The following is a 72,089-nucleotide window of genomic DNA, read 5'->3' as shown; positions in this document are numbered from 1 at the left end:
CGGTTATGCCATAAGGAAATGGTGTAGTATTGGGTGAGCACTGTAGCACTTGTGGTAGTGTCAAGGCACCCAAGTGGTTTTCCTTGGTAAGGAAAGGGAAAATAATGTAGCTCCGAGAGGGAGTGTAACTTCACGGAAGTGAAAGTAGCAGTGCAGAGTTGTGATTGGAGTGTTCCAATTATGGTCATTGGGCAGCGACTTGCGACAATAGTATGGAATCACATCCGGTTTGGATGTCTGCCAAGGTCACGGAAGAAATTTCGAGGGTGTAAAGCCAAGAGGCTCGGAAGGGATGCAGGGATGGAGTCCTGGATTCCCAGCTTGATTTTGATCAAGGATTTGTGTATGTAGTGGTAATTCATCCTGGGGGACGTTTAGAGGTGTCGTCAGTGCATCAGGTTTTCCAAACCCGAGGATGTTAGAACCAGTCCGGCAACGGTATGAGATTGCGAAGGAGAACTCATGGCAGTTGCTCTGAGACTGAAGGATGTGTCCTTCTGTCAACCTGGAGTGGATAAAGTTGGACTCAGATCGGGATTCTTATGGTTTAGGGTATTTCTAGCTCATATGAGCCAAGTGATTGTTGTGTTGAGCGAGTGAAGTATCATGGAGTAGTGCTCGGTGGATAAGTGTGGTTATCAAAGGATGAGGTCGGTGGCCGGCTTGAAGCGGTGGTCATGACACCGCAAGAGGGAAAGTTGGGTTTTGGGGTTTCGATGGCTGTGTTTTGAGGAATCTGGTCTGGTTAATGCCAGGAGGTGCATTACGAGAGTAGTTCTGGAGTTGTGTTGCCGCAGGCCTCAAGGACGAAGCCTAATTTAAGTGGGGGAGAATTGTACCATCCCAAGTTCAGGAGTGCAATTTCAGGGTTCAAAGTGTAAATGTGAAAGGGCAACTCAGCGAGTCCATGGGTGGACTTGTCGAGTAGGGTCGCGACTCTGGTCGCATGTTAAGTGGCCAACTCGGCGAGTCGGAGGCTGGACTCAACAAGTAGGCTCTGAGTGGAGAAAACCCTAATTTCGGAGGATGAGCCCTATATAAAGGACATTATACCCTCTCCCCAGCCTCTTTACCCTCTATTGAAGTCCAGAAAACCCTAAGACGCGATTGTGAGGGATTTGAGTGCATTTGAACCTTGGAGAAGAGATTTTGGAGGAGATCTTGGAGAATTAGGAGGCTTAGAGCAAGGGGCTTTGCTAAGATTCGGATTTCTCTTCTGTTTGGGCTTCCTTTTGAGGTATTACTTTGTTTCTTGGGCTGTTATTCATCTAGGTTCATCATTTTGGAATGTGTGGAAAGTTTAGCTTGTGCTATTTCGGGTTTGAAGGTTAGATCTGAGGTTGCTACCTCAGACCTGGAATGGAGAAGGTCTAGAGTGCATTAAAGTCCCTGTTCTTGAGTGTTTGGTGAAGTCATCTTGTCCCAAACCCTAGACCTAGAGTGTAAAATGCCTAGATCTCTTTGGATTCACGTAAAGTTTGCCACTTTACGTGATGGATGGGTTGTAGAATGGTAGATCTATGTTTTGGATCAACTGCATGGCATGGAAAGCTTCCGCATGGGTTAAGATCTAGAGGCACTCAGCAAGTCACAAAGGTGTACTCGGCGAGTTGCTTGAAGATGGACTGGCACTCGACGAGTTGGATGAACAACTCAGCGAGTAGTTTGAAGATGGTCATGGACTCGGCGAGTCTGTTCTTGGACTCGGAGAGTCTGGTCGTGAGGTCCTAATCTTCTTCTGGTTGAGCCATGAATCGGCGAGTCAAGGGAGGACTCAGTGAGTTGAGTGTGAGGGGACTCAGAGTTGTGAGACTCGGCGAGTCTCGGGGTGACTCGGCGAGTTGAGATGCGGATTGGGGAAGTTTTGAGCATGGGGACTCGACGAGTCATTGGGTGACTTGGCGAGTAGAGTCAGTTAGGAGGTTGACCTTGACTTAGACTTTGACCAAGGGTTGACCAGTCGACTTGCAGGGGCATTTTGGTAATTGTTGGTTTTTGTTTTGAGTTTAGTGTTGGTGTTGGCCAGTGGTGGAGATCATCTCAGTGGTCGGAGCATCTCGGTCTTATCTTTTCAGTCAGCATTTGCAAGGTGAGTTATCCTCACTATATCAACAGGGTCTAAGGCACCAAGGCCGACCCTTTATCGGATTGTAATCCGGGAATTATTGTTATGTTGTTACTTTACTATGTTTGCATCCTGGTAGTTAGGATGGTATATGTTAGAGACCTGGTTAAGGTCGGTATCCTGGTATATAGGATGATGTTATGCTAGTGACCGGTTAGGTCGGTATCCTGCTTAAACTATGTCATGTTATGTGATCTGCTAGATCGGTTTGATTGGATGTGAATTGTTATATTATTGTATGTTTATGTGCACATGGTTGTTTGACTGGGGTTGGGTTGAGGCGGGTCCTGCTTTGTGCTGTAGGCCAACATACCCAGGGCGGACCGGTTGTCTCGAAGGCCCAGCGAGCGGTCCGGATAGGCTGTAGGCCCCAAGAGGGCGGACCAGACGTGTCGAGGCTCAGAGAGTGGATCAGACCGAATGAAGGCCCGATGCGGGCGGACCAGTCATCCTATAGACTCAAAGAGTGGACCAGGTGGATTGAAGGCCCGGTGTAGGCGGACCAATCACATTGTAGACTCGATATGTATGGCTAGACTCGGAGGGTGGACCAGGTGGACTGAAGGCCGGTGCGGCGGACCAGTCACACAGAAGACCCGAAGTGCATGGTTGTTCTGTGTCCTATTCGGTTATGATATGTTATGCGTGGTATATGTGGTTGGTATTTTGGGGGTATCTCACTAAGCTTCCGGGCTTACAGTTGTGGTTTAATGTTTTTCAGGTTCTTCAGGAGATCGTGGCAAGGCAAAGGCATGATCGTACCGCTCCTCATGATTATGTTTTATGATGTGGTTCTGGGAAGACTCTAATAATAATTGTATTGAAAACCTTTTTGTAATAACATTATGAAATTGGGTTGTTTTTGAAAAGTTAAAATTGGTTGAAATTTTTATGGTCGTGACAACATAAATAGCTAGTATACCATATATAACATAAATAGTTAGTATACCATATATCACACAAACAATGCATATAAACATATAATGATGTCGTGGGCACCTCCCAGGGTCTTAGTCCAGGATGCTATGGGCTCCCCCACATGGTCTTACACCTATGTGTCATGGGCTCCCCCATGGTCTTTACCTGGAAAGTCATGGGCTCCCCTACATGATCTGACATCCAAGTTTCATGGGCTCCCCCATGGTCTTTACCTGAAAAGCCATGAGCTCCCCTACATGGTCTTACATCTAAGTGTCATGGGCTCCCCCCATGGTCTTTTATGCAAATATCACATAAGCAAATAGCATAACATATAACATATAACCAATTGGCACACCAAATATCACTAAATCAACTAGTGTACCAAATATCACAAAATGGGTCGGGCTTGGTGCCATCGAACCGTTGGTATGGTGAGGAGACTCACCTCACACTGCTGAAGTCAGGCGGATAAATCTAGCTGTTGGTTGACAGATTCCCAAACTGTGAACATCAAAATGACACCCAATTAATACTTGGGTTCCAACACGTAACCATAAGTCCATGCTTGGGGTAAAAGACTAGTTTACCCCTAACTTAGCTTTATTCAAGTCCAAGGCCCAATCCAAAGGCCCAAAATTCAAACTATAACCAAAGCCCAACATATGGCCTAATTTTCCAAATTGGGCCCAAACCTCTACATGGACTTATATTAAGGCCCAGCCATTTATTCTAGTCCAAAAAATTGGCATTCCGATGGTCCAATATCTAATAATCATCAAGGCCCAATTATGGCCCACTTATGGCCTAATTTTCCAAGTTGGGCCCAACCCTTTCCAATGGATCTTATCCTAAAGACTAATAATTTCCTTAGTCCAGAAACTTGTTCCCATTTGGCCCACGAAGGCCCATAGCAACCCAATCCAAGAAATGGCCCAACAAGAACCCAAACCCAATTAGGGTTTTTCACATTAAATAACGATTAGGGTTAAGTGTTCTTACTTAACCCAATAAGGACTTAATCCATTAATTCCATTACTCCACTAGACCAAACTCAGTGAGGCATAATCCAAAATTCCAAAACCAATGGCCCAACGAGGGTCCTAACAAATCCAAAATACATATTCCCAATATTAGGGTTTTCTAAACCCTAATTAGGGTTTCCAACCAATCACAAAACCAATTAATCCAATAGTGAAGTATTTACATTAATTAAAGTCTAATCAATTCGGGTACCACCTCGACAGTGGTGGTTGGCGATGGTTCACTGCGGCAGCAGGTGGCGGCCACCACCTCACGATGGTGGTGATGAGTTACTTTGTTTTTCTGGCCAAGAGAAAACCATAAAAGATTAGGCACATGAGCTACATCCTTACACACACTAATTCACGCACACAACCATTTCCTCACGGTGGCTGGTGTCAGCATAAGAGGATTTTATAGCGGCGTCCACCATGGTTAGCATCCATGGTTATTTTTCCTCAGGTTTTGTGGCCAATCAAGCACCCACAAAGTCTTCACAATTCAAATCACAAACTCATTTGTTCAAGACGTGAGACCAGAGCTCCCAACCACCGACTAGGTGGTTGAGGATGCTAGAACAAGCAAAACGACAACCATAGGGCTGCCGGCAGCAGCAACTGATGTACACAACATTATCTCACTGAGAATAGCGAAGGAGAGGAATGGGAGAGGTGACAGATGGGCTTACCAACAATTTTTCCAATAACTCATAACCCTTGCAGTAACAACTCAGCTCAGTCGTCGGTCTTTGGCGACCATCCCGGCTGTACACGATGCTCCTGGTAGCGGATCTATGATGGCGGCGATCCTAGGGGTCCTTAGATAGCTGAGCTGCTTGAGTTTCAGTCAAAACCCTAATTTGATAACTTAGGCCCTAAGCAGCTCCAAGAACCTTCTGGAATAAGGCCCTTAGACAAAATCATAGTGGGCTTCCACTATAATTTCGTCACCCTTATTTCCATAGGGATCCACAGCCCAATTCCAACTATCTTATAATTGGCAAATACCAGCCCTTAGACAACTCTCTTTCTCTTTCTCTCCATACATCATCCTGTCAAGTTGCTTTGGTGAAGGCAAACCAAAAGGACCATGCACAACCGGGTCTAGTACATACCAAATATAGTTATGGACTTAGAAACTAATCTGACAGTCTCCCACTTGTATAAGTCTAATAACTATAAATGCAAGTACGAGTTCAAGATCCAATTAGCAATCATAGCTCTCAAAAGCCATTGTTGAACTCTGATCTATTTGGAGTACACTATGTGGTAGTTATCGTCTTAAGGTTTCCAAACATATAAATAACACAAAAATCCGAGTTATAACGAAGAAGTTATGCTCATTCTAAGTTTTCCGACAAAAACCAGCAATACGAAGTTGCGTAAAAACGCAAAGTTTCAATAAAACACTTTCCGACCTTAGGTGTCTAAATGAAAGTCGTAGATATCGTTAAACTACAAACATGCATAAAAAGAACGCTCAAATCGGACATCGTATGAATAAGTTATGAATTTTTAAAGAAATTCCTTAATCACGTCATTTTAATAAATAAATAATAAAAATAATTCCGGAATTTACCAACGGAATCTAAATGAAAGTTGTAGATCGTAGTCTCACCTTCGCGGGGATATAAAGAACGTCAAAAACGAAGTTCGTATGAAGGAGATATGAATTTTCGAAGTTTGATAATTAATTTATATATATTTTTTTAATAAAACTTCGGTATTATCCGAAGGGGAGTCAGCAACCTCATCCGAGGTACGCGCTGCGTACTCCTGTACGCCCCGTGTACCCGAGAAACTTGGCCTCAAACCGGCCACGTCGCCCTATGCGAGGCACCCGACCCGACCCGTCCCATCCGACCCGACTGCCTGAGCCGTCCCATCCGAGGCCGAGGCAGTCGAGGCTTTGGTCACGCATGACGTACGCGTACGCGCTGCGTACGAGCGTACGCCCCGCGTACGTGGCCTCTCAGGCCCCCCTATAAATAGCATGCGAGGGTTCCCGCGAAAATGGCCCATTCTCTCTCCTTTTTCTTGCGTTTTACCTCGTTTTCCGTGCTCGCACTACCCCGAAGCCCTAGTCATTTTGTGCAAGTCCCGAAGGTCGATTTTTCTCCCGAGGAATCCCGAGATTTCCGAGGAAAATCCATTTCCCGAGATGAAACTCTGCCCGGTTTTCCATCTTGCTATCTTCAAACTTTCAAGTGAGTTCATACCCCTTTCAAACACACTTTTAATACATTTTAAATGCTTTTATACTCTTTTAGGGGGGGAATACAAGTAAACATACGGTTATTATCGTGTATTTTATAAAGTTTCACTTCACTTGTTTTATCGAATAAATCACTTGGAACTCATTACTATTATGGAAAACTCTTGTCATACTTTGTGTGCATTAGACATTATACAAAGTATATAATGATTTCAAAGTAACTTTCATTGTTAAGTCGTTTTATACATTCTAAAAACTTATGATTTTGCTTTGTCAAACATTGTGAAAAAGGATAAACTTTGCATAGAAAGCTATCACTTTAATACGGGCTTAGTTGAGAATCCATGAGACGTGTATATCTTCAAACGTTACTTTTCTTTATTAGAAAGTAATGCTGCAAGTCCTGTCTATAACCAGAGTCTCCCGTTCGGAGAACGTGTCAAATGTGTATAGATCTATACGGGAAGTCATGATCCCGCGCCCTGACTGTTAGCTACAGTCCGTCTTTTGGGGTGACAGTTGTCATAACGCTGCGACGCCTGAAGAACGTCGTTACAGGCATATTATGTTTAGTATGGTTATAAAACTCATCGGATATACAATTATTATGGTATTATGCTTTTATGAACGAGTAGCTATTAAAACTATTCTTCATCTAATAAATGCGATCTTCGTATAGTTTTACTATATAAAACTATGACACAACTTTTGAGAACGTCGGTTTCTTGCGATTTTCGGTCTTAGAGACTGCCAATTATATTAGGAAAATAAGGGTTTCTCCTGCATACAAACCAAACAACTAATAGGAAAATAAGGGATTTTCCTGGTGCAATTATTTACAACTTATAACACGAACATTTATATGCATTTCATACTTTTATAAGAAAATAAGGGTTTTCTTGGAAAACACAACAACTCGTATCTCAACCATTAGGGAAAATATGGGATTTTCTGGATCTAATACTTTCACTTTCAACACAACAAATCACAACTCTTTACATTTGAAATGCTGCGTTTTCTGGAAAATATACACCCATTTTGGAATGGCATCCAATTTTTCTAAACTACTTATGAACTCACCAACTTAATTGTTGACACTTTTTCTTTGAAATAACTTGTATTCTCAGGGAACCGCTAAGCAGGTTTGGGAATCAACTTTTGGGATTAATGCGCTGGCGTTAATTACTTCTTTTGGATGATGTTTATGTATTTATCTTTTGAACATGTAATGAATACAATTATGTAAACATCTTGGAAACTTTAATATATATGGTGGTGTGTACTTTCCTTTCTATGAACTGTTATGATATTGAATATGACGTCCTCCGCCCCTGAACGTTTCCGCCGTTCTGGTTTGGGGGTGTGACAGATTGGTATCAGAGCTTTGTTTATAGGGAATTAAGTATATCAAAACCATTCCTTTTTGATATACAACTATAAACTCAACTGGGCAAAAACACTCTGAGAAAAATTCATACTTTTGAAAGTAAACCTAATTAGTGTTAAGGTAAGCATGCACTCATTTTTATACTAATAACAGTTTCATAGTAAATAACTTTAGAAGTATTATAAATAAGTTGTGCAGCATAGGTACGCCTTGGGACATGTAATCGGAACTGGGAAGAATATAGCCTGATCAACTATATTTGTCCAAGAGCCGACTAACGTATGCCAAGGAGTGTCTGTAATGGACAACAAATCTAAAACTTACCAAAAGCAAATCGCTAAAGAATATTGAGGGAGTATTCGAGTGCCGTCAACCATTAAACTTAAGGGTAAGTTTCATGTGCTCTAGCTTATAGTAAACTTTTAACTCTATTCTCGTACAGTCTAAATGGCGGGATTCCATCACCCCAATGACCCCTACTACCCCAACCAAGGTAATGGAGAGTGGATTGAAGAAGATCCTGAAGAAGACGAAGAGCCTATAGAGTTGGAGGGAGGGGATGACTCTGGCACGGATTCGGAGCCAGAAATTATAAATCCACCAATCCCACAATCTCCCGTCCACGTGAGGAATTTCCAAGGACCCACTCCAGTGTGGGAAAGTCACCTCAATCATTGGAGCCAACAACAAAGCTTACGCCCTCCTTACGACATGTGTCGAGACTTCTATGAAGTGAGAGGCGGGGGATCAGCCGACCGTGCACTTCCGGTCATGGTTGGAAAACTCACCAACCAGTGCTATCAATCCGGAGTGCAAGCCAACCGAATCCGAGAGGTCAATGTGGAAGTACAAATCCACACGGCCGATATCAACCGCCTAGAGTTGTTGCAGAACGACATCCACATTCGCGCCGAAGCGTTTCAAGCACAAACAAATGCGGCCTTCGCAGAATTAAGAGAACAACAAGCTGCGTTTGATAGACGCCTCATGGAGTCGAAGCAATCCGACACGGAGTCGAGCTCCAAACGCAAAGCGCACCGCAAGTAGTACTTGCCCAACTCTCAAATTTTGTTATAAATTAGGACTTCGGATAAAAGTATTATTTTCTTTAAATTGTTCTGTAATCAGAGGCCTTTAGAAAGGCCAAGAAATTTTGTCTAGACCCCGCTGTAACACAACTATATGTTTAATATATATATATATATATATATATATATATATATATATATATATATATATATAAGGGTATACCCCTTTTCTTGTTGTTGTTAATCATGCGCAATTCGTTCGATTCATTGGTACAACTATTCAAACTTTACTTTCAAGCTCAAAACATTGTGTCAGTCAAACCGAACTTCTTAGAACTATTAGAAGTTAACTCAATATCATTCAACTCTGAACTGCCAAAACTTATAAATTTTTCCATATTTTTTCTTTTGGCAGCACGATGCCTCCCCGTCCAAACCTAAGGCCCAGGCCGGGCACGGTACCACCACCACCTCCACCACCAGCTTATGATCCAGCCATGGTCCAGGCTGCTATCACAGCAGCAGTAACTGCAGCCCTCTCGCAAATAAACTCTCACGGAAATGGAGGGGCGGGAAGCAGCACGAGTCATCTAAATCATGGCATTGGTCATGGTCAAGGAAGAGAATGTACTTACAAGGAGTTCTCTAACGCTAAGCCAAAAACTTTTAATGGAACTGGGGGAGTCATTGCACTAATGCAATGGTTCGAGAAGACCGAAACGGTCTTCGAGATCTGCTCATGCCTAGAAGCAAGCAAAGTCAAGTTCGCTGCTTGCACTTTCGTGGATCGAGCCCTCACTTGGTGGAAAAGCCATGTGAATTCAGTGATGCTCACTGTCGCCAACGCCATGAGTTGGGACGATCTAAAGGTTCTTCTACTGGAAGAATACTACCCAAGGGGCGAAGTGCAAAAGCTGGAGCAGGAGCTCTGGAATCTGAAAATGATTGGGTCTGACCTAGTCACCTACACAGCTAGGTTCAACGACCTCGCTGCACTGTGACCTACCATGGTCAACCGAGAATCAAAGAAGATTGAAAGGTACATTTGGGGGTTGTCACCCCAGATTCAAGGGCATGTCCTAGCTTCCGGCCCTGTTACCTACAACAGCGCTAAACGCCTGGCTTAGCGACTCATCGACCACGGAGTAAAACCCAGTATCATTTCAACAACCGCAAATCCACCTAGGGAGGCTCAGGGCCAGAGTAGGCATTGGAACAAAAGGAGGGGACAAACTCTCCAGGAAAACCCCAAGAAACAACAAGTAATAGCGACCTACGCTATGACTGTACCTGTGAACCCTGCCCCCACAAGCTCATATAATGGGAAACTTCCTAAATGCAACCGATGCAGCTTCCACCACCACGGTCCTTGCCCTGATCTTCAATGCACCAAGTGTAATAAGAAGGGACATACAGCCCGCTATTGCAAAGGGCCAACCCAACCATCCGTCCCCACTACTAATACCGGGGTAAGCCGCGCCTGCTTTGAGTGCGGAGACACGGGGCACTACCGCAGGGACTGCCCAAAGGCAAACAACCGGAATACCGGCGGAAGGGGACGAGTTTTCGCAATGGGACAAGATGAAGCCATTGCGGACCCTACTGTTGTTACGGGTACGTTTCTTCTCGATAACTCGTATGCATGCATTTTGTTTGATAGTGGAGCAGAAAGGAGTTTTGTGAGTCACGACTTTAAAGGCCTGCTAAAATCAATATCACAATCATTAAGTGAACCATTCATAGTAGAAATGGCCAACGGGAAAACCGAAGGCACTAAGGAGATATACTTAAACTACACCCTAACTTTAAACGATAATCCCTTTTCAATCAACCTCATGCCAGTCTCGATTAAGATTTTCGATGTCATCATTGGCATGGATTGGCTGAGTTCTCATCATGCGGACATTCTATGTTACGATAAGGCCGTTCGCCTTAATCTGCCAACCGGCGAAACTTTCATTGTCTTGGGCGACAAACCAAGTACCACTCTTCGTATCATCTCAAGTATCCAAGCTCGGAAATGCCTACGCAAGGAGTGTCACGCATTCTTGGCACATGTTGTAGATGTGAAACGCGAAGTCCAAGACATCAAGAGTGTGCCCGACGTACGCGATTTTCCCGACGTTTTTCCCGAGGACCTTCCGGGAATACCACCCGCGAGACAAGTTGAGTTCCGAATCGATCTAGTTCCCGAAGCTACCCCAGTAGCCAAAGCACCCTATCGATTAGCCCCGACAGAGATGCAAGAGCTATCCAGCCAACTGAATGAACTACATGGAAAAGGATTCATCAGGCCGAGCTTCTCGCCATGGGGAGCACCCGTACTGTTTGTGAAAAAGAAGGATGGATCATTCAGAATGTGCATCGACTACCGAGAACTCAACAAACTTACCATCAAGAACCAATACCCCCTACCCCGAATCGATGACTTATTCGACCAACTCCAAGGAGCCAACTACTTCTCCAAGATCGATCTGAGGTCGGGATATCACCAGCTGCGAGTCCTGGAGAGTGATATTCCCAAGACGGCCTTCCAAACACGATACGGACATTACGAGTTCGTAGTGATGCCGTTCGGACTAACCAATGCTCCGGCCGTGTTCATGGATCTAATGAATCGGGTATGTCGTCCATTCTTGGATAAATTCGTGATAGTATTCATAGACGACATACTCATTTATTCAAAGAATAAAGAAGAGCATGGTCAACATCTGAGGCAAGTTTTAGAGACGTTACGGACTGAGAAACTATATGCAAAATTCTCAAAATGTGAATTTTGGATTAGAAAGGTGGACTTCCTTGGTCACGTGGTCAGCAAGGAAGGAATCCACGTGGATCCATAAAAAATCAAGGCTATCAAGAACTGGTCTGCGCCAACTACACCAATAGAAATTCGTCAATTTCTAGGTCTTGCTGGTTATTACCGAAGGTTCATCCAGAATTTCTCCAGCATCGCAAAGCCTCTTACCGCCTTAACCCGGAAAGGTGTGACCTACGATTGGGGAGAAAAGCAAGATGCTGCATTTCAGACTTTGAAACAGGCCCTTTGCAGCGCGCCCATCCTTTCTCTCCCAGAAGGGACCGAAGATTTTGTGGTGTATTGCGATGCTTCGAAGAAAGGGCTGGGCTGTGTACTAATGCAGAGGGGAAAGGTTATTGCATATGCCTCACGACAACTGAAAACGCATGAGGTCAATTACACCACTCATGGTTTAGAACTTGGGGCGGTGGTCTTCGCTCTTAAAATCTGGAGACACTACCTATATGGTACCAAATGCACTATCTTTACAGACCACAAGAGCCTACAACACATCTTCGACCAGAAGGAGTTGAACATGAGACAGCGACGTTGGGTCGAATTGCTCAACGACTACAAAGTGAGATTCGCTATCATCCAGGAAAGGCTAACGTCGTGGCAGATGCCCTTGGTCGTAAGGAGTACTCTGGCCGAAGAGTGAAGTCATTAGCCATGTCAATCCATTCGCACCTGTCGACACAAGTCAAGGAAGCTCAAATAGAGGCCCTGAAACCCAAAAACGTGACAGGTGAGACCCTTAGGGGAATGGACAAGAATTTAGAAATCAAGAGTGACGGAGCACGCTACCTCATGAACCGAATATGGACACCCAAGTTTGGTGGACTTAGAGAGGTAGTTATGAGCGAGGCACACAAGACTCCATACTCCGTACACCCCGGGTCAGACAAGATGTATCAAGATCTCAAACAACTCTACTGGTGGCCAAACATGAAAGCAGAGATCGCTACATATGTGAGCAGGTGTTTGACTTGCGCCAAGATCAAAATAGAACACCAGAAACCCTCAGGACTACTCCAACAACCTGAAATTCCTGAGTGGAAATGGGAGCAGATTTCCATGGACTTTATAACGAAACTGCCCAAAACTCAGGGTGGCCAAGATACTATTTGGGTAATCGTCGATAGATTAACCAAGTCCACTCATTTCCTACCGATCAAGGAAACTGATAAAATGGAAAAGCTATCAAGAATCTACATCCGAGAGATCGTACGACTTCATGGAGTGCCAATGTCTATCATCTCGGATAGAGACAGCAGATTCACGTCTAGATTCTGGCAATCATTGCAAAAATCCATGGGAACAAGATTGGACATGAGTACTGCCTATCACCCCCAAACTGACGGACAGAGCGAAAGAACGATCCAAACCTTGGAAGACATGTTGCGAGCATGTGTAATCGACTTTGGTAAAGCATGGGATGTTCACTTACCTTTGGTTGAGTTCTCTTATAACAATAGTTAACATACTAGTATCAATACTGCTCCATTTGAAGCCCTTTACGGCCGTAAGTGCAGATCACCTCTGTGCTGGACGGAAGTGGGCGACACACAACTAGCAAAAGGTCTAGTCCCTGATAGCACCCTCACTGGTCCAGAGATCATCAGGGAAACTACTGAAAAGATGCAAATACGAGAACGACTGAAATCCTCGAGGGATAGGCAAAAGAGCTATGCCGACAAAAGACGTAAACCCTTGGAATTTCAGATTGGCGATCGGGTACTACTGAAGGTCTTACCCTGGAAGGGAATGATACGCTTTGGAAAGCGTGGGAAGCTAAATCCTAGGTACATTGGACCCTTCGAAATCATTTCAAGGATTGGTCCAGTAGCCTACAAACTCCGACTTCCAATAGAGCTTAACAAAGTACATCCAGTATTCCACGTATCAAACCTGAAGAAGTGTCTGTCCGACGAAACACTTGTAATTCCACTCGATGAGATCGAACTAAATGAAAATCTTAACTTTGTGGAAGAACCCGTCGAGATCATGGATAGGGAAGTTAAACGAACTAAACAGAGTCGCATTCCAATAGTAAAGGTCCGATGGAATGCTAAGAGGGGACCTGAGTTCACGTGGGAACGAGAAGATCAAATGCAACAGAAGTATCCACATCTCTTCCCCAGCCCCTAAGACTCTTCTTTTGTATTAAAATTTCGGGACGAAATTCCCTCTAACGGGGGGATGATGTAACAACCCGTTATTTCATGTCAGTAAAAATCGAGTCCTGTAACCTCTTTGAGAAAGGAAATAGAATATCATCGAAAAATGAAGTATTCAAAAAACTCTATTTGGAGTACACTATGTGGTAGTTATCGTCTTAAGGTTTCCAAACATATAAATAACACAAAAATCCGAGTTATAACGAAGAAGTTATGCTCATTCTAAGTTTTCCGACAAAAACCAGCAATACGAAGTTGCGTAAAAACGCAAAGTTTCAATAAAACACTTTCCGACCTTAGGTGTCTAAATGAAAGTCGTAGATATCGTTAAACTACAAACATGCATAAAAAGAACGCTCAAATCGGACATCGTATGAATAAGTTATGAATTTTTAAAGAAATTCCTTAATCACGTCATTTTAATAAATAAATAATAAAAATAATTCCGGAATTTACCAACGGAATCTAAATGAAAGTTGTAGATCGTAGTCTCACCTTTGCGGGGATATAAAGAACGTAAAAAACGGAGTTCGTATGAAGGAGATATGAATTTTCGAAGTTTGATAATTAATTTATATATATTTTTTTAATAAAACTTCGGTATTATCCGAAGGGGAGTCAGCGACCTCATCCGAGGTACGCGCTGCGTACTCCTGTACGCCCCGTGTACCCGAGAAACTTGGCCTCAAACCGGCCACGTCGCCCTATGCGAGGCACCCGACCCGACCCGTCCCATCCGACCCGACTGCCTGAGCCGTCCCATCCGAGGCCGAGGCAGTCGAGGCTTTGGTCACGCATGACGTACGCGTACGCGCTGCGTACGAGCGTACGCCCCGCGTACGTGGCCTCTCAGGCCCCCCTATAAATAGCATGCGAGGGTTCCCGTGAAAATGGCCCATTCTCTCTCCTTTTTCTTGCGTTTTACCTCGTTTTCCGTGCTCGCACTACCCCGAAGCCCTAGTCATTTTGTGCAAGTCCCGAAGGTCGATTTTTCTCCCGAGGAATCCCGAGATTTCCGAGGAAAATCCATTTCCCGAGATGAAACTCTGCCCGGTTTTCCATCTTGCTATCTTCAAACTTTCAAGTGAGTTCATACCCCTTTCAAACACACTTTTAATACATTTTAAATGCTTTTATACTCTTTTAGGGGGGGAATACAAGTAAACATACGGTTATTATCGTGTATTTTATAAAGTTTCACTTCACTTGTTTTATCGAATAAATCACTTGGAACTCATTACTATTATGGAAAACTCTTGTCATACTTTGTGTGCATTAGACATTATACAAAGTATATAATGATTTCAAAGTAACTTTCATTGTTAAGTCGTTTTATACATTCTAAAAACTTATGATTTTGCTTTGTCAAACATTGTGAAAAAGGATAAACTTTGCATAGAAAGCTATCACTTTAATACGGGCTTAGTTGAGAATCCATGAGACGTGTATATCTTCAAACGTTACTTTTCTTTATTAGAAAGTAATGCTGCAAGTCCTGTCTATAACCAGAGTCTCCCGTTCGGAGAACGTGTCAAATGTGTATAGATCTATACGGGAAGTCATGATCCCGCGCCCTGACTGTTAGCTACAGTCCGTCTTTTGGGGTGACAGTTGTCATAACGCTGCGACGCCTGAAGAACGTCGTTACAGGCATATTATGTTTAGTATGGTTATAAAACTCATCGGATATACAATTATTATGGTATTATGCTTTTATGAACGAGTAGCTATTAAAACTATTCTTCATCTAATAAATGCGATCTTCGTATAGTTTTACTATATAAAACTATGACACAACTTTTGAGAACGTCGGTTTCTTGCGATTTTCGGTCTTAGAGACTGCCAATTATATTAGGAAAATAAGGGTTTCTCCTGCATACAAACCAAACAACTAATAGGAAAATAAGGGATTTTCCTGGTGCAATTATTTACAACTTATAACACGAACATTTATATGCATTTCATACTTTTATAAGAAAATAAGGGTTTTCTTGGAAAACACAACAACTCGTATCTCAACCATTAGGGAAAATATGGGATTTTCTGGATCTAATACATTCACTTTCAACACAACAAATCACAACTCTTTACATTTGAAATGCTGCGTTTTCTGGAAAATATACACCCATTTTGGAATGGCATCCAATTTTTCTAAACTACTTATGAACTCACCAAATTAATTGTTGACACTTTTTCTTTGAAATAACTTGTATTCTCAGGGAACCGCTAAGCAGGTTTGGGAATCAACTTTTGGGATTAATGCGCTGGCGTTAATTACTTCTTTTGGATGATGTTTATGTATTTATCTTTTGAACATGTAATGAATACAATTATGTAAACATCTTGGAAACTTTAATATATATGGTGGTGTGTACTTTCCTTTCTATGAACTATTATGATACTGAATATGACGTCCTCCGACCCCGAATGTTTCTGCCGTTCTGGTTTGGGGGTGTGACACCGGATATTGATCACGATTAGTGGAGGTAGTGCATGGACTCGAGAGTCCCTGCGAGCAGATTCAGAGTATGTGTGGTGCATGGGATAGCGGTTATGCCATAAGGAAATGGTGTAGTATTGGGTGAGCACTGTAGCACTTGTGGTAGTGTCAAGGCACCCAAGTGGTTTTCCTTGGTAAGGAAAGGGAAAATAATGTAGCTCCGAGAGGGAGTGTAACTTCACGGAAGTGAAAGTAGCAGTGCAGAGTTGTGATTGGAGTGTTCCAATTATGGTCATTGGGCAGCGACTTGCGACAATAGTATGGAATCACATCCGGTTTGGATGTCTGCCAAGGTCACGGAAGAAATTTCGAGGGTGTAAAGCCAAGAGGCTCGGAAGGGATGCAGGGATGGAGTCCTGGATTCCCAGCTTGATTTTGATCAAGGATTTGTGTATGTAGTGGTAATTCATCCTGGGGGACGTTTAGAGGTGTCGTCAGTGCATCAGGTTTTCCAAACCCGAGGATGTTAGAACCAGTCCGGCAACGGTATGAGATTGCGAAGGAGAACTCATGGCAGTTGCTCTGAGACTGAAGGATGTGTCCTTCTGTCAACCTGGAGTGGATAAAGTTGGACTCAGATCGGGATTCTTATGGTTTAGGGTATTTCTAGCTCATATGAGCCAAGTGATTGTTGTGTTGAGCGAGTGAAGTATCATGGAGTAGTGCTCGGTGGATAAGTGTGGTTATCAAAGGATGAGGTCGGTGGCCGGCTTGAAGCGGTGGTCATGACACCGCAAGAGGGAAAGTTGGGTTTTGGGGTTTCGATGGCTGTGTTTTGAGGAATCTGGTCTGGTTAATGCCAGGAGGTGCATTACGAGAGTAGTTCTGGAGTTGTGTTGCCGCAGGCCTCAAGGACGAAGCCTAATTTAAGTGGGGGAGAATTGTACCATCCCAAGTTCAGGAGTGCAATTTCAGGGTTCAAAGTGTAAATGTGAAAGGGCAACTCAGCGAGTCCATGGGTGGACTTGTCGAGTAGGGTCGCGACTCTGGTCGCATGTTAAGTGGCCAACTCGGCGAGTCGGAGGCTGGACTCAACGAGTAGGCTCTGAGTGGAGAAAACCCTAATTTCGGAGGATGAGCCCTATATAAAGGACATTATACCCTCTCCCCAGCCTCTTTACCCTCTATTGAAGTCCAGAAAACCCTAAGACGCGATTGTGAGGGATTTGAGTGCATTTGAACCTTGGAGAAGAGATTTTGGAGGAGATCTTGGAGAATTAGGAGGCTTAGAGCAAGGGGCTTTGCTAAGATTCGGATTTCTCTTCTGTTTGGGCTTCCTTTTGAGGTATTACTTTGTTTCTTGGGCTGTTATTCATCTAGGTTCATCATTTTGGAATGTGTGGAAAGTTTAGCTTGTGCTATTTCGGGTTTGAAGGTTAGATCTGAGGTTGCTACCTCAGACCTGGAATGGAGAAGGTCTAGAGTGCATTAAAGTCCCTGTTCTTGAGTGTTTGGTGAAGTCATCTTGTCCCAAACCCTAGACCTAGAGTGTAAAATGCCTAGATCTCTTTGGATTCACGTAAAGTTTGCCACTTTACGTGATGGATGGGTTGTAGAATGGTAGATCTATGTTTTGGATCAACTGCATGGCATGGAAAGCTTCCGCATGGGTTAAGATCTAGAGGCACTCAGCAAGTCACAAAGGTGTACTCGGCGAGTTGCTTGAAGATGGACTGGCACTCGACGAGTTGGATGAACAACTCAGCGAGTAGTTTGAAGATGGTCATGGACTCGGCGAGTCTGTTCTTGGACTCGGAGAGTCTGGTCGTGAGGTCCTAATCTTCTTCTGGTTGAGCCATGAATCGGCGAGTCAAGGGAAGACTCAGTGAGTTGAGTGTGAGGGGACTCAGAGTTGTGAGACTCGGCGAGTCTCGGGGTGACTCGGCGAGTTGAGATGCGGATTGGGGAAGTTTTGAGCATGGGGACTCGACGAGTCATTGGGTGACTTGGCGAGTAGAGTCAGTTAGGAGGTTGACCTTGACTTAGACTTTGACCAAGGGTTGACCAGTCGACTTGCAGGGGCATTTTGGTAATTGTTGGTTTTTGTTTTGAGTTTAGTGTTGGTGTTGGCCAGTGGCGGAGATCATCTCAGTGGTCGGAGCATCTCGGTCTTATCTTTTCAGTCAGCATTTGCAAGGTGAGTTATCCTCACTATATCAACAGGGTCTAAGGCACCAAGGCCGACCCTTTATCGGATTGTAATCCGGGAATTATTGTTATGTTGTTACTTTACTATGTTTGCATCCTGGTAGTTAGGATGGTATATGTTAGAGACCTGGTTAAGGTCGGTATCCTGGTATATAGGATGATGTTATGCTAGTGACCGGTTAGGTCGGTATCCTGCTTAAACTATGTCATGTTATGTGATCTGCTAGATCGGTTTGATTGGATGTGAATTGTTATATTATTGTATGTTTATGTGCACATGGTTGTTTGACTGGGGTTGGGTTGAGGCGGGTCCTGCTTTGTGCTGTAGGCCAACATACCCAGGGCGGACCGGTTGTCTCGAAGGCCCAGCGAGCGGTCCGGATAGGCTGTAGGCCCCAAGAGGGCGGACCAGGCGTGTCGAGGCTCAGAGAGTGGATCAGACCGAATGAAGGCCCGATGCGGGCGGACCAGTCATCCTATAGACTCAAAGAGTGGACCAGGTGGATTGAAGGCCCGGTGTAGGCGGACCAATCACATTGTAGACTCGATATGTATGGCTAGACTCGGAGGGTGGACCAGGTGGACTGAAGGCCGGTGCGGCGGACCAGTCACACAGAAGACCCGAAGTGCATGGTTGTTCTGTGTCCTATTCGGTTATGATATGTTATGCGTGGTATATGTGGTTGGTATTTTGGGGGTATCTCACTAAGCTTCCGGGCTTACAGTTGTGGTTTAATGTTTTTCAGGTTCTTCAGGAGATCGTGGCAAGGCAAAGGCATGATCGTACCGCTCCTCATGATTATGTTTTATGATGTGGTTCTGGGAAGACTCTAATAATAATTGTATTGAAAACCTTTTTGTAATAACATTATGAAATTGGGTTGTTTTTGAAAAGTTAAAATTGGTTGAAATTTTTATGGTCGTGACAACATAAATAGCTAGTATACCATATATAACATAAATAGTTAGTATACCATATATCACACAAACAATGCATATAAACATATAATGATGTCGTGGGCACCTCCCAGGGTCTTAGTCCAGGATGCTATGGGCTCCCCCACATGGTCTTACACCTATGTGTCATGGGCTCCCCCATGGTCTTTACCTGGAAAGTCATGGGCTCCCCTACATGATCTGACATCCAAGTTTCATGGGCTCCCCCATGGTCTTTACCTGAAAAGCCATGAGCTCCCCTACATGGTCTTACATCTAAGTGTCATGGGCTCCCCCCATGGTCTTTTATGCAAATATCACATAAGCAAATAGCATAACATATAACATATAACCAATTGGCACACCAAATATCACTAAATCAACTAGTGTACCAAATATCACAAAATGGGTCGGGCTTGGTGCCATCGAACCGTTGGTATGGTGAGGAGACTCACCTCACACTGCTGAAGTCAGGCGGATAAATCTAGCTGTTGGTTGACAGATTCCCAAACTGTGAACATCAAAATGACACCCAATTAATACTTGGGTTCCAACACGTAACCATAAGTCCATGCTTGGGGTAAAAGACTAGTTTACCCCTAACTTAGCTTTATTCAAGTCCAAGGCCCAATCCAAAGGCCCAAAATTCAAACTATAACCAAAGCCCAACATATGGCCCAATTTTCCAAATTGGGCCCAAACCTCTACATGGACTTATATTAAGGCCCAACCATTTATTCTAGTCCAAAAAATTGGCATTCCGATGGTCCAATATCTAATAATCATCAAGGCCCAATTATGGCCCACTTATGGCCTAATTTTCCAAGTTGGGCCCAACCCTTTCCAATGGATCTTATCCTAAAGACTAATAATTTCCTTAGTCCAGAAACTTGTTCCCATTTGGCCCACGAAGGCCCATAGCAACCCAGTCCAAGAAATGGCCCAACAAGAACCCAAACCCAATTAGGGTTTTTCACATTAAATAACGATTAGGGTTAAGTGTTCTTACTTAACCCAATAAGGACTTAATCCATTAATTCCATTACTCCACTAGACCAAACTCAGTGAGGCATAATCCAAAATTCCAAAACCAATGGCCCAACGAGGGTCCTAACAAATCCAAAATACATATTCCCAATATTAGGGTTTTCTAAACCCTAATTAGGGTTTCCAACCAATCACAAAACCAATTAATCCAATAGTGAAGTATTTACATTAATTAAAGTCTAATCAATTCGGGTACCACCTCGACAGTGGTGGTTGGCGATGGTTCACTGCGGCAGCAGGTGGCGGCCACCACCTCACGATGGTGGTGATGAGTTACTTTGTTTTTCTGGCCAAGAGAAAACCATAAAAGATTAGGCACATGAGCTACATCCTTACACACACTAATTCACGCACACAACCATTTCCTCACGGTGGCTGGTGTCAGCATAAGAGGATTTTATAGCGGCGTCCACCATGGTTAGCATCCATGGTTATTTTTCCTCAGGTTTTGTGGCCAATCAAGCACCCACAAAGTCTTCACAATTCAAATCACAAACTCATTTGTTCAAGACGTGAGACCAGAGCTCCCAACCACCGACTAGGTGGTTGAGGATGCTAGAACAAGCAAAACGACAACCATAGGGCTGCCGGCAGCAGCAACTGACGTACACAACATTATCTCACTGAGAATAGCGAAGGAGAGGAATGGGAGAGGTGACAGATGGGCTTACCAACAATTTTTCCAATAACTCATAACCCTTGCAGTAACAACTCAGCTCAGTCGTCGGTCTTTGGCGACCATCCCGGCTGTACACGATGCTCCTGGTAGCGGATCTATGATGGCGGCGATCCTAGGGGTCCTTAGATAGCTGAGCTGCTTGAGTTTCAGTCAAAACCCTAATTTGATAACTTAGGCCCTAAGCAGCTCCAAGAACCTTCTGGAATAAGGCCCTTAGACAAAATCATAGTGGGCTTCCACTATAATTTCGTCACCCTTATTTCCATAGGGATCCACAGCCCAATTCCAACTATCTTATAATTGGCAAATACCAGCCCTTAGACAACTCTCTTTCTCTTTCTCTCCATACATCATCCTGTCAAGTTGCTTTGGTGAAGGCAAACCAAAAGGACCATGCACAACCGGGTCTAGTACATACCAAATATAGTTATGGACTTAGAAACTAATCTGACAGTCTCCCACTTGTATAAGTCTAATAACTATAAATGCAAGTACGAGTTCAAGATCCAATTAGCAATCATAGCTCTCAAAAGCCATTGTTGAACTCTGATCTTATCAGTAACATGTCCTTTAGATAAGGGATCGTATAGTCCTCCATTCTAGATATTATGCTGACAATTACATGGAACATAGTCATACTTATTGTCCATCAGTTTGTTTCTTGATCTTAAATTTGTCTGACATAGAACTTAATTGAACACATCAACTCAGTTCTGACTGGGCCCGACATATAAGTCAAACCAAATCATCGAGGGGCCCAAATATCGCTTTTACCCTCTTAGGATAAAAGGAATAGATAAACTTCGACTTATATGAATTTACCATTCACTCATCAAATCATGCATAACAATGCATTTTATAACCAGAAGTTACTGATGTGTTTACGCATTATCAATGCACAACCAACTTGCAAACAATAAACCATATATCTAGGTTTCAAGACCATATGATATTACCGTCTTGCGATCACTCGTGATGAATTCCATGAAGTGATACCAGCAAGCGTGGATCTAATCCAATGCTCAAATCTTATTTCATAAGCACTCATGAATGTTGCAGCAAACTTTTGCTATATCTAATACACTTTAGACAGTCTACAAACCAGTTCATGACAATCTTCTTTCATACCTACTTCCAAAGTATGAGCGCATGTGGACTGTTCGAATAATCTTATTTTTCAGGAAGTCAAAACATGCAAAGTGAAACAAAAGGTAGATAATTAACACAAGACAGTAACTTTACTTATAGATAATACTCCTTTATTTAATCTTCAATTGTTAATTACAATATATATATATATATATATATATATATATATATATATTATGTATCAAAACGATCTAATCTAAACTAATATCGTCCTTCAGCCCAATATTCCTAGCGTGCTACAAGTGCTTAACCCTACTCAATCCCTTCGTAAGGGGATCTATTGGGTTATCCTCTGACGATACCTTCTTCAATACGAGGAGTCCCTCTTCTACCTGATGTCTAATAAAGTGATCTTTCCTGTCGATATGTCAGGATCTGCAATGATCCCTCGGTTCCTTTGTCAAGGCAACTGCTCCTTCATTATCACAGAAAATTTCCATAGGTTCCTTTATGGTTGGCACAACTCCAAGGTCTCCAATGAAGTTCTTCAACCATATCGCCTCCTTTGACGCTTCGCTCGCCGCTATGTACTCTGATTCTCACATTGAATTAGCTACGGTCTCTTGCTTGGAACTCTTCCAAGTCACTGCTCCTCCATTCAGGGTAAAGACCCAACTCGACTAAGACCGGGAGTTCTCTCGTTCGGTCTGAAAACTGGCGTCACTATACCCTCGCACCCTTAAGTCATCACTCCCACCAAGGACTAGAAACCATTCATTGGTCCTCCAAAGGTACTTAAGAATATTTTTGACTACGTTCCAATGTGCTCTGCCATGGTTCCCTTTATATCTGATGACCATGCTCAAAGCGAAGGACACATTAGGACGAGTACAAGTCATATCATACATGATCGAGCTAACTGCGGAAGCGTTAGGCTCATGAGCTTTCTTCATTTTCTTGGCCAAGAGAAAACAATACAACATTAGTCTCATGAGCTACATCCCTACACACACTAATTCACGCACACAACCACCTCCTCACGGTGGCTGGTGGCGGCAGCCACCATGGTTGGCAGCCATGGTGGTTTTTCCTTGGGTTTTCTGGCCAATCAAGCACCCACAAAGTCTTCACGATTCCAATCACAACCTCATATTTTCAAGACACGAGACCACAACTCCCAACCATCGACTAAGTGGTTGAGGACGCTGGAACAAGCAAAACGACAACCATAAGGATGTCGGCGGCAGCAACCGACATACACGATGTCGTCTCACCGAGAATAAAGAAAGAGAGGAGAAGGAGAGGTGGCAGATGGGTTGACCGATAGTTTTTCCAGTCACTCATAACCCTTGCAGTAACAACTTAGCTCAGTCGTCGGTCTTTAGTGGCCATCCCGATTGTACACAACGCTCGCGGTAGCGGAGTTGAGATGGCGGCGATCCTCAGTGAAACAACGATGGATGAAGGTGTTCCAAGGGTAGTGACGGCTGGGGAAATGACGCTCTAGGGTTAGGGCTTAAGCAATGTAACAGAAAGGAAGGAAGACGCCAAGTTAAAGTCCGGCTCCAATCAAACCTTTGCACATTTCACACATTTGGTCCCTCCCTACCAAATCTTCTTCAACTTAAATCTAATATTTACCCTTTATCCCTCAGCATTACAATTTCATTTCATATTAGGTCCAAAACTTACCAAACATCCCCTTAGCCTCCAAAATCTCTTCAAATGAACTCCCAAGAGTTACCATTTAACCCCTATCACCCCAAAGTCCTTTCAATTTAAGTCCTAATAATTACCAAGTACTCCCTAACTCTAAAAATCTTTACAAAACCAACTTGGAACTTACATTTCAACACCCGAAAATCTAAATCATATCATTTGGCTCCTCGAATTCAACACCCCGCTAAATATTATTTACTAGGAAATAAAATTACATCTCGGGGCTTTAGAGTTTATTATTTATTTAATTGATTTTATTTTATTTCAAATGGAGTGTTACACAAAGTATCTGAATAGAGTGTGTAATCTTGAGAAATCAATCTATGGATTGAAACAAGCAACTCGCGGATGGGATCCTTGTTTTGATGAGAAGGTCAAAGAGTTTAGCTTCTCAAGAAGTGAAGATGAGTCTTGTGTATACGTCAAAGCCAGTGGGAGTATGGTCACCTTCCTAGTATTGTATGTTGATGACATATTTCTTATAAGAAATGACATTCCAACTTTTCAAGAGGTTAAGTCTTGGCTTGGAAAGTGTTTCTCTATAAAGGATTTGGGAGAAAGTACCTATATTCTAGGGATAAGGATTTTGAGAGACATGAGTAAAAGACTAATTGGATTTAGTCAAAGTAGTTACTTGGGAAAGGTGCTAAAGCATTTTAGTAAGGAGATTTCCAAGAAATGAGACTTGCATATCCAGAGTAATACCAAACTGAGTAAGATTCATAGTTCAGTACTGATGCAGAGATAGTAGAAATGAGTCGAGTTTCATACGCTTTCACCGTTGGATCGATCATGTATGATATGACATGTACTCCCCTAACGTGGCTTTTGCTTTGAGAATGGTTAGTCGATATCAGGGAAATCCAGGTGGAGCTCATTGGATAAAAGTTAAGAATATTCTCAAGTATCTGTGAAGAACTAAGGACTAGGTCCTAGTGCTAGGTGGCAGTGATAACTTGAAAATAACTGGGTATAGTGACGCAAACTTTCAAACAAACATAAACAACTTCCATTCTCAAAATCTAGTTGGGTGTTTACCTTAAATGGAGGAGAGGTAACTTGGAAAATTTCCAAAAAAGAGACGATGGTTGATTCTACCTGTGAATCAGAGTACATAGCAGCAAGTGAAGCATCGAAGGAGGCTATATGGTTGAAGAACTGCATTGGAGACCTTGGAGTTGTGCCAACCGTAAAAGAACCAAGGGAGATTTTCTATGATAATGAAGGGGTGACTGCCTTAACAAAGGAACCATGAGATAATGGCAAATCAAGACATATCAATAGAAAATACCATTTTATCATACATAGAGTAAAAGAATGATACCTCATCGTGAAGAGGGTATCATCATAAAAGAATCCTGTAGATCCCCCAACAAAGGGTCTGAGTAGGATTAAGAATGTTCAGCATGCTAGGAGCATTAGTCAGAAGGACTATATAAGTTTTAGTAATTAGATAGTTATTTAGAAACTTATAACAAAGTAAATGTAATTAACTATTGACAATTAAATAATAGAGAATTATTTATGAGTATTGTTTACTATCTTTCATCAAATGTTTATTGTTTGGTTTCATTTTGGATGTTTTACTTCTCGAATGATTCAATTATTCAAACATCCACAGTCAATCATACTTTTGAAAGTAATTAGTGAATTAAGACTATCATGCATTGGATTGTAGATTGTCTAAAGAGTTTAGACATGGCAATAGTGTTGCTACAATATTTATGAGTACATTGAAATGGAGAATTCAAGTATTGAATTAACCCATGCTTAAAGAATTACTTCATGGAATTTGTTAAGAGTAATTAAGAGACGATAACATCTTATAATCTTTAAACAAAGATATATGAGTTGTAATTTACAAATCAATTGTACATTGATATTATGTAAACAAATCAGTAACTTGATGTTATAAAACATATTGTTGTACATGATTTGGTGAGTAAATAGAACAATCATATAAGTAAAAGTTTATATGTTCCTTTTTCCCTAAAGGGAAAAGCGATATCTTCGGCCCCTCGATGATTAGGTGTTGACTTATAGTGTGGGCCCGACCAGGACTTGATTGATGTGTTCGATTTAAAGTTCTATGTCATTACAAATCAGAAATCGGGAAACAAAGTTTTAGAAAATGAGATTAATTATGTTCCATATCATTTGTCCTCATGATATCTTGCAGAACGGAGAATTATATGATCACTTATCTTAGGAAACGTAACTAACTAGGTTAGAGTTCGACAACAGCTTTTGAGAGATACAATTTGTTGAGTTGTTTAGAAGTTATACTAGGATTAGACTTATCCAAGTGGGAGACTATTGGATTAGGTGTCTAAGCTCCATAACTATAATTGATATAAACTTAAATTGATGGTAGCACAGTCCTTTTGGGTTGCCCTCAAACCTAGCAATTGGACAAGATGTCTTTTAGAGAGAGAAGTTTAATTTATTATTTGATTAATATATTATGAAATTTGATTTATTAATGTATTATGAAAATAATATATTAATTAGAAATCATATTAATTAATTAATAGTTAATCATAAATTAATTGGAATTAATTGAATTAATTAAAAGTGTAGGGGTTGTGTGGTAATTTATTAATAGTTGTGGAAAGAGGCAATAGAACCTCCTTGGAAGAGGTTAGACGAAAACTAGCTTTGGCTCTAAGCTGCTCATGGGTTGCTTGGTCCTTAAGCTAAGGGATTAGGGTTTCCTCATTAAACCTTAGATTTGGCTGCTCATGGGCTGCTTGGTCCTTAAGCTAAGGAATTAGGGTTTCCTCATTAAACCTTAGCTTTGGCTCTAAGCTGCCTTACCTCTATAAAGGGTCTTAGCCCCTTATAATATCGTCCATCCCTTTCCTAAGATAATTTTGACCTTCTCCTCTCTCCTTTCTCACCCTCTTTCTCAAGTTGGGTGTGAACCACGAGAGGCACAACATTTGTGGTGCTTGCTCTCAAGGCTTCAACAATAGAAGGATTCTTGTTATTTTTCAATAACAATCAAGGTATGTTTTCCTAACCCTAATTAGTATTTTCGAAAATATACTAGGTATCCTAGGGTTTCTTATTTAATGTTCAAAGTTGTATGTTCAATTAGAGAAAACACAGATCAAGAATTAGGGTTTCATGCACACATAGGAAATTTGTTTGTTATGCTCAAAACCCATCAACTATATCCTAACATACAAAGGATGTATATTGGAGCACATAATATAGTGACTAAACTCACGTGGACAGTTTCTTAGAAGATTAACAACTTTCAAGATAATCCTACTAGCGGGCAACGCGCCTAACGAGTATTAACCTACAATACTACAACTTATTAATCCCTGTGACAATCTGATAATGAAAGCTAGATCTTTTACTAATCCCAATGAATACCAAGATTTCTATAAAATAAGGATCAGCCAAGCATGATAATTGGGAGGCAATACCATTTTCAACATATAGCCTTTCTAAAATCCAACAACCAAGCCAACGTGACCATTCTAGACACCTCTCTCGTAAGTAGATTAATTAGCATTATGACTAGAATTACTAATAAATCTTATTTACACATTCATAACAACGACTATATATATATATATATATATATATATATATATATATATATATATATATATATATATATATATATATATAAACTACACTTAAAGAACATTGAGTATAGCTTAACTTACAGAGAGTTTATAGCGAAATTAGAAGATTGCACTGACAGACCTCCGATATCGAGCACTTCTATTTTTCAGGCTCTCATATGCCATAGTACCTTGCTAATTATATTTTTTAGAACCTCAAAAATACATTAGAAGTTTGGTTCTATAGAGAGAGTTGATAGGATTTGGTGTGGAAAATGAATGAACCATTGAACACTATTTATAGGGCTGGAAAGGCAGATACGCATCGTGCACCCTATCTGTGCACACTGTGCACTTTGACATGGCTCTATGCAGAATGAGACACGTGGTATAAATCTAGTAGAGTGTTAGTGCGCACCGCAAACCTTGTCTGTGTGCAGATTTTCTGATTCTTCAAAAAAATCATATCTTCTCCATATAAGCTTCATTTTCGATATTCTTTATATCCAAACATAGGTATTGATGAGATTTATAAATTTCATTTAGGCTCACTACTACAAAAATGCTAAAAGGGCCCGGTTAAAAGCTTAAAAGAACCCGGTTTGCGACCGGGTTGGATGTGGGGCGAGTCTTATATCAATATTCTAATAGATCCTGGTTTTCCAACCGGGTCATATTATTGTAATAAGGCCCGGTTCTATTGAATAAAACCGACTTCTTTTTTGCAAGCAACCATCGCTTTTTATGGCTATATATCCCGACTCTCATTCATGCAACCAGGTTCTATTATGCTTGAATCTTGTTTGATCATATAGCCAGGTTTTATGATACATAACCTAGTATTTTTACCTTTTTTAATATATTTTTTTATTAAAACTATAAACACAGTACCAACATGCTCACAATTACAAATAAAGAAATCCTTATATTAATTTCTAATGAATTTTTACATATTTACATCTATTAACACTAGGATTCGACCTTAACAAGATGCTCATATATCTACCCAAGTTAAAGGATTTTGACACCATCCTCTTTGCCACACCACACTTCCATCAAGCATTAATATGTTCATGTTGATCACTTGAAATACCCCTATATATACATCCCAATCAAAGTAGATGTACATCTGAAGACCCATCTGCTTCTTGTTGATAAAATGTCAATCAAGATTCTTGGCACCTGGATGAGAGAAATCTTAGCACATTTAAGCATAATGTGTATGTAAAAGGGCTTTTACACATAAAGAGTAAAATACAAAATACATACATTGCAACCCTTAGTCTTCAAATGTGATCATCTTCAGTTTAGATACACTCACCAACTGTTTATCACATTTAACAACTACTATTCCAAAAATAATATAATTTATCAGCACTCATAATCAATGTTTATCAACACTCTTAATCAATTCCATCAACCTCAATCTTCTTATGCCTTTTTGGTTCCTTTTCAAAATTTTGTGTGATGTTTCCTGCAATGAAAATGGTCACCATGAGGTGTAAAATACTCCATGTCAGCAACCACTTATGGGGCAGAAAAGAAAAGTATAATGCTATATTGAACAACTAAACCAACAATTAAAACATAAAAATAAACCAATATTGAAGATAATATATATATATATATATATATATATATATATATATATATATATATATATATATATATATATAGCATGTTATAGTAAAAAAACAAAACCAGTAAACAAACTGAAAAAAATATATATATTTAAAAAAATAAAGCACAGTAAATGAAATGAAAGTAGGATGCTATACTAGATACTAATGAAAATTGAAGCCTAGTAAAAAAACATATCAATATACCAATCAGATTCATTCCTGGAATGATGAGGGGACAACCTTGTCAAAAGGACTGTTGGTAAAAAAAAAGCAGATAAAACCTATTTATTAAGTATATTGCCCAACATAAACCATTGAAAATTATAAAGCCTAATAAAAATTACCACAAAAAATAGAAGTGTGATGTTATACTAGTCTGGCCTTCTCTCTCCATATGCTGCAAAAAAAAATCACGAGTTTGTTAAGGTTGAAAGTAAAAATATGCAAACATAAACAAATATTCAATTATTTGTAAAACAAAACAATTAATCCATCACCTTACAGTATTGATACTTATTTCCTCCACGAAAGTAAATGATGCTTTTGACAACCTTGTTTCCATAAGACTTGTTGTGTCTTGGGACCATTGTAAAAAACAAAAAATAATTATAAGACAACACATGATTTTCTTATACGTTTCACTTGTTGAGATGTACAATTCATTCCAAACACAGAAGTAAGGCTTGAACAATCTCACACTTCGACCAAAATGAAAAATAAAACACACCAGATGGTTTTTTACTTGCTAAGATAAATTCTCGCAGGGTAGTAAATGCAAATTTGAAACAGCCAATAACCTATACGATAGAAAACTTAGAACAACTAACAAAATAAGATAAAAGAACCACGGAGATGATCAACACAAAAAACATGAAGTTAAACCATGACGATTAAAAGTAAAAAGGATAAACTTACGTCAGATGGAATGCAACGAAGACGAGAGGAGGGGCGGGAATTTTTTTGCTCTGGCGGTGGTCGTTAAACGAGAGTAGATGGTGACTAGGGTTTTCTCATTTTTTTTGGTCCAGAGAAATTAAGGTGTGGAATGGCGGTATTTTTCAATAAATTCATGAAAATTAGGCGGGCTAACATAAAGCAATTAATTTACAATTTTGTGAAAATAACGTTACTTAAGACCATTTTTTCTTTTATAATTTTTTATTTTTCAAAAAATATAAATGAAAACATATACTCTAAAGTTGAGTGTTTTTAATATGATAGTGACTACATGGTGTATAAATGGCAATCATAAATACATGGCTATGCTAGTTCTATATTTTGACTTAAGGGTTGTTTGATTTACCTTTTGTCGGGTCCAATAACAGCTCAAACTCTTACTTGGTCCAGAATGTTTGATATCACTAAATTTACCTTCTCATCGGGTCTTCCAAAAAATAGTCGACTAGAAAAGTAATACATGTTTCCTTTTGTGACCCTAATAATTCCGATCGACCTTACTTCTCTATGTTGCCTCCAAACTTCCACGTCTTCGCCTTCCTCCGCCCAACATCGCCTTCGCCCCTGCCATGGTTAATTTTTCTTTTTCGATTTTGATGCTAGAAGGAGGCTCAGTGGGGCCTGATGATTAACAGATATGTTCCGAGCGGGGCTCGATGTCGGGCGGGGCCCGATGACAGGTGGGGCCCATTATATGTTTGATATGTATGGTGTGGGGTGTTTTGCAAGAACTCACCAAGCTTCGTGCTTACTGTAACATTCATAATCCAAAATCATAAATCGAAACGTGAGGATGTGTACGATCACGCCTTCGCCTTCTCGCGATCATCTGAGGTACCTGAAACATAACCCAAACCAGTAAGTCACTACTTAGTGAGTTCCCCCAAAGTACCAACACAAAATAGATAAACGATTACAATAACAGCATGTAATTAGTCCACAGTAAAAGATTGGATTACCCCTGATGCAACATAAGTATGGGTTGCCCTCGGGCCCACATCTTATGTATGGCTTGCCATCGGGCCCACATCTTATGTATGGCTTGCTCCCCAATGAGATCAGTCCTCGGACTGAATACCACATCTTATGTATGGCTTGCCCAGGCCCTCAATTCATATAACAAATACTAACATACACAGATAATCATACAGATACATCGACATATAACAGATACTAACATATACGGATAATCATACAGACAGTTTCACATATAGTCCTACCGATCTATCAGACTAGCATATCAAAACTAGCATGCATATCTATTCCATACTCAACATATCAACGAATATCAGGTTATAAAACCAATGGGTCGGCCTTGGAGCCTTCGACCCGTGAGTACAGTAAGGAAAACTCACCTCGCAAACTGACAAAATTGATAAGGTCTGACTCTAAATCTCAGCTCTCTAACCGATACCATTAAGACCTTCTAACTTTATGACTTTACATGTCCAAAAAGTACTTAACACAAGGTCTTAATCCATTAAGACCTTCTACAAGATGCATGAAGCAATCCTAACAATTGGGACCTCGTTTTATGGCTTAGGACCATTCCTAGGGTCTGAGAGGACAACTCAAAATGATAGGAACAAACCAGGCACTAGATGGGACCTTTGGGACAAGAAAAGCAACATAAAACACCCAAAAATGGGATCTAACAACCAAGACATCAAGGTATGAACTTTATACCTTCTGGAGCTTCTCAAGAAGGCAAAGATCCTAGATCCACAAGTTTGCTTCCACTCCAAGGCTCCTAAATGCAACTTCTTCCTCCTTCAACATACCAAGAGCATACTCTTGAGCTCAAAATACACATTAAGGGGGCTAGGGTTTGCAAAAACGTCTCAAAGGATGTGGAGGCTGAAAAGATGAGGGAATGTGAGACATAATGTTGCTTAAATACCACCCAAACCCTAAAAATTTGGGTTTTCCACCTCGTATAACCTCTGTCGAAGAGTCTCAAATGTCGACAGCTGCTCAGGGCCCCATCGGAAATCCACCACGTCCTCATCAGACGAGTAAGGGGTACTACAATCTTGGAGAAATCCTGAATAAATCTCCTATAGTACCCTTCTGAACCCAAGAAACTCCTGATATATGAGGGAGGTCTCGGAACCTCCTACTGCATCCCAACCTCGATTTTGGCCAAATCGACCAAAATCTCATTCTGGTTAACGAGGTGTCCTAGGAACTGGACCTCTCATAACCATAGTTACTCAAATTTTATTAACTCCAATTTTATTACCCTTACATGTGTACCACGTCTTTTATTTTTGTGTAGACTTTTTTTTATGTTGTACTTACTGCATCTTTATTACCTCTATACATAAATTTTCTAATTTCAATGTGATCCAAAGCAGAGGTGATAGTATTTCTAGGGTTTACTGATTTGAAGATGTAAGTAAATAACTGATTTCATGGTATTTTTATATGGTTATTTTGTAAGTTTGCAACTTTTTATACGATAATTTTGTAAATTTTCTACTTTATAGTCAAATTAGTTTTCTTTGGTAAGTTTCCTAATAATATATGGTTACTTTTGATTTTCCAAAAATCTTAAGTTTAATTACTGATATTCAATTGAAAAAAGGTGAGGGGCAATGTTTTGATTTCTTAGAATACTGACTTAAATAATCATGATTATATAGTTGTTGCTATTTTGTAGATAAAAAATCAGGGGGGCATGGCCCCCCTAGCCTCTTCTATGCTCCGCCTCTGACTTTGACGCCATTACACGAGTTTGCCTTTTGCATTACACGGTTGTGTTTTGGTCCATTTCAGACAATGTACTTTCCAAGCTTAAGTCTAGTTCAACCCTCAAACTTAATGCACCTAAGTTTCTCATACTAACTTCATTTTAGTTGATTTTTTTGTTTACATGTTTTGTCTTTGACAATATTTCAATATCAAATTTTAATCATCTTGACTCCATTAAGTTCTACTTTAAGAGTCTCAAACATTGGCGCTATTGGCTAACCGTTTATTAGTCACCAAATTCCCTAAAAAAACACGACTTTTCATTATATTATTTTATCAATATAAACTAAGATTATTATTATATATACAAACAACATTTTTAAAGAGTTATACCCCACTTTATCACTACAAAATTTGAAAATTGGGTGTTACATAATGCCACTAACTAACAAATTACTAATTTACAATTTCAAATATTAACAACCTAAAACAAAATAAAATTTTAATTATTACCTATCACATATTTAGTTAGATATTTTAAATTAAAATGTCAAGTTTATTTTATTGGATACATAATCACATATTACTTTTCATTCGGAATCATTATTTCCCTCCAAAACAAACTTCTCATTTCCCGCCACATTTTTGTTTACCCAAATGAAATTGCATTCCTTTTCCTAGTCGTTTCTTTAAACCTACCTAGTCACAACCACAAAAAATTAAGGGTCTTGTGATCCATAAAAAATGAAAAATTATTAATCCAAGAACTTCTAATCTGTTCCTCGATTGTTTTATCCCAATGCTTTCAAGACGACATGAACAATGCCAATTTGCTACTGCATCTCTTTTAACCCTCAACTCTGTATTGCAATTTCCGCTACAAGTCTACAACACAAACCATTTGTACTGTTTTTATTAAGTTGTTTCTCAAGCTCTTTTGTATACAGGTGTATCCTTCAGTTCTGTAAGTTTTGTATGTTATACGTTCTTCACATGATCGATGTTGTGTTCTTAGATTTTGTTCAGACAATTGTCCACTGGAATGATGATATGTGTGTTAGAAGTACGATGGTGTTTATGCTAAATATGGACGTGTTTAATTGGAATATGTTTCACAATTTCAGCCAAATTGGTGATCTTTGAGTCCAATTGTTTTGTTTATTGTAGTATAGATTTGATGGTAATGAAATTGTCTGGAACAAATGCGTCTTCTTTATAAAAAAACGTGTCTCCATTTTTTAAAATTTCTATATGAAACTGGAACTCTGTTTTAGTGAACTTTTTTACACAGGGAACGCTCTATAATTCTCCCTATTTCTTATACTTTTTTTCTAATTTTTTTAATACATAAACAACCAACTTCTGGTAGTAATTACATCTATCATGTAGTAGTTACCTTTTTCTTTTAGTTGCATCAATCGACATATCCTATATACATATTGACCACCAAGGTAAAACAAGGACGTGATGTATAGCTTCCATGATATATGTATAAAATTGGGAGGTTTTTGAATTTAAGCTCACTCATGTTTATAACTGCATGTGTCATGTGTGTAATTAGTTTGTTATCATGGAAAAAATAAGGCGCCCATTTTGCAAGAAATATTAAAGTCATACCCTTTATGAATTTAAGTTCTTATATATTTGTCAAGATATTTCGTAACTCAAGTAAAAAAAACGGTTTGTTGAAAATGGGTCCTATTAGCACCTCATAACCCGTATCATATGGTTATAGAACACGGTTTAATACAAAAAGTTGGGTCACAAACTTTGTGCTCATAACACCCGGTTGGTACGAAAGAAAATGGGTTATTTACGTCGACCACAAAGCCCGGTTTCTTACTTTAAATCGGGTCATATAACATTCATTGTTATAAAATCTGGTTTCTATATAATATAATCTGCTTTTTTTTTTTTTTTTTTTCAAAAAACGGGTCCTATATGGCGTGTCCTATGTGCCATTTTGTAGTAGTGACTTCATCGACTAATTCTCAATTTATTTTAAACTTATATTTTTAACGGGTTTAGACTGTTAAAACCCGTATAAAAATCATAACTCTTTAATGATATATTCGTTCTCGATTGTCTTTATATGGACGGATAGGTATTGATTAGATCTTCAACTCTTGTTTAGATTTTTTTCCTAATAATTGACCGATTTATATTTCGGTTTCTATGTCACACACTATTGCGCTGAAACTTCTAAAAATCATAACTTCCTCATATGAAGTTAGATTTAGACGTCTCTACAAACACACTATCGTTTTTATGAATACTATAAATTTATTTAGATCGTTAAGGCTAATAAGTAATATATTTCTAATTTGTATTTCACCACGCGCATAGCCGTGTTAGTTTAGTCGTGAAAGTTCGAAGAAGTATAACTTCTTCATAGCAAATCGGATTCTGGCGTTCTAAATATCTACATGAATTTTATTAACATTTCTTACATGTTTATGATGATTACTATGGCTAAAATCTAATATATCTCTAGTTTGAATTTTGTTAAGGGCCGTTTATATTGAATTCTATTAGAATGCAAAAATGAGGTGTTATAATTATGCTTCTTCAAGTTGTGAAAATAAATCAAGAGGTTTGGAAAAACATTCTTCAAGGGACCCCAACATTAATTTCATATTAGCAAATTGTTTTGCACAACACGCTTGTTTATAGATTACATTATTTTATAACAAAGAATTCACATCCCTTAATATTTCATTTGGCGTCCATACTTTTGTATTGAGTTTTACCCATAACTTTACTACTTGTGTGCTTATGATTTGGGTGTCCATACTTTTGAATGAGTTTTACCCATAACTTTACTACTTATGTGCTTATAATTTGACATGTAGGCACATCATTGAGCATCCTAATTTCAAAATTTTCATTCGGTTTAAAGCGTTTTGCATATAATGCCAACTACAGTTTTCTATTTCTCAATAAACCTCGTAATGACTTTTGATTAAATGTTTGGTCTTAAATTGAAAACTTTTCTCTAGTTGCTTTTAGACTTATAGTAAATATCAGTTTTTCTTTGTTTTTATACAGTTGACGAACAACCATATCATTATTTGGTCGTAAACTATGAAATGGTCCAGGTTCAAGAATCGGACCAAGACAATCATGTACAAAAAAGATACCGTAAAATATGTCTGAAGTTTTTTTTTTCCGTATGTGAACTCATCTTCGAACCATCTTTCATTTGATTTTTCATCATTTACCCAGTCTTCCAAACTCATATAAGTTTTGTTATTCCACTATGATTATTGTCATAATTTCTTCTTATGAACACTCTTCATTTTTATTTGATATAATGTTGTCGACATTATCTGATATAATGTTGTCTTCCAGTGGTGCCTCTTCAACCCATCCATCATCCACCTCCAAATACTAAGGCATTATCTTCTTAGACATTATATTTCCGCAATGAAAAACATCTATATTTTTTGTAATGTAATTGAGATACCCATGATTCGGTTGTTGAAAGGACAACGATATATTACTATTAAACATACGTGTCTTATTCTTAACCAAATCAGATAATATGTGATGGTCAAAATTAGGCTGAAATAATAAACCTAAGTGGTTATATTTTGCTCTAACATATGTGTTAATTACATTACTTAACTACCAAAACCTCTGATAAATAAAATAACGGAACTCATTTTTTCTGGAAAAAAAAATCCTGAAGTCAGATTTTTTTTTTTTTAAATAAGAAAATTTATTTATGACACAAAAAAAAAAAAAAAAATCATAAATGTCTCGCCGACTCCGCCTAACAATTTTGTGAAGCATTCATGCAATTCTGCAGAGCCCACAGACCTACAACTGCCATTCCACAAAGTATTAAATTAGGAACTTAATTGGTCTGTGTGTCGTTCCACAGTAGTGATGCAAACGGGGCGGATATTGTCGGATACTGTGATACCCATCCCCGCACCCGAATTCCAATCCTAACACCCGTCGCCGACCCCGACCCATAAAATCCCCGACGGATACGGGTAAAAAAAAGCCGTCGGATAAGGGGAACCCGATGGATATCCGTTTAGGCCAATCTTTGATATAAAAAAGACAAAATAATAATTGAATACTAAAACATTCAACAATTCATACTTCATTCTCAAACACAAAATAGTAATAAAAATAAGATAAGGGACATCCTCATGTTTGTTAAATAACTAAAATAAAAAACAACAATTTTTCATGAACTAAATATCAAAATCCACAAAGCTTGGACCGGCTTCATCATCTTTTATAACTTCAAACTTTGCAAGATGTTTTTCTTTATTAGAATGTGCACCTAGCAATACAAATAAACAAATATAAGTATTATTACAAAATATTTTATCTTAAATAAATTTAAAGTAAAATATAAAAGGATTAGAATATAGAAAATCATACCTAATTTTTCATCCTATAACCAATCTTGTACACAAATCAACGCTTCCAATGTATCCGGATGAAGTCTATTACGATGTGGAGTGACATGTCTTCCACCGGTACTAAAGGCTGATTCGGAAGCAACTGTAGACACCGGTATAGCCAAAACATCTCTAACAACTCGTTGCAAGGTTGGATATTTTAGACCATTAGCCTTCCACCATGCTAAAATATCGAAATCCCCGGTCCTTGGCAAAACATTCTCCTCTAAATAATAATCTAACTCAGATTTGTAAGTATCAATTGTTGATGTGGTACTCACGAATAAATCAAAACCAGCCAAAGGATCTCCACAATCATCAATATCCAAGCCAAATTCAGAATTATTCAAAGAAGATTGGGTTTCTTTGGCATCATATGGCTTGTATTCTCTTACCAATTCATAAGTTAACTTCCTAATTCTCTCAACTTCTTGTGGGTACACATCACCATAAATTTTGGGAAAATAATACTCAATCAACTTCATCTTGAATCGTGGGTCCAAAATAGTGGCTATTGCTAATACTCCATGAATGAGAGACCAATATTGGTCAAACTTCTCAATCATATTAGCAGCCATCAACTTGATCTCCACATATGGTGATATAAGACACTCTTGAAGCAACATTCGGATCTCACAAATCTTTGGAAAAAAAAGATTAGCGGTGGGATATTTGACCCCTGAAAACATTTCAGTCACACTATAAAAGAGTTTGAGCTTCTCACACATCACTTGTGCTAAATGCCAATCTTGATCACTAGGTGCTTGCTTGTAGCTTTTATCTTTGTGTACATGGCGATTGAAAACTTCTTTATATGGAATCGCACTCGCAAGCATTAGATAAGTGGAATTCCATCTAGTTTTACAATCTAAAACTAACTTTCTCTTACTTGAAAGAGACAATCCATCCTTTGCATCCTCAAAATTTTCCACTCTTTTTGGAGTTGCGGTCCAATAAACAACACTCTCACGAATAGACTCTACTTCACTTTGAATTGCACCTAATCCTTGTTGAACAATTAAGTTCAATATGTGCGCACAACATTTCATGTGAAGTAATTCCCCTTTCAAAAGAAGTTTGTCATGTCTTAACTTTTCTTTCGTTTTGTCCATCATAGAAAAATTAACACTGCAGTTATCTAAAGTCAAGGTAGATAACTTGCAGTCAATGGACCATGAAACCAAACACCCCATTAGTTCTTTAGCTAGTGTTTTAGCATTATGAGGGGCTGGAACATACATAAACCTACAATTTATAAATTAAAAACTAATTAGTACACAGTTAATCAAGATAAAAATAAATATAAAAGAAAAAAAAAAGTAATTGAATACCTTAAAATTTTATTGCACAAATTCCATGATTCATCAATATAATGTGCAGTGACAACCATATAACCTCTTTTTTGGTTAGAGGCTGTCCACATATCAGTTGTCACTGCAACTCTACCTTGGTTAGAGTTTAAAAGCTTTTTCAGTTTCATCTTTTCTCTTTCAAAAATGCCTTTTATATCACTTGTAATGGTAGTTCGACAAACAGGTTTAAATAATGGGTTAACAGAGTTAACAAAACTTCTAAACCCAACATGTTGCACCATGTTAAGTGGATACTCATGAAGAATTATCATTTTTGCAAGTTCTTCCCTTGAAACAATCTGATCAAAAGTGTGTGCAGCAAGCGAAACAGGTCCATCTTTTTTTTCTTGGCGTGGATTCAAGATTGATTGTCTTATGTCTTGATTGTTTTTTGACATGCATTTTTTATAATGTTCATGCAAGTGTGTTGTTCCATTCTTGCTTACTCCACTTAATTTTTTCTTACAGTAGTTGCATACAGCCTTATCAACACCATCGATCCTTTGCTTTTTGAAATGTCTCCAAACTTCATATGTCAATCTTTTGTTTGTATTTTCAGCACCACTTTCATCTCTTGTTCTAGCAGCCTCAGCATCTGTTGCTGCAGCACCCTGTCCATTTGTTGCTCCAACAACCTGCCCATCTGTTGTTCCTGCAGCCTCAACATTTGGTTGTGCGCATTGTTGATCTTGAGTGTCACTAGAACAAAGCAAAAACTGAGGTTGAAATTAGATTGCTAGAAATCAAATGCAACAAAAAAAGATGCAGTTATCACTTAGAAAAAAAAACAATTACACATATGTAGTAAAATATAAGCAAAAAAGATTACATATATGCAGCAAAAAGGATGTAGTTTGCTAGAAATCAGATTCAATGAGAATATAGAAAATGACTACATATATTCAGTAAAAAATGCAAAAATGTTTACATATATGCATCAAAAAAGATGAAAAAAAGATTATATATACAGCAAAAACAATGTATATGCAATCAGTTACTTTATGCAGTTCACTGAGATTACAATTTACAACCAAAACAGATAGAGATAATATCAAAATCAAGTTACAGAAATCAGTTCTACACTTCTACTTTCTACTTTCTAGATAAGCACATGGTTGCAATCAAGTTCAAGAGATGAAATCGATTATATCAAAATAGACTGCAAGAAATTGAGTGACTAAGAATTAAGAAATCGATTATATCAATCAAATGCATCAGTTTAATTGATTATACATGTTCGATTATACAAAATCATCGTTAAGTGAAGCACCGGTAATAGTGAAATAATGATACGAGTTTTAGAAATTAATCAGTTTAATCAATCACTCAATAAAGAAATCGATAATATGAAAATTGATTATACAGATTAATCAGTTTAATCGATTATACAATTTCCTCAGTTTAATCGGTTATACCAAATTCAAATGTCGATTATATCAAAATCAGTTTCATCTAATCTATTGTAGAATTCGATTATTACAAATTAGCAGGAATATGAATCAAATGCAAAAATAAAATCGAAAACTTACTTGGGCTTAGGATTTTGGGATGTAGCTGGAACTTCTTGTACATTGTTCTCCTCCAATTCCATGTCGTGACTCGTGACTCGTGATATTGTGAAGGACTGAGAATCAAAGACAAAGGGGTGAGGGCTTATCTGAAGAAGAATTGCAGTCGTTTGTGGGGTGTGGCTCTGCATCTTTTATAATGAAATATTAATATCTTGATTCTAGGATATTGGAGAAGTAATTAGAGAGAGAATTAGATTAGTTAATGGCTTGAAGCAACGAGGAGTCAAATTGTATTCCGAAGCGTCGTCTCGTCAAAGGCAAGGACTCTTGACTCTTGGTTGTGTAACACTAATTAATATATATATATATATATATATATATATATATATATATATATATATATATATATATATATATATAATCGGGTCTTAAACGGATCGGATAGTGCCATATCCGTCTCCGACCCGTCCCTGGCTCGGGTATAAAAATCTGCATCCATCCCTGCCCCGTTACCTGCTAAATCGGATAAAACCCAACCCTAACGGGTCGGATACTCGCGGGTACCCGAATCGACGGGTAAAATTTGCATCTCTATTCCGCAGAGACTACAGAAGAAGCTCTACAGAACTAAACAGTTCTTCAGCCCTTTTTGTGACATCCCCATTTTCACGGGCAGAAAAGATCGATTTTGTTTATGCTTTTTAAAAATCAGAGTTCTTCTTTTAATAAAAATGTTGCGGAATTCGTTCTCAGAAAAACACAATAAATACGTTATTAAAACATTTTCGAAGAAACGTATTTTATTCATGACAAAACTTCAAAAATAGTCCCTGTGGTTTTCGAAAAATATCAAGTTTAGTCCTTAAGTTCAAAAAACCTCACAGATGGTCCCTGTGGTTTCAAAACTTTTAACAAATAGTCATTTTCATTAACTCCGTTAGCTTTTGGCTGTTAAGTGAAGGGTATTTCTGTCATTTCACTGCCACAGGGACCATTTATGAGGATTTGTCTTATTTAAAAAAAAGAAACTAATTATTTGATATTAAAGGGTCCTACCCTCTCTCTCTATCTCCTCTCTCTCTCTCTCTCTCTCTCTCTCTCTATATATATATATATATATATATATATATATATATATATATATATATATAGAGAGAGAGAGAGAGAGAGATAAAACTTCAAAAATGATCCTTGTGGTTTTCGAAAATATCAACTTTAGTCTCTAAGTTCAAAAAACCTCACAGATGGTCCCTGTGCTTTCAAAACTTTTAACAAATAGTCCTTTCGTTAACTCCGTTAGCTTTTGGCCGTTAAGTGAAGGGTATTTCTGTTATTTCACTGTCACAGGGACCATTTATGAAGATTTGTCTTATTTAACAAAAAAATATTAAAGGGTCCCACCATCCCTCTCTCCCTCCCTCTCTCTCTCTCTCTCTCTCTCTCTCTCTCTCTCTCTCCAAGTGGGTTTAGATCTTGGGTTCATCTTCTCTCTCTTGATCAAACACACATACAAATTGTTGTTAAAAACCGTGATCAAAGAACAAAACACAAGTGGGTTTGGAACAAATTCACGGTAATTGTCTTGTAGTAGCTGTAAAGCTTGCTTTGTGGCTAGTCGGAGCTCCCTCTTCCCCGGCGTCGACGAGTTCTTCAGGTCATTGACCTGAAAAATAGTATTTAAGCCTTCGGGACTAAAATCCAACTTTCTTATGCTCCTCTCAAGAAACTAAATCTTCCATTCCAGAAACCTTGTTCTCTTTTCTTCATCGGAGAAGGTTTTATGATAAAGTTATTTGTTCTAAAACCCGACATAGGCATCAGTTCTTAAGCATCGTGAAAGAATCTTTCACTTTGAAGTCTCTAGATCACAAGAACTTGAGCAAAATTACATCAATTCGATCGCCTTTAAGAAGAGGTATGCCCCAAGTTGAGATCTCATCAGGATTTGATTTGATTTTTGAAGTGGTGTTTTCTGATGAAGACGAAAATGCAAAATATTTGTTGGTAATGGCTTCTTGAACTAGTTGTTTGAACTCATTGAATGATACCTTCTCCAAAAATGATAGATCTCTGATTTTGTTGCTCTCTTCTTTGAAAGAAATCATGGATTCGGGGATATTCTTGGGGTCACGTGATAAAGTTTTTTCTGGTGGTTCTATTAGTTGCAAAAACATAAATTTACCTGCACATGATTGGAATTGAGAAATCGAGATTGGTTGAACAATTCCAATGGTTTCTTCCGACCTAGACTAGTGAATAAGGGTCTTCTGATTTTGTTGCTCTCTTCTTTGAAAGAAACCATGGACTATGATTGATAGTGGTGACAGGGTACAAGTAAGGTGAAGGGAACGAAAATAGAGGTAGGAGATACTTATTTTACTGTTGAACAATCGAAATAAAAGGGTTGCTGAAGGGAAGGGATGACGGTGGATCTGTGTGTTTTGATCGAAGTAAAGGCATGAAATCACTTACCTTGGTCGGTGTCACCTGGTGGTGATGATGGTAGAAGGAGTAGATAACAACTTCGATTCTAATGGAGAAGACGGTTCGATGTTTTTGATATATATATATATATATATATATATATATATATATATATATATATATATATATATATATATATATATATATAGAGAGAGAGAGAGAGAGGGGGGAGGAGATAGAGAAAGAGGGTGGGACCCTTTAATATCAAATAATTAGTTTCTTTTTTTTTAAATAAGACAAATCTTCATAAATGGTCCCTGTGGCAGTGAAATGACAGAAATACCCTTCACTTAACGGCCAAAAGCTAACGTAGTTAACGAAAATGACTATTTGTTAAAAGTTTTGAAACCACAGGGACCATCTGTGAGGTTTTTTGAACATAGGGACTAAACTTGATGTTTTCGAAAACCACAGGGATCATTTTTGAAGTTTTGTCTTTATTCATGTTAAAACGTTTGGGATGTCATCGTCAATACTGGAACATAAGCATAAACAGAACTTACATTTATTTACACTAGTGATCTACATCTCTTTAATCTCTCAGTGTAATGTGACTTCATATCAACACCTGTGATATAAATAAATTGAGTGTGTCAGGTTGGGAAACCTGGTGAGTACATAGGGTTTTCAACCCACAATAATATAATTACTATGTTTAAACAATCAAACAATCAACCCAATTACCCATCCCCATTATCTTCTTTACTCTTAAGGATTTATCCTAAGAGTCATTTATTCTGCATTCGTTTATTCCGAAGTCCCTTACTTCCAGGGTTATAGGACTGGCACTAAATCCATAGCTGTCAATGTTCGTTCATAAAGCACTAATTCCATATCTGCTATAGTCTATTCAGCGGGTACTAAAGCCATAGCTACCAGTGTTTATCTAATAGGTACTAATTCCATAGCTACCAATTCCTTAACAGGTACTAAATCCATAGCTACCGGTGTTTGTCCAATAGGCACTAAGTCCATAGCTGCCGATGTTTATTAGTTAGGCACTAAGTCTATAGCTGCCAATGTTTTCTCACATCATCTTTTATCTCTCATCATTCATCTACCCGTATCATACCCAACATATTCGTGTATATAAAATACGTATACAGTTTAAATCATCTAAAACATGTATAAAAACGTTCATCCAACATAGACAGCAAGTATACATATAATATGCACACATAGCATGTAGTTTATATAAAATACTTCATATCTATGTGTAAGATGAAAGTAACTATGCACTCACTTGAAAAGGTGGTGATTCCAAACTCAGACAACGCTTCACTTCTTGAAAAAAATATTTCCTTCGACGAAACCTAGTATTATTACCACTAGAGTTTAGTCTATTATTCACCGAGACTAATTAATAGTCTAGCTATTATTACTATTATATAACCGTTAAATAATACTTATATAACCCATACTAATAGCCCAATTACTTATTATATGTTCTTAATAACGTTAATATAATTAAATAAAAGCTATATTAAAATAGCGTAGGCGTAGCTCACTTACAGCGGGTTTTATAGAAAACCAGGCTTTGCTTAGAGCAGCATTCCCGTGCGGAAAATCTCTTCTTCTCGGAGCCGTCGAGCACTCAGGGGCTTCCGCCTCGTGCTAGGGAGGTTCCTTAGGCTTTTCGGGGGGTTTCGGGGCTAGAGAGAGGTTATAGAGAGAGAGTAAAGAGAAGAAAGAATAAGAAAGGTGTGAAGAAAATGAGGGTGGGAGAGGTTCTATTTATAGGGTGAAAATGGCTGAACTTGGTGCCACATGTCACCATCTAGTGGCAAGACTTGGGGAGAAAGCAATGGCCAAGATTGTGCCACATCACCCATTTTCGCACAGCACACTTCCGACTTCTAAAATCCGTAACTTTCACATACGACCTCCTTTTTTGACGTTCTTTATATCCACGCGTAGGTAAAAATAATATCTACAACTTTCATTTTGACTCCGTCGGCTAATTCTTGACTGATCTTAAATTTAATAGTACGAGGCGTTTAGACTGTTAAATGACCGCGAAGAATTCGTAACTCCTTCATACGGACTCTGTTTTCGTCTGTCTTTTTACTGTTAAGTTCCTATTAATGAGATCTTCAACTCTCATTTAAGTCACATAAGCCAAAAACCGCTCGAACTAAAATTCGAGTTTCGGGTCGTGCACTGCTAAGCCGAAACTTAGAAAAATCATAACTTCTTCATACGAAGTCAGATTTGGGCGTTCTTTTTATGGATTTTCTCGGTTTAACATATTATACGACTTTCTTTTAGATCACTAAGTCTAAAAATTGCTCCATCGTAAAATCACTATTTACGCTTCCCGGTGCCGTGTCGGTTCCGTCGCGAAACTTCGACGGGTCATAACTTCTTCGTTATAACTTGGATTTCAACGTTCTTTATATGTACGGAAACCTTGTGACATATTCTACAACTTGGTTAAGATTATTTATTCTAAATAATTTTTTGTCGAAAAGTCATTTTCGACCCCTATTACCTCTAAATTGACTAGCCTGGATCTACAGGCGTTACACTTTTTTGTTTTTTTTTCCATATCAATTTCGCGGAGCATTAGTTCATCTCTATGAAATTCATGTCTATATGTGGAAAAAGCCTTTTATGTCTATATTTTGAAAAACACCCTTAAAAAATGTGTATTGTAGGCATAATCCAATGAAAAAAAAGTTGGCATAAACATCAAAACCATTTTGAGTTAAACTAAGTAAATTTTAAGAGTAACACACAGAAAAATTTTCAAAGGCAGTGGTAGAGCCAGAACGAAATTTCATGGGTAGCACACGTAAATTTTAAGAGTAACACACAGAAAAATTTTCACTATACCGAAATTTTTTCGAAAGAATTTCACTACACCTAGTGGAGTAGCCATAATTTGATTTTAGGATGGGCCAAATAATATACAAAATATGAAAGACTGGAAAAATTCTTTAAACGATAACAAAATATAACTATATATATATGCATTTTTAACTAAATTGTTTATTTTAAGTTGCACACGATGTTGTTTTACACCATTAAAGTAATATAGAATAAAGTCTAATAAACACAAACAACAATGTATTCTCTTCTACTAATTTCAAGTTTTGGATGTAATATGCCATATCACAATCCTAATTCTTTCTATTTAATAAAAATATATATTATACATACCATATATATGTAACCTTAATTTTGTATGGATAGGACAATGTCCACTCTTACTCTATATTGGCTACGTCCCTGACTACACCAGAAAATTTGAGATGTAACACAGGATATTCGGACTCATATCCTCCCATGTCCCAAGGGAAATTAAGACCCAACAAGTGACATACTTGCTTGATATATCTTCTTTAATAACTAAATGTTTTTTTTTGTCTATCACAGAATGAATTGTCAAATGTCATTTTATGGTTATTTTGAATTAATTTTTTTTCCACATATCATTTTATGAGCTTTTCAATTTTATTAAATTCTATATAATATTTTAATATAATAATTGCAACAAATGTAGTAATAAATAGATATTAATTTTACTAATAACCTTATCTTTTAATTTTAAAATTCTCAAAATTAAAACTCATTAGTTTTTTTTCTTTATTTAAATTTAAAAGATAAAAAATATTTTCATCATAATAAATCATTATTTTTTTTTCTTATAAATTCAAAGTATTCAAATATTTTGATATTTATATTTAACATTTTTAAATAATCAATGTAATACATGGATAACATTATTTATTATACAATTAACCACAATGATGTGATGGTGGACTAAAATAGTGTGAACCCACGGGCTGTACAATTTACCATAAATTATAATAGTTTTGAAATTGTTTAATATCGGTTACCATTAGCAACATGTTTTAATTTTACTACTTAGTTATATAAATTAAAAATCAATTTGAACTTGTCTAAGTTAAAGTGGATGGGAAATTGATGTCCCATGAAGCATATGTCACATACACCCTATCCAAATACATGCCATATCAATCAATTAATGCATAAAATAGATCAAAAGAATATTGTCATGTCTGTAATCATTGTTATTTTTATTCAATTCTTACCATCATCATATAACATCCACATAGTTTGGTATATACATGGAAATTCAGTACAATTTACAAGGTCATGATTGAAAGTTGAAACCCAACAAATATAAAAAAATTATAAAAAATAAATAAAAATAAAAAAATAAATATAGAGATGACAAGGCCATGAATGATTTGATCCAAATTCTAAACACATTATTGTTCATGTTGGCCCACCATGGAAGGTGAGCGGAGGTATGGAGTATGGAAGGTACGGTCAGTGAGTGATATCGCGTACGATACGTGTGGCCCCACAGATCATATCCCATGGCTATGGCTGATCAGTGATCATGGCTCTCTCTTCAATTCTATATCCAAACGGTTTGCGTCCTCTTCTTTTTGTATCTTCGCTTTCCATCTGCAAACCTTAGCAAACTACTACTGATCATCAATCGCCTGAAAAATCATCGTTGTTGATCGACGAGAATGAGTAGCGGTGGCGGGAAGAGAAGGACACGAGTAGGCAAGTACGAGATTGGCAAGACGTTGGGCGAAGGCAGCTTCGCTAAAGTCAAGTTCGCTAGAAACCTCGTCACCGGTGATGCCGTCGCCATTAAAATACTCGATCGTGAGCGTATTCTCAAACACAAGATGGTCGAACAAGTAAGTAATTCCATCTCTTGTATTACCAATTCATGTTTACTTTTAGTAATTGCTTTTGCTTACGTTCGTCCTGTTTGTAATTGTCAGATGAAAAGAGAAATCTCAACCATGAAGTTGATCAAACATCCCAACGTTTTAAATCTCTATGAGGTGAGTATAGTATACCACTTCAATTTCCTACTTCAATCTGAAGATTACCTTCTTCGTAATCAAGTTCTGATCCAATGTTATCGTTTGATTTGATCGATAAATAATGCTTTGTTCTGTTTTTGGAATATCATGGAATCATCAAAAACATCTGGATTTCTGATTATTCTATTTTCGTATAAGTGTGATATTGACACATCATTGAGTTGTTCCTCATTGATTGGATTAGGTCGTATTAGGTAATCACACATCTACCTTTTGGAGGCCAATATATCCAATCCATCTAAAAGAAAGCTAATATTACTGAGAATCTGAAGTGTTTGATCTGTTTTGAGAATCTGAATATAGAAACTATTAATTTCCTTTACATCCAAACAGGTTATGGCAAGCAAAACAAAGATCTATATTGTTCTTGAGTATGTTGATGGAGGCGAGCTCTTTGACAAAATAGTAAGTAACTCTTACCTCTTCCATGATTCTCTTTTATCATTTTAATAATCCAAAACATTATAACTTTTCAATGATATTACAGGCCAAACATGGGAGACTTCAAGAAGATGAAGCTCGAAGATACTTTCAGCAACTAATTAACGCTGTAGATTACTGTCATAGTAGAGGCGTGTATCACAGAGATCTCAAGGTTCTTATTTGTTCATCTTCATCATCATAAGTTCATAAGTTCATAACTCATAAGTAATGAATGAACTGGTTTGTGGTTTATTAATTAATTACTTATCTACCCCTTCTTCTTATTACAGCCTGAAAACCTTCTCTTGGACTCATATGGTGTTCTAAAAGTTTCAGACTTCGGATTGTCTCAACAAGTGGTATGTATAAATTCACAAAAAGTTCTTTGTTTTTTATTTTTTATTGGTTAATTAATTACTAACATTTGAACTCTTTGTAAATTTAGGAAAATGGTATGCTGCACACAGCTTGTGGGACTCCAAATTATGTTGCTCCTGAGGTAACACTAATAGCAATGAACTTCATAGATGTAAAATGGTAAATATTTACTTGAATTCTTATTTTATTTTTTTATTTTTTTACTTTTCAGGTGCTCACTGTAAAAGGTTACAATGGTGCAGCCTCTGATATATGGTCTTGTGGAGTTATCCTTTTTGTCCTCATGGCAGGATACTTACCTTTTGATGAAGCAAATCTCATTGAATTATATAGAAGAGTAAGTTTCTTAATATTTGTATCCTAATCTTCATTTTATACACTTTTTTTTTTTTTTCTAAATTCAACTTTTATTCAGATTGAGAAGGCTGATTATAGATGCCCACCATGGTTTTCATCTGGTGGAAAGAAACTGTTGACACGAATTCTTGATCCAAACCCCAAAACTGTGAGTTTTTTTTTTAATCTTTTAATGTTTACAGATTATGGAATTATATTGTATATAGTTAGTTGTGAACTCCATGATGATTTGCAGAGAATAACAATTTCTGAAATCTTGGAAAATGATTGGTTCAAGAAAGGTTATAAACCTCCAAATTTTGAGCAGGAAGAAGATGTTAGCCTTGATGATGTAGATGCTGTTTTCAATGAATCCAAGGTATGTTAAAGAATGGGGTCACAAATTTTATAAAATTTCAGATACATTTTTTTTTTATTTGTTAATACGATTCTTTTTTATTTCAGGAACATCTTGTTACAGAAAAGAAAGAGAAACCAGAATCCATGAATGCCTTTGAGTTGATATCAAGATCACAAGGTTTCAGTTTAGAAAATATGTTTGAGAAACAAAAGGTGTGTTGTAATTGTATTCATTTATAAGTTATATATTTCATCAAATCGCTTTTTCTATATAATTTTTTTATATTCGAAATTTAAATAAACAGGGCCATGTAAAGAGAGAAACAAGTTTTGCTTCCAAGTGTCCTGCTAATGAAATCATGTCTAAAATCGAGGAAACTGCAAAACCCATGGGTTTTAATGTTCACAAAAGAAATTACAAGGTAATTTTTCTTTTTCTTTTTTATAATTGTGCTTCAATTCTTCATTTTATTGTTTGACATCATATTAATAAGTTTAAAATTTATTCTTTTTAAACATTTATAGATGAAATTACAAGGTGACAAAACTGGAAGGAAAGGCCACCTTGCTGTGGCTACAGAGGTATAAAATCATTTTTGAAATAAACAAAAGTAGGATGCTATAATAAAGAAAATAAAAATATATTGTTATTCGGGTGTTTCAAGATTTTTTTAAAAGTACAATATTGTAATATTTGTCTACTTTGATTTTGTTTAGGTTTTTGAAGTGGCTCCCTCACTACACATGGTGGAGCTCAGGAAAACCGGCGGTGACACATTGGAATTTCATAGCGTACGTGTTAAAGCAAAAGTTCTTAAATCTTTATATGACAGATCAGGTTGTACTGTGTTTGACCTGATATGACAGATCAAGTTGTACTGTGTTTGACGTCCATTGGAACTCATGTCGATGTCCATAGGAAGAAATGAAAGTTTTTTTTCCCATCCAGAGACAGACACTCGCTCTTGATCTCTCTTATGTACAAAAGACGAAAATGCCCTCGTCCTCATTGTTTGAAAATAATCTACAGGCTTACTCTATTATGTCATGTCATATCAGTTGATTGTTTTTGTGTTTTGTTGAATGATAGTTTTACAAGAACTTTTCTTCGGGATTAAAAGACATAGTTTGGAGCAGTGAATCAAATAAAGATGACAACCGGTGAGAGTGAGACTAACGAACTAAATTTTTTGTAATGTTTTTTTTTTTTTTTTTTTTTTTTTTTTTTTTTTTTTTTGAATCTAACTTTTTTTTTTTTTTAAAATATGTTTGGAAGAAAATCATGAAATGTGAGAAGTCCAATACAAGGCATCATTGTGGGTGAATAATATTGGCAATCTTGACATTATTGGTAACAGAAGTTGCAATACCATTTTGTGTTGTGACTTTTTGATATGCAACATGCATATGCTCAAATGTAAGTGTAAGAACCTTAAATAAATATATATTATCATGTTTGGCTTTATTATATGGTTGAGTGTAGGATTTCTTTAATAATTTTATTTATTTGATTTGATCTTCATAATTATATTATCTTTGTCATAAATTGCTTTTCAAATTGTTTTTATTTGATCTTTGTTGTTTTCGTCTTGGTTTGTTATACTTGGCGTTGAAAAGATTGATCAGAGTTAAGACCAATCGTCATCATTCAATTCTTTATAATCTTGTTTATCATTATCTTCGCTTGCTTTAAAAAAGGTTGAACATTACTTAATTTGTCGCCTTTCTAGTAGACCCATGAATGTCCGAATAATTTTCCACATCTTAATTGAACACCATATCCGTTAATGTCATAAGATAATACATTATTTTCATTTATATGACAAAGAAAAATGAAAGTCAACGGATGTGACTGTAATGCAATACATTTTTTAAAATCTATTTCAGTTGTTAAATCTTATATGTGATCATGTATATAAGATTATATTGTGATTGAAATATCTTATCAAAATGAATTAGTCTTTAAATTTCGTCTTAAGGTCTTGCTTGTGCAGTATCTATGCATTTAATGTTGATTAAGACATCGATACTAAAACTAATTTTAGCAACTTAAATAGTTTCATACGCTTTATAGATGGAAACAACATCAATTAAGATATCAACGGTGGATCCAGCTTTAATTTCTTAAGCAACCATAAGTCTTGTAAACGCAAACTACAATAATTATCGTAGATCCAAACCAAACAGCACCTATTAAAACATAAATTGTGGAATCAACTTTAATTTCTTAATCTGTAACCATATTTTTTGTAGATGCAAGCCATAATAATTTGTGTACATGGAAACGACGCTAATTAAAACATCGATATTGGAGTCAACTTTAACTTCTTAAGTGTTAACCAAAATCCATACGATGGTTAATGCTCAATTTGAAGTTGAATTCAAAATTTTAAGACTCAATCTCAAGATAGACAATTTTTTAGGCTTTGTGTGAGATCTTTTACAAAAATATCTAATTTTCTAGGGTTTAAAAGATTGCAGATTTTACTATAGAAAACACACTAAAAATGTGTGATCAGATTAGAATAAGATTTTACTATCTTATTCGTGGATCTTACTATCGCAATTTATGGGAAAAAAGAAAGTCACAAATGTAAAGGGCAAGGGAAGTAATCTTTGTTGGACTAAAATTTCCCAACTTAAATGAACCTATGAGGATGCAAATAATTACGGCATTCAATAATGAATATTGATCAACAAGCAACTAATATAGACATTGGGGTGGGAATTATTTGGTCCGGAACTAAAAAATCTAAAAATCAAATTGAATCGAAATCGAATTCAGACCAAAACATATTCAAAATCGATTTATGGTTTGGTTTAAGACCAAAACGAATTGTAAATTTGGTTTTTGTTCGAGTTTTGGTCTCATGAAATTTAGACCAAACCAAACCGGGGAGCTGAATTTGATTAATAAATTAATTAAAAACTATATTTAATATTTTATATATTAAACAAAAATATTCAATAATTAATATAAATTAAAAGACATATTATGACATCTCCATTTTTACGCTCCAAACAGACCTTTTTTATGTTTATTTTAAAACAGGGTGTTCTTTGTAATTGCGAAATTTATCCCATAAAAAGTCTTTTTGAAGAAATGTTTTTCATTGATTATTAAAAATTTGAGATATCATAACTGATACAATAAACATAAACATAAACGTAATCATTATAAGTCTTACAATATCTTTTATACTATGACATATTTTTCCTCGAATCTCTCATCGAATCCAAACGTGGTTATCTTTATACAACTTCCTGTGATACAAAGAAACTGAGTGAGTCAGGTTGGAAAAACTTGTGAGTATATATGGTTTTCAACCCACGGTAATATAATTAATTTTTGTTTAATTATCTATCAAACAATTGACTCAATTACTCATCCCCGTTTTCTTCAATATTCCTCCCTAAGGATCATCACGAACACCATTGCTGACAGTATTATTTCACGGATTTCTTTGCAATACATATCAATAGGAGTAGAATACATCATATGAACACGTAGTTCATCGCTTACAGGTTATGAACCAGCTTGTGTTTCCACTGGACTATCTAGAATGGTCTGTGGTCGTCATCTATACTCTGCTAGATGATTACATCGTTAGTAGTACTATTAAATTCGTGGTCTATTCCATCTCTCATCGTCCATCACCCCCGTCATCTCTCATTTATCATCACCCATCACCGTCATTATCTATCATATTTCATCACCCATCACTACCCAATATATTATAAATATATAAAATACATATACGGTAGAAATCATATAAAGATTATCTTATATTATTTCATCTAACACAGAACATCTTAATCGTAACTAATAAGCACATATAGCATTTAATTATCTAAATACACACACACACACACACACACATATATATATATATATATATATGTTGGATTAAGTGTCTAAGCTCATAACTACAATTGCTAGTACTTGATTTGATAGTAGCATGATCATTTTGGGTTTGTCTTCACTCATGCAACTTGACATGATGACAAGTGGAGAGAGAGTAGGATTTATTATATGAATAATAAATTGATACTTAAAATGATTTTATTAAGATATTATGAGATTAATATATTATTTGGAAATCATATTATTAATTAGTAATTAATCAGATATTAATTTTGGGATTAAAGGAACGGATTAATAATTGAGGGGTTGTTTTGCAAATCATTGATAATTGTCAAACTGGGCTATTGGACTCCTTAATTAGCAGTGGACGAAATCATGTAAGGAGGCCATGTAGATTTCGTCCAGGGCCTCATAAGGAGGAGTACATGGGCTGCTTAAGCCATAAGCAAGAAATTAGGGTTTCCACCTAAAAACCCTAGCAGCCTCAGCTATATAAACCCCCTTAATATGAGATTTTTGGATCCAAGCTTCTAAGAGTTGCCCTAGCCGATTTCCTTGTCTCTCCATCATCATCCTTTGCGTTGGGTGTTTGTGATTTCATTAGAGGTGCAACACTTGGGGCACTAAGCTTTCAAGAGTCAAGGTGTTCTTGTTATTGCTACATAACAAGTGAGGTAATCTACTAACCCTAGTTTGTATATGTATTTTCGAGAAATTGTATGCTAGTCTATAGATTTATTGCTTTGGTGTTCATATTTTTATGTTCAATAGTGGAAAACTTATATCCAAAGCAATTAGGGTTGCATGATCACATAGGATTGTAGATATGTTCAAAATCCATCAATCTATGTGTAAGATGAAAGTAACAATGTACTCGAAAGTTAAAAATGGATGACTTGTGATTTAGGGCAGAGCTTCGCCTAACACCTCATTTTTTTTCTTTGATATGACCTAAGTATGAAAATTACTAAGTTTTAGTCTTATATTCTTTGTGACTAATGATAGTCTAGATTCTTTACTAATCCCAATGTCTACATTAAGATCTATCAAGTAAGGAGCAACAAGGTAAGATCATGTTAGAGGTAGGATCCATTTGTTATAAAGAGTATACTGTTTGGAAATCTCACTTTAAACACCTCACGAAATCTAGTCTCGACATCACTCCCGTAAGTAGATCAATTAGTATTATGACATGGAATTACTGATAAATCTTATTTATAAATTCATAACAACAACTATGAATATAAATATAAGTTACACGAAAAGCAATATGAGTCTAGCGAAAAGTCGTAAATTTCATTGGCAGAGCTCCAACCCGAGAACTTCTAATTGTTGGACTCTCATACATTAGAGCCTAGCTAAATGCCCTAAATCTAAAGAAAAATTTAATTTTAACTTTAGAAAGTCAAAGAGAAAACAAGTGAAGTTGTGAGGAAACAATGTGCCATTGGCAACTATTTATAGTGGGTTTTCATCTAAGGCGCATCGTGTTTTTAGAGGAGTGTGGCGCACCCTCCAGACACATCGTTCCTCTGGCATTGTGATATGTGGCAGCTGCCAAGTGGATCTATGTTCCCCCTTCTAGAAGTGCGCGCTACACCTATGCGTGTGTGGCGTCGACACGAAATTTTCAAAAATTCACATATTTTTCATAGGAACTCTATTTTTGACATTTTTATATACACGCATAGCTATCAATGATATCTACAACATTCATTTAGACTTTGTTGGCTAATTCTCACTTTATTTTTAAAGTTATATTTTTAACAAGCTTAAACTGTTAAAGTCCATATAAAAATCATAACTCTTCCAACAACATTCGTTTTCGACTATATTTATATCCATAGACTCCTATTCACAAGATCTTTGATTCTCGTTTAGATTGTTTTTCCTAATAATCAATTGATTCTAGTTTTGGTTTCTATGTCGCACATTGTTGTGCTGAATCTTTGACAAATCATAAATTTCTCATATGAAATTAGATTTGGACATTCTCTATATACACGAGTCCTCTTTTACAATTACTACAACTTTTGTGGCTAATAAGCAAACTATCTAAAATTCACTTTTTGCGACATACTTTACCATATTAGGTTGAACGCAAAACTTCAAAGGATTATAAGATCTTCATACGAAGTCAGATTCGAGCGTTTCCTTATGTCTAGGGAAATACCATCACGACTACTACAATTTTTTTAACGCTCAATATGCCAGGTAAATGTTGAATTATTTAATTTCCTTTCGTTTGAACATTTGGCTTGAGTATGATGGATGTACATATGGTACGTCGGGCGTACTTCAAAGGAAGCTTGAGGGGGGATGTCACCCACATATGTTGCGCTACCCATGCGTACGATGGGCATACGTTAGTCAGGGGAAAACTATAATTTTTAGGGTTTTCACCCTATTTAAGCACATTAATTCCTCTAAATCATTCATCTTATCAGTCTTCTTTGTCTCTTGAGCCATATCTCGAAGCCCTAGGAATATTAAGAGTATTCTTGAGCTTATTGAGAGTTTTTGGGTGTTCTTTTGTGATTTTGAAGAGTAAGGAACTTGGTGGTGGTGCATTGTTGGATTTGGAGCTTCAAGATCCAGGGCTATCTTCTTCACTACGAGCTTCTAGATGTAAAAAGCTCTTACCTTGTTGGTTCCTTGCTTAGATATCTTTTGGTGGTAGATTTAGGAGTTTTGTTCCCATGACTTGGGTCTTATGGAGTATGGACTACTCCAGACCATTTGAGTTGTCCTTTTGAACACTTAGGAGTGCATGGAGTCATAAAAATCGGATCTTAGAAGTTAAAAGTCAACCATGCAGGAGTTGGTGACCACTTAAGGGAAGTAGATTGCTAAAACCATGGTTTGAGTCCCATTAAGACATACAAAATCATAAAGTTTGTAACTTTATGTCTTAATACACTTTAATGAGCTTAGATATGATTTTAAACGTTAGATCTTAACGAATTAAGACCTTAAAAGTAAGTTATGGCTAATTGGGGGCATACGTTGAGCATACTCACTTGGATTCCCGATCCTGAGAAGCACTCAATTATATCGGGCATACTGATGATACGCTTAGCGTACTCACCAGAGAGGTTTTTACGCTTATAGTTTCAGACCACCTTGGGCTTAAGGATTTGGGCCGCAATCTTTTTGTGATGGGCCTTTTGGACTTGGGCCCATTTTGGTCATGGAATATCTTTTGGGATTTGGGCTAGTTAGATTTGGGTCTTGGTGTGTTAGGCCCAATAAGGAAAGGATTAAGCATCCTGTTTACCCTTGAAGTCGGGGTTTAGGATTTAGACTCTCAAGTAAGGTTAATGGGATAATTGCTAATTACCGTTTTATTATTTCTGATCTAGTGGGAGGATTTTGCGATTCTTCAGCCCGAGTGTGATTTTTTATCTTCAGACTGATGTGAGTTTCCTTCACTATACACGTGGGTCGAAGGCACCAATGTCGGCCGACTAGATTATGTTGGTAGGATAATAGTTGCCTTCGTGACAATTTCATGTATTGCTTATATATGTTTGTGGTCTCCGTGACTCTTACTGTTATGATTATATGCTAGCTGTAGAGGGGTAAAATAGACACAATATCGATTAAAAAAGACCGAAGGGGTTGAAATATAGCAAGTACCGTTTGAAATAAACCGAAGGGGGTGAAATATACCCAGTACCGGTTGAAAGAGACCGAAAGGGTTGAAATATACCTAGTACCGATTGAAAGAGACCGAAAGGGGTGAAATAGACCTAGAAATGTTTTGACTATATGTATATATGGTAAGAGGTATTTTGGGGGAGCTCACTAAGCTTTATGCTTATGGTTTTCAGTTTATGTTTCAGGTACTTCCAGCTCGAAAGGGAAGGGCCCGGCTTGATCGCACCATATCCGCCCATGTTTTTCGCATTAAGCAATTTTGGGATTTTTACTCCGGTGTTATTTGACTATGATACACTTTGAATTGTTTTAAAATGATTACTGAATGTTTTGAAATGAACTAAAAATGAATTTTTTTTCTGAAAATTTTAAGATGTTATAAGTTGGTATGAGAGCCTTGGTATGAATGATTCGGGCATACTCTCTGGTGTGCCTGAACTCAAATCGAGGATTGGTAGATTTTCCATAAAAAGAAACATTTTAATTAAGTGATTTTAATAATAAAAAAAAGGCGTGTGATGCATGTAATCAGCCGAGCTCAAGTTAGTCTTCCCAAAATACATATACATGTTATACGTTTTATGCTATGATATGAGAATCACATGCTAGTTTAGGGCTAAGGATCTGCTCAGGATTCCATGATATAATGCTAGGAGAGATGCTTTTATGTGTCTTTTGTATGAGCTTATGGATTTGCATGCTAGTATAGATCAGTTATCTGATAGGATGGTGTGTTTAGGTTATGTTTTGATTCGAATTGTTTGATGCTGGAATGTTGTGTGCTTTGTGATTTTAGTAATTTTCATTAATATCAACTAACTATTAGACAAAGTCACTTGATTACATAATGTTGAGATCAGATAATTCTAGAGGGTTAGGTTTAACTCTATCGTACAGCTCTTGTATGAGTCCAACCGTTGTAGTGTGAGGCCTTTTACTCGAAAAATTATCTAGTACCAATAGTATGTAGTTGTATTTGTGTAGTAGTTAGAAGGTATTAATGAGAGTCCCTTTTGTAGCTAATAGCAGTGAGTGGTAAGGAGAAGAACCCTAGGAAGTTCCTGAAATATGTATTGGCGCGTAGGGCACCTTATAGTATGAGGAGAGTATTATATAGGAAGGAGTGACTTGGAGAATTCGAGGTACTCCTTAGGGAGGGTATAGATAGGTGTGAAAGGTAGTATTGGGTCCATACTACTGAAATCATAGGATTTATACCCAAAACAAGGAATACCATGATGAATCCAGGAAACTCGAGAGTGTGAACCTCTTTGTGTGTATATTGATTGTTTATGTGTTATGTTTCAACATGGTGATGACATGCGGTGAGGCAGGAGGTTCAGGATCTAGATCTGGTTTAGGCTTGGGAACCAAACCAAATGATGAGGAATTATGTGAGTTTATTGTGTCTGATATTACCAGAGGCATCCTTGATTGGCCCCGGTGATGTTTGGGTTGATCAAGTAGGGTATCGTCGAGTTGATGGAGGATCGCCTTCAGATCTTTAGGGCTGATCTGGCCACTAGTCAGTCGAGCCCACAATCTCTCCTTCAAGGATTTCAGGGGATGTATGGTGCTGGAATTCTTTGGGGTGAAGGACCCCATTGCAGCCAAACGATGGATAGAAGATATTGAGTGTGCTCGGATGACCAGCTTCTGCCCCAAGGGGTCGAAGGTGAGGTTCGATGCAGGATGTCTGAGGGAGCGAGATCAGTATTGGTCAGAGGAGGTTAGCTATACTCTGGGAGCACCAACCATTGATGTCATGTCATGGTCGGATTTTGTGGCCGGTTTCGAGCAGAGTTTGCACCAGCTATTGAGGTGCAACAGTTAGCGAGGGAGTTTCTGGATATGCGGTAAATGACTAATACAGCAGCAGAGATCACCGCTAAGTTTTAAGAGATAACCATATTAGTACCACAGTATACTGCAGATGAGGAGATGAGGAAGACCCGGTACCATGACATGATGAGATCTGACATCAGGGTGTTTGTTAGTTTTTCTCCCTGTCCGCCTCTGGATGACATAATATCCAGGGCTCGACAATGGGAAATTCATATATTCTTCATAAGAACTCTATTTTTGAAGTTCTTTGTATCCACGCATAGCTATCATAGATATCCACAACTTTCATTTAGACTGTATGGGCTAATTCTCACTTAATTTTTAAAGTTATAATTTTAACACGCTTAGACTGTTAAAGTCCATATAAAAACCATAACTCTTCCAACAACATCTGTTTTTGGCTGTCTTTATATCAAAAGACTCCTATTCGTGAGATCTTCGATTCTCATTTAGATTATGTTTCCTAATAATCGACTGATTCTAGTTTCAGTTTTTGTGTCGCATACTGTTGCGCTGAATCTTTGAAAAATCATAACTTTCTCATATGAAGTCAGATTTGGACATTCTTTATATGCACGAGTTCGCTTTTACGATTACTACAACTTTCATTTAGATAACTTAGGATACTAAGCAACCTATCTAAAATTCACTTTTTGCAACATACTTTACCATATTGGGTTGAACGTGAAACTTCAAAGGATCATAACCTCTTCATACGAAGTCACATTCGAGTGTTCCTTATGTCTACGGCATTACCATCACGACTACTACCATTTTTGTAATGTCTGATATCCAGGTAAATGTTGAATTTTTTTAATTCCTTTCGTTTGAACATTTGGGCCTGAGTATGATGGTCGTACATATGGCACGTGAGGCATACTCCAAAGGATGCTTAAGGTGGGATGTAACACACGTATGTTGGGTTACCCATGCGTATGCTCGGCATATGTCAGTCAGGGGCTAACCCTAATTTTTAGGATTTACACCCTATTTAAGCACATTAAGTCTTCCAAATCCTTCACCTTATCAGCCTTATTTGTCTCTTGAGCCATATCTCGAAACCCTAGCAATCTTGAGAGTGTTCTTGAGCTTATTGAGAAATTTTTGGTGTTCTTTTGTGATTTTGAAGAATAAGGAACTTGGTGGTGGTGCATTGTTGGAGTTAGAACTTCAACATCCAGGGTTATCTTCTTCATTGCAAGCTTATGAATGTAAAAAGTTCTTACCTTGTTTGTTCCTTGGTTAGATCTCTTGTGGATTTCAGAGTTTTGGTCCCATGACTTGGGTCTTATGGAGTATGGACTACTCCAGACCATTTGAGGTGTCCTTTTGAACACTAAGGAGTGCATGGAGTCATAAAAATCGGATCTTGGAAGCTAAAACACAACCATGCATGAGTTGGTGACCACTTAAAGGAAGAAGAATGCTAAAACCATTTTTTGAGTCCCATTATGACATGCAAACACATAAGTTTGCAACTTTATGTCCTAATACGCTTTAATGAGCTTAGATCTAAAGTTGGATGTTAGATCATAACGAATTAAGACCTTAAAAGTAAGTTATGGCCAACTTGGGTGTACGTGGGTGTACGCTGAGCATACATAGTTGGAGTCTCGATCCTGAGAAGCACTCAATTATGCAAAGAGTACTGATGGTACGCTTAGCGTACTCACCAGAGAGGTTTTTGGGCTTTTAGTTTCGGGCAACCTTGGGCTTAAGGAATTAGGCCCTTATTCGGTCGAGCCTTTTGGACTTGGGCCCATTTTGGTCGTGGAATATCTCTTGGGATTTCGGCTAGTTAGATTTGGGTCTTGGTGTGTTAGTCCCAATAAGGAAAGGATTAAGCATCCTATTTACCCTTGAAGCCGAGGTTTAGGATTTAGACTCTCGGGTAGGGTTGATGGTCTAATTGCTAATTAGGGTTTTATTATTTGTGATCTAGTGGGAGGATTTTATGATTCCGCAGCCTAAGTGTGATTTTTTATCTTCAGACTGAGGTGTGTTTCCTTCACTATACACGTGGGTTGAAGACATCAATGTCAGCCCACTAGATTATGTTGATAGGATAATAGTTGTTTTTGTGACAATTTCTTGTATTGCTTGTATATGTTTGTTGTCTCCGTGACTCTTATTGTTATGATTATATACTGGCTGTAAGGGGTAAAATAGACCTAATATCGGTTGAAAGAGACCAAAGGGTTGAAATATACCTAGTATCTGTTGAAAGAGACCGAAAGGGGTTAAAATATACCCAATATCGGTTGAAAGCGAACGAAGGGGCTAAAATAGACCCATACATGTTGTGACTGTATGTGTGTATGGTATGAGGTATTTTGAGGGAGCTCAGTAAGCTTTATGCTTACGGTTTTTCGGTTTATGTTTCATGTACTTCCAACTCGAAAGGGAATGGTCCAGCTTGATTGCACCACATCCGCCCATGTTTTCCGCATTATGCAATTTTGGGATTTGTACTATGGTTTTATTTCACTATGATACACTTTTAGTTTTTTTGACAAGATTACTGGAAGTTTTGAAATGAATTTAAAACAAATTTTTTGTCTTAAAAATTTGGGATGTTACAATTTTATTAAGATAATTTATCCTAAATAATTTTGTACCGAAAATGTAATTTTATCGCTTATAAACATATTTACAAAAGGCTTATAATACGTAGTCTGCAACGCACACGACTAATGATTTCCCTATTTGAGGGTTTAAATTATAATATTCATTGCTAACTTATTATAAGATTATATCTCAAATGTCTAGCATGAAGTTGTCGGTGTTATACATATTAGCCATTTATGTTTTTGGCTAGTACTAGTACAATTTTATCATTTTATGTATGAAACTTTATATCTTTTTGTATGAAACTTTAGATCTTTATGTTTAGAACTTTAGATTTCTATGTTAAAAAATTTGTAATTTATATTTGGAAACTGCAACACATGTTTTTTTTTAAGATAATATTTGGTTTCCTAGGTTTAGAAATTGAACCAAACAAAATTAGAATTCGGTTTTCGGTTTGGTTTAGAGGAATTTGAATTCGATTTGGGTCGGTTTTCAAATTGGACCAAAAAAATTTCAAACCAAATAAATTGATTTCAGGAAACCAAAGAACCCATAAGCCGAACGGATTCCCATCCCTAATCAAACACCGAAATTTTAGCATGGAAAACCTAAAAGGAGAGTAAAAACCATTACCATCAACAATATAGATATACAAAGTCGTATGGAGATATAATAGAGGCATACAATAACCTCCGTACACTTGGAAAAAATCACTTCTATTGTATGGGAAAAAACAAGCAAATGAATTATGAGGAATATCACCCAAAAAAGGCTATTGTCTAGCAAAAACAAAAGTGAAAAAAGTGATATAATCAACCAAACCATTGAAAACATTGGACCGTATGCTTTGAAGCTATTTTCCAAAACTAAAGACGATCCAACCATTGAATCTCCGGGAAATCATCAAACATTGTTGCTTGATCTTCAAACCACTGAAAACATTGGAATATATGCTTTGTGTGGCAATTTGATGTTTTTTTAATGAGATGTGGCAATTTAATGTTACTACATTGATTCTTCTGTTTTTTAGAAAAAAGATGGATTTCTCATCATCTATGGTTTAACATCGTCGAGATAGTCCATTCTTCTATTGTTAAAGTATTATTATGGTGTTGATTTATGATTCATCAAGATATATGTGATTAAAATACGTCTTGTAATAATGATTTATTTCTTAATATTGCTTCTTTATTGAAAATAATTCTATGGTTTGAAAAGTTTGACATTATATGCTTTTTAATTTCTAGCTATAATATTTGATCGATTTTAGTAAGTTGTATTAATTGATTCAACGTTGAATATTTAAGATTGTTTGAAATCTAATAGCGTTGTCCTTATAATTTGTTTGTAGTGTTTGGTTTCTTCTTTCAACACCTTATAGCTGAAAACTTTTAACTTATATCCTATCACAAAAATTCTCTTATGTGAAATTTCTAAATTTTGTCTCATGATCACTCCTAACACTACAAGAAATTAGAGTATTACCGACGACATGCGTCGTCGCTAAAACGTCGACGCTGATGTTTTGTCGCTATTAATCAAACTGTCGCCGCTAATGCTTGTTGTCGTCGCTAAAGACCTGTCGCCGCTAAAGATTCATCGTCGGTAATAACCCATTGTCACCACTAAAGGCGTCGCCATCGCCGGTATTTGTGTTATATATATATATATATATATATATATATATATATATATATATATATATATATATATATATTAAAATTGAAAAAAAAAATGGTATGATATTATTTAATCTAATCCTACATCATTTCATTCCAAAATATTAATACAAAATTCTTTTAAAATACTCGTCCGATTTAACATATAACAAATTATCGAAAATACTAGTGTAAAATACTTGCACAAACAAAACATAAAAAAAATCCTACAACTATCTACTCGTCATCATCGCTCTCCTCGTTTCCTCCAGCTTCATTTCGTTGTGGCAACGAACGAAACCAATCTTCAAGTGCAGCACTACATGCCGGATCTTTTAACATTGTTTGAAGCATTTTCAATTACAAATAAAACAATATAATCTTATAAGTTAAACTACCATTATAACATTCTATATACAAAATATACATTCTACATATTGCATATAAAACATTATAACATTGTACTATAACTAACAATTATCAACCTACAAAATACCATTACAGCATTGTACTTTCATAAACTAACAATTACCAAGCTACAAAATACCAATATATCAAACTATAACCAAACTAACAATTACCAATATATAAACTATTATCAAACTAACAATTACTAAAATTTGAAACTATTATTAAACCAACAATTACTAACATTTTAAACAATTACCAAAATTAAGTAGTCTTGTCACCTGTGATTGTGGTGGTGGCTGTCTCAACGGTTGTTCCTGATCATACATCGACACAACCGTAGAAGGTTTACGTCAGATGCCTCTGATATGGCCACATCGAACACCCAATATTTTTTTAAAAAAATTTTGTGTATCCTTTTATCAAATTGGGTACTATATTTTTATCAAAACAATTTTATATCGCTGCTATTGCTAACATTTCTTGTAGCGTAAGTTGTTTGACATTTTCTCAAATTGGGTTCTATATTCTAATTAAAATGATTATCGCATATGTTGCATCACTCTTAACCTTAAGAAATATAACCATGCGTACCTAATGATTTCATCAAATATTACCATAATATACTTTCTTCTAACTAGACTATTGACTAGAACTTAACCAAACATATTCATGTGTAGTGGATGGAAGGGATCAATTATACCAAAAGATTGTTCTGATTTAAAGGAGTTCTTGTGTTGTTTAGCCTTTATAATTTGTGCATAGTTTATCCTTGTCATACCTAATATTTACAAACCTATCACCATATTGTCTCTCACCAGCCTAGAAATATTTTTCTAAGTTCAAATGGAGTAGAAGTTTGTGCCATAGGCATGAAAACTCATTACACTTGGTATAAACAAACTTTTATATTTGGATCAACAAATTCTACATTTAGCATGTCGTCTTACCGGATAAATCTAGGATTTATCATTTAGTTTCTTTAAATCTCACTTCATAATATGCATAACATAACTGACACTTTAATCCTTCTACATAGGATACATTCTAAATATATGTTTTTTCTAGTTTATTGTTCCATAAACTTTTTGTTTTGAATTGTCTCCATATATATATATATATATATATATATATATATATATATATATATATATATATATATATATAGGGTTAGATTCATATGAGACGGCCTCATTTTGTGAGACCGTGAGACGCAATCATAACCACTCATTTATTAGATAATAAACAAAAGCATTTTTAAAATACAAAATAATTGAAAATTTTCGGAAAAAAAAATTTCCAATATTATTTTCGGAATATATATTTTCCAAAAAAAATACCAAAAAAAAATACATTTTTTACATATTTTTATAGAATATTTAAAATATTCTACATATCTGGTAAATCTAATACAATATTCTAAACATTCTAAAAATCATATTAGAATATGTACAGTGTAATATTCTATTAGAATATTTCACGTATTTAAAAAAAACGGTAACTTTATTTATTTATTTTTTTTAGTTAAATAAAGTTCTGAAACTAATAATTAAAAAAAATTGTATTTTTCCTTTTATTTTGCATTTTAAAATTATTTTTAGATTTGGTCTCACGGTCTTAGAAAATTAACATGATCTCAAATGAAATTGAACCTATATATATATATATATATATATATATATATATATATATATATATATATATATATATATATATATATATATATATATATATCGACCATATCTTTCAACATAATTTCTAAGCATTTTCTTGCTTTATTCATGCTCCTTGAGTACTCGTCGTCTATATTCCGGGTCATTTACTCGTTTTATTCTGACATGTGGTTGATGGATCTCAATGGATCTTAATGAACTGCAGCCGCATTTTAGCATCATTTTTCAAATCTTCTTCTAAAGAGATTTATTAATCTTCCTCGACCATAAAACACATGTTACAAAACCTCTTCTTCCTTTTTCTTTAAAATTTAGTTGGTTCTTTATTCCATTCCTATGTATGCCTTCTCTCCCAACAAAGTCTTCATAGTGTCCACCATCTTATTATACTTTGAATTCCGGTAAACTTTCATCTTACAACTAGCAATTATATATCAAATCCTACTGCATTTGAAATACTTCTATTTTTTAGGGTTGAACTACATTATTCCATTCTCCTTGTACTTCCAAGCAAAAAGGGATGTCTCAACTTACATTCATTTGTATTCCTTGTCTTATAATCGATCAAAGAATCATAAATTTTCTTATTGAACTCGGGCTCAATAAGTGTTCAATTTGGTATATGTATCATTCATATCCTTATTGATCTTGACAAAAAGAACTCGTATTTCCTTGTTAAATTCATTTTATGATTCTCCCAAACATCTTTTATTTCCTTATAAGTTGTATTAAGAACATCCAGTGTGCCAATTGATGAACATTGTTAGTGATTAGGGTTTAGGCCCACGCCCTTTAGGGTTTAGGTATTCTCTGTAAATTCCTATGTAATTATCTTTAAGTACTGAAATCAAGTTATTATCTTACATGGTATCATGGCTTTATGTTAAAAATTCTATTGTTAACCACAACCCGCAGTCGTCGCCCTCCACCTCCAACGACCATCTCTAACAGTCGTCGGAAGTGCCTTAATTAGGTTTAATATTTTTACTTTTCATCTTTCTCCTCCTAAGTAATAATATAGTCTTCGGCCCCAAACCAAATCTCTTTCCTTGGCTTCTTCAACTACTTCGTCTACTTCTGCTTACTCCTCAGATGGCCCCTGCCTCCGAGCCTTCTATCTCCTCCTCGGATAGCCCTTTCCTTCGATCCTTATGTCTCCTCCTTAGATAGACCATCTCTTTGGCTCACCTCTTCCAATGTGGTTGTTGCCTCCCTCCAATGGCACCTTCTTCGTGGATCAGCCTCTCTCTCTCTCTCTCTCTCTCTCTCTCTCAACACTACAGTCACCGATACCGTCGACATTGACTCCATCTGCCACAGATCGAGCTCTATTTCTTTCTCACCACCTTTCTTCGGGCTCCTCGTCTTTTGGCTTCATGATTTTCATTGTTGTTGCCTACTCTCTTATTCTTCTACAACGGAACAACATTTGGTCGTCGCTTCTTATTTCTTCTTCTTCGATGAGGAGTTGTTGTTAGCGGTCATCGTTAGAGCTTTACCACCGCCGTTGCCACTGTCGACATCTATGTTTTTATGTTTTTTATTTATTATTCCAGTTTACTCGTCTCCTCCCAATCAAATTGCAGAGAGATGTTAGTGATTAGGGTTTAGGCCCATGTCGCTTAGAGTTTAGGTATTTCTATATATTCCTATGTAATTGTCTTTTGAGTAATGAAATCAAGTCATTATCTTACAAACATCAACCCTCAACATTGTGATAAAACTTTAGAGGGAAAGACATTTATGAATATCCATATTTTCCATTCGCTTGTCATTATATATTTGTATATTTGTTGATGACATGGTTTGTGATACATGGATCCAAAGTTTATAATGTTAATACATGAAAAGTGAACCTCTAGCAATCTGAACCAATCAAGATCCATAGTCAACTAGTATCCAACATGTGAAGGTGTTGCGAAGTTCCTGCTGAAACCGAGATAATGGTGTTCCAAAGTCAGTGTATGTACATGTATTAAATGCATTTTGTCTTTTTCCTAATGTAACAGCTCATAGGACTAACATGTATGTATCTTTTATGTCAGTTTGTCAAACACTAAGCATTATCAGTCCTTTGAATGTATTTCTGTTTGTACTAGGTTCCTCCTCACTATTTAAGAAGTGAATGTTTCATGAATGAATATCCAAGAATAGCAATTATTCTCTTAACATCATTTTTAACTTTCTTTCAAGTCAAAGTTCTTTCTTCAAACATTCTTCTTGTTCTTAAATTATCTTTGTATTGATTATACTCAAGTTTACTTCATTTATTACTTGAATACTTTGTTGATTAATTATCTATCTTTGTGTCTTGATTGGTTTACCAGACTTGACTGAACCAACACATTAGAAGCATAAATTAATCTTAACAATGTTAATTCCAGGTTTGAGTTTTCAAACCTTGTCCGCACATAGATGTTGTTCTCTTAATTGGTATCGGAGGTTGAGTGGTTTTCCTTTGAATCCATAAGAACATATGATGGTTGATTTGAGATTACCTTGGTATCTCAATCATTTATGTGTTCAGGATAAAAGTTCTTCTATATACCACTTCTGCTCTAATACTCTTAACTTCAATTGCTTTTTCTAATCAAAATCAACAAGTGTATTCAATACAAATATCAAATAGCATGGATTGCCTTACTCGTGCCCCATTGCTAGTTGTTGAAGATCATGATCATTGGAAAGTTAGAATGGAAAGATTTTTACTTGGTAAGGAAAAAGGTGAAGAAATATGGAGATCTGTGAAAGATGGTCCACATGTTCCAGTCAGACAAACGGTGATAGATATCGCCGCAACTCTCATAGGACAAGAAGATCAACGTCCAACACCTCTTACTACAACGGACATCAAAAAGTTGCATGCTAACCAAATTGCATTTTTCGAGATGGTGTTTGGTTTTCCTCTTTCTCTTTTTGAGCACATTAAGTTGTGCAAATCTGCTAAAGAGATTTGGGACACTCTTGAAGATCTGTTCGAAGGGTACAAGATTATGTAAGACAAGCATCTGACTTCGGTTGTCAACGAGTTTGATACCTTTACCACTACTCAAGACGAAGCTTATTGTCGATGAATTCTGAGCCACTTGGTCTATGCTGCCCCCTATTCCTTCTCCAAGAATTGTCCCATTTAATGAAGGTTCTCTTACTTGGAAACCGGAATACATTCCAAAAGAGCATCTGATTCCTCCTCCTCCATAGTTCATCATCTCTGAAACCATTCAACAAGTCATCTCTGACTTGAACAAACCGCATCAAGACAAAGGGAAGGATATTGCCTCGAAACCTCGCAGCCCTTGAAGGACCTTCAGAATGTCCAAAGGTTGGTCTCAAGCTCAAATTGATCAAGCACATTAAGAGAGCATCCGGATCCAGGCGTTAAAATATAATCTCAATCCGATGTTAGGCATATCCCCACTCTTCCGAGAAGGGATAACTCATGATCTGGATATTGCGCCCTTTATGTACTTCGATCTTCCCAATCAAGACTCCGACCATATCGATCTTTCAATCTCTCCTTATGGAAAATACTACATCAAGTTCACTCCATTTTATCTCAATGATGATCCTCAGACATCATCAGAACTAAGTAAGAGAGGTTGAATACATTCTACTCCATTAACGCACGTCCTCATAAAGAAGTGTGGTCTTGGAATAGAATAACAAATATCGTTCGGCATGGAAGCAAGGTTCAAAGCAAGTTCGATCTGAATTACTTGTTGTACAAATATTACATTTCTCGGAACAAACAAGCCACCATCACCATCACGGACGCAGATTTTCCATCTATCAATCCAAAGGATATTCTCACAATTGTTGCTTATTTCCGAAGTCATCAAACTGATTAACTGGGCATCAAAGCATACAGTGCTGCAATGAGCTTTTTGAAGAATTATGTAGTTGAATTCTAAAGATCCGATATCGATTCCGCGCACTTGTTTGGAACTGAGAACTTATTAGAAAAAATCACTTATGAACTGTCTGAAGCTCAAATCTTAGAAAAAGGACCTATTGAAGAACCAGATCTCAGATACGTCTACTTGAAGAAGAAGACCAACCGAAAAGAATTCTTTTGAGCTCTTTACAAACACCTCGTTCCCTCAAAGATCCTCCATAAATTCATCGCCAGTGCTGCCAAGAGTGATGCCCCTGAGCATGTGAAGAATAAGTTTATCAACCATCTCAAGTGGTATTTGGAAGTCTGAGATTGGCTCTACAGAGCATACCTTTTTCATATCAGAAGATGCCAACTAAGTTGACAAGATTGCTAAGTTCACTTAGGGGAGATTATTAATACATGAAAAGTGAACATCTAGCATTCCGAACCAATCAAGATCCAAAGTCAACTAGTGTCCGAGATGTGAATGTGTTCCGAAGTTCATGTTGAAATTGAGATAATGGTGTTCCGAGGTCAAAGTTTGTACATGCATTTAATGCATTTTGTCTTTTTCCTGATGTAACAGCTCATAGGACTAAAATGTATGTATCTTTTATGTCAGTTTATCAAATACTGGGCATTATCTTGTCCTTTGAATATATTTTGGTTCGTACTAGGTTCATCCTTCGCTATTTAAGGTGTGGTTGTTTCATGAATGAATATCCAAGAATAGCAAGTATTCTCTTCACTTCATTTTCAACTTTCTTTCAAGTCAAAGTTCTTTCGTCAAACATTCTTCTTGTTCTTAAATTATCTTTGCATTGATTATACTCGAATTTACTTCATTTATTACTTGAATACTTTGTTGATTGATTATCTATCTTCGTGTCTTGACTGGTTTACTTGACTTGATCGGACCAACATATTAGAAGCAGACATTGATCTTAAAAGTGTTAATTCCAGGTTTGAGTTTTCAAACCATGTCTCCACATAAATCTTGTTCTCTCATATAATTTGGGGATAAGCTTGATTTTCCACATAGAAATGTTAACTTCATCAAACTCATTGCATTAATTTAGAACCATATGAAGACAAAGTGTATAAAAATTAAGAAACTTGATGTAGTAATCCGTAGTTCTACTGTTTTGATACTACTTGTTAGGTACCAAATAAAGGGAAATCTGCGAAAAGGTCCCAATATTTTAGGCCAGGTTACGATTTAGTCGCAAATTAAATTTTGTTTACAAAAAATGACAGATTACCGACTAAAACTTCGGATTAACCCTTCATGGCCGGTTTCACAGATTTAGTCGGTATCTCGTCTTTTTTCGTTAAGTAATCCAAATTTTGGGACTTTTTCATTAATTAATCAAAATTTTAGGGCTTTTTCATTATTTATTACCAATAAACCAAAATATTTGGACTTTTCTGAAGATTACCTTTAAACTAATATATATTATATTATATGATCTAATTTAATATGTACTATTCCATATCTTCTTTCTTATGCTCTTCTAGACTCACTATGTGTTTTTATCGGTGTCGTCAAACCCAACAACAAAAATCTCACTCACAAACCTCGTTAACTCCATCAATTTTCCAAAATTATATATTCACAACTCTATGATCACCTTTCAATCTCCAAATAAAGAATGGAGAAAGTCCTTGTTAATTACATGGATGTCCTTATTATCTAACCATGACTTAAACCGTGGTTCCAACACTTGGATGTTCCTATTACCTAACCATGACTTGAACCCATACACTAATGGCGTTGTCCATAGTGTTGTTAACAATAGAAGATGAATCTCACATGTTCAACCACTGATACATTGGCTCATGTCTTACTTGACCCTTGTTTCCTTACAACACTATAGAATCCCCAACTTAAGATGAATCCCACATGTTTCATCATTTATTGGTTTTTTTTTGTCAAAAAGTAAAGCATTTTGGAAGCCCCAAATAGACTAAAACATAATAATGACAATTATTGTAATATCACAACAATTGTCATTATGACTTAAACGTAACATCACAACAATTCTCATTATTACATTTTAGTCTATTTGGGGCTTCCAAAATGCATTAGTTTTTGGCAAGACAAAAACCAATAAATGATGAAGTTTTTGATAAAGATCGGAACACAATCTTATTGATGGATCCAAGAGCTCCTTCTCGTCCTAAGCCTTTTTCTCCTCAATCTTCTTCCAAAAAATGCACTACAATATGCAATATTATCCCCTCTTTCTCTCCTACAAGCATATAGCTCAATTAGGGTTTCTCTCAGAGTGTTAAGATGACAAGGGAGGCGGAAATGAAGGCTTAAGGTCCTTTAAATAGGACACAACCACTGAAAATTTGGGTTTTCACACTCAGCTCCTACTCGTCGAGTTGGGGTCCTACAACTCATCGAGTGGACTCTAGAAATTACGCGACCATTAACACTCTCTACTCGGCGAGTTGGGGCCTCTAACTCGTCAATTTGATAAGACAACAAGAATACAAATTAATTAAATATTATACCTGGGAGTTGGGATGTTACACCTATTGTAAGGAAACAAGGGTCAAGTAAGACTTGAGCCAAGGTATTAGTGGTTAAACCATGTGGGATTTGTATTTTGTTGTTAATAAAACTATGGACAATACCATTAGTGTATGGGTTCGAAATAAGGTTCGAGTCATGGTTATGTAATAGGAACATCCGAGTGTTGGAACCGTAGCTCATAGGTATACCAAATTAATATTTTAATAGTTTATGATGGATAGCTTGTTGACATTTTTTTACAATTAGAGTTAACATTCTTCATGGTTTTCAGTACATAATATCGAGTTGGTTTTTTTTACCTATGTCGTGCTTTTTTAAGCTTAATGGTTCATTCTTCATGGTTTTCAAGCCCTATTGTAAGGAAACAAGGGTCATGTAAGACTTGAGCCAAGGTATCAGTGGTTAAACCATGTGAGATTCATATTTTGTTGTGAACAACACTATGGACAATGCGAATAGTGTATTGGTTCGAAATAGGATTCAAGTCATGGTTAGGTAATAGGAACATCCAAGTGTTGGAACCACGGTTTAAGTCATGGTTAGGTAACAAGGACATCCACGTAATCAACAAGGATTTTCTCCGTTCTTTATTTGGAGATTGAAAGATGATAATAGAGTTGTGAATATATAATTTTGGAAAATTGATGGAGTTAACGAGGCTTGTGAGTGAGATTTTTGTTGTTGGGTTTAACAACACCGATAAAATCACACGGTGAGCCTAGAAGAGCATAAGAAAGAAGATATGGAATAGTACATATTAAATTAGATCATATAATATATATTAGTTTAAAGGTAATTTTCAGAAAAGTCCAAATATTTTGGTTTATTGGTAATAAATAATGAAAAAGCCCTAAAATTTTGATTAATTAATGAAAAAGCCCCAAAATTTGGATTAATTAACGAAAAAAGACGAGATACCGGCTAAATCTGAGAAACCGGCCACGAAGGGTTAATCCGAAGTTTTAGCCGGTAATCTGTCCTTTTTTGTAAACAAAATTTAATATGGGACTAAATCGTAAACTGGACTAAAATATTAGGACTTTTTCGCAGATTTTCCACCAAATAAACAAATAACTTACAGAAAAAGGGGTTGAATACAATATATGGAAAATTATAATTCTAAAACTGAAATGATAAATACAATAAAAACAGTTGAGATTTTTAGTTATATAAACTTGAATTTCTTGGGATTTAGAATGTA

The 72,089-nt window shown here is 36.9% G+C and overlaps 3 protein-coding genes across 4 annotated transcripts; 1 reads left to right on the top strand and 2 right to left on the bottom strand.

The window, feature by feature from the left end:
• Positions 1 to 36,810: 36,810 nt before the first annotated feature.
• LOC145038432 (zinc finger BED domain-containing protein RICESLEEPER 2-like) lies at positions 36,811 to 38,298 on the bottom strand. The gene is made up of 2 exons (XM_078986799.1): positions 37,046 to 38,298; positions 36,811 to 36,944 (listed from the first exon to the last, which is right to left on the bottom strand). The coding sequence occupies exon 1, from the start codon at positions 38,256 to 38,258 to the stop codon at positions 37,059 to 37,061; it is 1,200 nt and encodes a 399-aa protein (XP_078842925.1). The 5' UTR covers positions 38,259 to 38,298; the 3' UTR covers positions 36,811 to 36,944; positions 37,046 to 37,058.
• Positions 38,299 to 38,324: 26 nt separating this feature from the next.
• LOC145039494 (zinc finger BED domain-containing protein DAYSLEEPER-like) lies at positions 38,325 to 38,815 on the bottom strand. Its single transcript, XM_078987545.1, has 2 exons — positions 38,397 to 38,815; positions 38,325 to 38,331 (listed from the first exon to the last, which is right to left on the bottom strand). The coding sequence occupies exons 1-2, from the start codon at positions 38,813 to 38,815 to the stop codon at positions 38,325 to 38,327; spliced, it is 426 nt and encodes a 141-aa protein (XP_078843671.1).
• Positions 38,816 to 46,733: 7,918 nt separating this feature from the next.
• LOC145041632 (CBL-interacting serine/threonine-protein kinase 9-like) lies at positions 46,734 to 50,254 on the top strand. Of its 2 annotated transcripts, none has more exons than XM_078989768.1 (15): positions 46,734 to 47,097; positions 47,185 to 47,247; positions 47,623 to 47,694; positions 47,777 to 47,884; positions 48,003 to 48,071; positions 48,158 to 48,211; positions 48,302 to 48,427; positions 48,506 to 48,595; positions 48,683 to 48,805; positions 48,892 to 48,999; positions 49,092 to 49,208; positions 49,312 to 49,368; positions 49,504 to 49,578; positions 49,877 to 49,947; positions 50,060 to 50,254. In XM_078989768.1, the coding sequence occupies exons 1-15, from the start codon at positions 46,921 to 46,923 to the stop codon at positions 50,070 to 50,072; spliced, it is 1,323 nt and encodes a 440-aa protein (XP_078845894.1). In that variant the 5' UTR covers positions 46,734 to 46,920; the 3' UTR covers positions 50,073 to 50,254. The 2 variants fall into 2 exon arrangements, with proteins under 2 accessions (XP_078845894.1, XP_078845895.1); XM_078989769.1 differs by having other exon boundaries at positions 46,735 to 47,097; positions 50,063 to 50,254.
• The last annotated feature ends 21,835 nt before the right edge of the window (positions 50,255 to 72,089 follow it).

This window comes from Lactuca saligna, chromosome 4 (assembly GCF_052625555.1).
Source record: "Lactuca saligna cultivar CGN05327 chromosome 4, ASM5262555v1, whole genome shotgun sequence".
Classification (NCBI taxonomy): Eukaryota; Viridiplantae; Streptophyta; class Magnoliopsida; order Asterales; family Asteraceae; genus Lactuca; species Lactuca saligna.
Note: the sequence above shows the minus strand (reverse complement) of the source record. Positions and strands in the feature narration are given on the sequence as shown.

Coding starts and splice junctions, on each gene's coding strand:
- LOC145038432 (XM_078986799.1), bottom strand. CDS start 38,258: ATGGGGTGTTTGGTTTCATGGTCCATTGACTGCAAGTTATCTACCTTG.
- LOC145039494 (XM_078987545.1), bottom strand. CDS start 38,815: ATGTCAAAAAACAATCAAGACATAAGACAATCAATCTTGAATCCACGC.
- LOC145041632 (XM_078989768.1), top strand. CDS start 46,921: ATGAGTAGCGGTGGCGGGAAGAGAAGGACACGAGTAGGCAAGTACGAG. Junction 48,806..48,891: donor CTGTTTTCAATGAATCCAAG/GTATGTTAAAGA, acceptor TTTTTATTTCAG/GAACATCTTGTTACAGAAAA. Junction 49,579..49,876: donor ACACATTGGAATTTCATAGC/GTACGTGTTAAA, acceptor GTTGAATGATAG/TTTTACAAGAACTTTTCTTC.